General features: G+C 32.9%; 4 protein-coding genes and 2 pseudogenes across 4 annotated transcripts; 4 read left to right on the forward strand and 2 right to left on the reverse strand.

Annotated features, from left to right (window-relative positions):
* The first annotated feature begins 7,822 nt into the window (after positions 1–7,822).
* On the forward strand, positions 7,823–10,418 carry LOC101250233 (3-hydroxyisobutyryl-CoA hydrolase-like protein 5). The gene is made up of 12 exons (XM_004243576.5): positions 7,823–8,124; positions 8,207–8,290; positions 8,367–8,435; positions 8,522–8,576; positions 8,660–8,817; positions 8,899–8,983; positions 9,059–9,269; positions 9,351–9,411; positions 9,484–9,582; positions 9,677–9,778; positions 9,867–9,908; positions 10,056–10,418. Exons 1-12 carry the CDS (start codon positions 8,059–8,061, stop codon positions 10,218–10,220), a joined length of 1,197 nt encoding a protein of 398 aa, XP_004243624.2. The 5' UTR covers positions 7,823–8,058; the 3' UTR covers positions 10,221–10,418.
* Positions 10,419–19,177: 8,759 nt separating this feature from the next.
* LOC101245967 (3-hydroxyisobutyryl-CoA hydrolase-like protein 5) lies at positions 19,178–24,324 on the forward strand (annotated as a pseudogene).
* LOC101245674 (acylsugar acyltransferase 3-like) lies at positions 22,987–24,276 on the reverse strand. Its single transcript, XM_004243842.5, has one exon. The coding sequence runs from the start codon at positions 24,274–24,276 to the stop codon at positions 22,987–22,989; it is 1,290 nt and encodes a 429-aa protein (XP_004243890.2).
* Positions 24,325–29,530: 5,206 nt separating the features above from the next.
* On the forward strand, positions 29,531–31,126 carry LOC101245379 (acylsugar acyltransferase 3-like). The gene is made up of 2 exons (XM_004243841.5): positions 29,531–30,220; positions 30,291–31,126. The coding sequence occupies exons 1-2, from the start codon at positions 29,544–29,546 to the stop codon at positions 30,919–30,921; spliced, it is 1,308 nt and encodes a 435-aa protein (XP_004243889.3). The 5' UTR covers positions 29,531–29,543; the 3' UTR covers positions 30,922–31,126.
* A 10,577-nt stretch (positions 31,127–41,703) lies between these two features.
* Positions 41,704–62,037, forward strand: LOC138337536 (3-hydroxyisobutyryl-CoA hydrolase-like protein 5; annotated as a pseudogene).
* On the reverse strand, positions 54,786–57,738 carry LOC138337234 (protein MAINTENANCE OF MERISTEMS-like). Its single transcript, XM_069286983.1, has 6 exons — positions 57,620–57,738; positions 56,696–57,489; positions 56,419–56,598; positions 55,813–56,238; positions 55,204–55,731; positions 54,786–55,101 (listed from the first exon to the last, which is right to left on the reverse strand). Exons 2-6 carry the CDS (start codon positions 57,485–57,487, stop codon positions 54,904–54,906), a joined length of 2,124 nt encoding a protein of 707 aa, XP_069143084.1. The 5' UTR covers positions 57,488–57,489; positions 57,620–57,738; the 3' UTR covers positions 54,786–54,903.
* Positions 62,038–72,089: the final 10,052 nt, after the last annotated feature.

Here is a 72,089-nt window from a genome sequence, read left to right on the forward strand (position 1 = left end):
AACAAGCTTCATAAAAGCACAATAACAAGAATAACTCCATTTTCATATTTCTTCACATAAATATGCCTTCGTGATCTCATTCACAATACACAAGTAACTACACATTCATACAATTTAAGTAAACACTGCCACCAGGAAGGTGGACCATACCACTCAAGAGCATGTCATAATTAAAGCTAAACAACATAATCAACTTACCCTTTAATCCAAGCTTCCATCACCAATAACATTTTACTAAACATTTCATCATAATATAACCCTTAGGGCAGTAGCTAAACAACAACATTAACTGAAAGAAACCAAATCTTAAAGACTACAAATTCATGCTCATTTAACCTATTCCTTAAGCCAAAATTTGACATAAAGCTTTAAAATGTTTTCATTGAAGTTTTAGCATTAAAATTACCAACTAACATTAGAAACATCATATTTGAATCATTTGAAACGTTTTCATGCAAGACCCATATTTAGAGTGAAAGATAGAAGAAGTTAGGGTTGGAAAACTCTTTTTGAAATCTTTTAGGAAGGGGATCATTGAATGTAAGAGAGTTCAAGGATGACTAACATACCTCAAATAGAAGAAAACCCAATGATTTTTGGTGAATAAATCAACCACCAACAGCCCTCCTAGCTTTTCTTGACTTCTAGCTTCCATGGAGACTTGAGAGACAGTTTTAAGAGAGAGGGGTTTTGGATTTTAGAAATTGAAGTCTAATATTAGGTATTAGGGTTTAAAACATCTTAATATACCTAAAAATGACTTCCTATGTTCATAAAAGACTTGGGATGAATTTACCAAACACCCCAAGTCATTACAGAAAAGGACAATTTTTTTTACAGGCTTTAAACGACGAATCAACCAACGGACCGTCTGTCCATCAACGGTCCGTTGGTGGGGTTTTGTTGGTGGACACTTAGATCCATTTGGAGCCTGGATAGCCTACATTGTAGGTCCATTCGACGGGGAAAGTCGACGGGTCGTTGGCTGGACCACTGGCCATCGTTTGCCCTTGTTGGTGGACACTGCCAAGGCAGTTTTGGGTACTTCTCTAGGGCCCCTTGTGGGTCCTAGGTGGGGTCGTACCCAGAAGTTAAATCCCTAAACATATTCTTCAAGGTCTTAGGACATCTCACATCAATTTCAAGCAAAACAAACACGTAAAACTCACTCAAACACACAATCACTTTCTAAGGCACACCTTGCGAACGTCATAGACGTTCTCAGACGTTTGACCTCCAAACTTCACACACTGCATAATAACACTAATATAACTCATTTTAACATAAAATTAACTCAAGAAATAATCACGAAGCTCTAGTTCACCTTAGTTCATTTTAGGGTGTTACATTCTCCCCCACTTAGAATAACATTTGTCCTCGAATGACACTAAACACTTTAAGATCATCAATGACTCACTTAGCATTACATAACACATTAAAATCAAGTCTCAAACACCATAGTCAAGGCAACAACTAACAAGGATCACTTTAGCAAAACTCTCGCATTTCAAAATCTTCTCTTATCCTTCACTTATGGAGGAACTACCTTCTCCAACATTAAACATGCTTATACACATCATTTCTAAACACAATGAAACCATAATTCATGAAAAATGCAATTTTCTCAAAATTTGGAATTCTTTACGGTGAACTCAAAACTTCACTGTGTCACATGCTTAAAATTTCAATAATGCACCTTTTAAGCAACTTTAACTAGAAGGCATGACAATATGAAAGACAAGACCATACTAACTTACTCCAAAGAGAATTGATAAGTTACACTAAGTGCAATGCGAGAGTAGCATTCCATACTCCCACTCCCACTTAGTGACCGTTGAGGATTTCTTGGAATAAGTACACTACATGTAATTCTACTTAACATTCATCATGCAAAACTTAGTTTTAACTTGCTTCTTTAACATTAAATTTAAGTTATCTAACTTCATATACAACACATGATAACTCATACTATTATGCAAGACTCTTAATCATTACCAAACTACTAAGGATTTGGTCTCAAGATTGAATAAGAACAAAAGGAAAGATGCGGATATCAACTACCTTTCTACTCACTCATTCTCCCCCACTTAAAACAGGTGAAAAATGTGAAATTCCACCAAAACCAGACAAAAGGGTCGGGGCATCGGGTAAAAAATGGAATGGGTTTTTAAAAAAATTGGATCAATTTGGGGCTTTCCATCCAATGAGGGATATATATGGTGAAATTAGTAATGATAGGGGTAAAATTAACTTCACTTTAATGGTAAGGGCAAAATCAACCAATAAAACAAAATTGAGGGTTATTTCTAACCCTTTTCCCATATTTATATTTGAAAAGTTATAAATATACTTATAAATAAAATATTTGCATACATGTAAGTTATTCGGTTCGGTTTGAAAATTTTTTGTTTCTCTTTTATAAATTCAAAAGTTCATCCCAATTGTTCGGTATACTTATACTCTTAAATGAAAGCCCACAATTTTATTAAAAATATATAATAAACCATTTTGTTATGGTTAGATTCAATCGGTCTGATCGTTTTTTCATATATTTTTGACACCCCTAACATGTGACGTGACAAGTAAAAGTGATATGAGAATTGGAATTATTAAATGTAGGGATGTCAAATGGATGAGTTAGGTTTAAATTGAAAATATTAAAATGAGTTAAAATAGAAATTGGGTTGGATCTTGATCCGATTCCATCTAAGTTTACTAAATAGAAATTGGGTTGAGTCTTGATCCGATTCCATCTAAGTTTACTTTGAGCTCTATGAACTTTAGAACGGGTTGGGTCTTGACCCACCCAATTTAACTCGCTTAATCTCAATAATTTTAATAAATTGTTATTTAAGTTTTATAACTACAAATTGAATTTCAACTCAAAATTTTTTTAAATAAAAACTTACAAATGGATAAATAAATCATAAAAGATATAAAATATATATTAATTCATACCTTCAATATAAGAATACACATGATTACACCAGGGCTATTAAGGAGTCTTAAAACGAATTGGATTTGAAAATTAAATCGAACTCAATTGAGAATTCTTTTTAAATAAGTTAAGACTTGAATAGATTGAGATTGAACTCAATACGAGCTATCTTGAGCTCAACCCTTAAAACAATAAACGGATTAGACAGTTACCTATGATTGGACTCATTTTTGATACCTCTAATTAAATGTGGCATTGCCATTTGATAATATTTTTTGAATGAACTTTCAGCTGTATCGGATTCATTATACTTGTATAACTTGTAAAATGTACAAATTCCTATAAATTAGGACTTTAATTATGTCTAGACCTAAATATCAACTTTTTGATCCCTATAAAAGGGCTATTAACAAATTCCTCCAATTAATAGCCCATCACCTTCGATATTAGTTTGTTATTCATGCCAAACTCTTACATCTCACTTAAAAACCAAACAAAAGTATTGATTTCACGTCTTTAATGCTTTAAAAAAATAAAATTACCCTTGCAAATATAAATGCTCACCAGCAACATCAAGTAATAAGTAAACTCATTTTGATAATTTATATATAATTAATCACAAGTACTAATAGCAATAATGTGATGTTAAGTACGTACCTATATATAAAAGGGAAAAACAACCTTACTGAAGCATCACTTTTTTTCTTTGATACTATTAAAGATGATACCAAATAGTAAAAATGAATTTAGTAATTAAAATAGGGATATGAAAGTAAGAATTAGCCGCTTGTAAATAGTTCTTTTTTTTGGGGCACAAATGTTCTTTTCCCTTTATTAACAGATAGTTAAAAGGCGGAGACCTAGAACCTATATTATATTTATATTTGAAAAGTTATAAAATATATTTATATATAAAATTTAACATATAGTTAATATATAAAATATTTGCATACATGTTATTCGGTTCGGTTTGAAATTTTTTTGTTTTTCTTTTATAAATTAAAAAGTTTATCCCCCATTGTTCTGTATAGTTATACTCTTAAATGAAAGTCCAAAATTTTATAAAAAAATATAATAAATTATTTTGTCACAGTTAGATTTAACTGGTTTGATCGGTTTTTCAAATTCTATTGACACCCCTGTCATATGACGTGATCAAATAAAAGTGATATGACTATTGGAATCATTAAATGTAGGGATGTCAAATGGGCGGGTTGGGTTAAAATTGTAAATATTTAAATGAGTTAAAATAGAAATTGGATTGAGTCTTGATCTGATTCCATCCAAGTTTACTTTGAGCTCAAATGAGCTTATGAACAGGTTGGGTCTTGATTTGTCTAATTTAACCCGTTTAATCTCAATAATTATAAAATATTGTTATTTAAGTTTTATAACCACAATTTGAATTTCAACTCAAGAAAATTTTAAATAAAGATTTACAAATGGACAAATAAATTCTAAAAGATATAAATATATTATTTCATACCTTCAATATAAGTACCTCATTAAGATTGGAAAGGTAAGGTCTAACCTCCCTTGCTTGTACTTATTCCTATTGAATTTTTTTATGATTATTATGAATAAAAAGTCACTCTAGAGGTATAAATTCATTTTTTTTTTAAGAAAAAGAGATATTTAAAAAATAAAATAAAATGTAGGAATATACATGATTATATAAAGCTATTAAAGAGACTTAAAACGGATTGAAATTGGAGATTAAATTAAGTTCAATTGAAGATTCTCTTTAAATAAGTTAAGACTTGAACGAATTGAGATTGAACTCAATCCAAACTATCTTGAGCTCAACTCTTAAAACAATAGACGAATTACGCAGATTATCTATAATTAACTCATTTTTGATATCTCTAATTAAATGTGACATTGCCATATGATAAATTTTTTTTTTTTGAAAGAACTTTCAGCTATATCGGTTTCATATATTAGGACTTTAATTATTTCTAGACCTAAAAATCAACTTTTTGGTCCCTATAAATGGGCTATTAATAAATTCCTCCAATTAATCGCCCATCACCTTCAATATTAGTTTGTTATTCATGCCAAACTTCTAACATCTCACTTAAAAACTAAACAAAAATATTGATTTCACGTCTTTAATGCTTTGAAAATTAAAATTACCCTTGCAAATATAGTTGTCTACAGTTTGAAACTCTGTAGCACCTGTTGTGGTTGGTGTGTGCCTCCGTAACACAACAGACCCTCATCCAATAGAATTGTTTTGTGCATTTGTGTCTATTCAATATTCTCTTCGTCCGATATTGTTTTTTATGACTTTTATTTTTAGAGTCAAAATATTAATATGTAAAAACAATGCAATTTATAGTACTTTTCGTATAGTTTTAGAATATTTAATTTTTTTTTTGTTTAAAATGTCGAATTAATGTGATCTAATTTAACTTTAAAAATTAGTCAAATTGACTTTCGAAAAGCACAACATGACAAACAATACCAAACGGAGGGTGTAATATATCTATTCTTCATGGGCACAAACAAGTTTTCGAAAACAATCTCTCTCAAAATACATTGCTCAAGAACAACGTGAGGATCTAATAGAATTATCATTGTTTTTGGTTGTTGCTAGGGTTTGTATTTCAGTGCTTAAGCTATAAAGGAAGTAGATCAGTTTTCAAACGCAAATCGTCAGAATAAGTTTAGCTAGAATTAGGTATGTTGGGTTCTTAAAGTTTAAATTTACTAGAATTAGTTGGTTTAGTGGGTAATAGAGTTATTTGCTTAGTTCTTTTGCTTGTAGTAGAGTTGCTACAGTAAGAGGGAATAATGAAGAGTTCGATTCCTAGATTACTCTGAAGCCTTTGCTCCCTTTTAAGTGAAATGAAGTTGATTTGAAATCTTATGAGAGAGGCCGTGATTTTTTTCTCCCTGAAGTAAGGAAATTTTCACGTAAGACTCTGGTGTCAATTTTACTTTGAGTTATTTAATTTCTACACTTTTATTTTGTCAAGAGACCTGGTCCATTGAATTTTAAGTGGATGCATGCATACATTCTATCATCTATATTTCACTTAAGGGTGTGACCTAGTGGTTATAATCTTCCCTCACTCCACCTAATTTTGCAAAGAACTCATGGTGATCTCTGGAAAAACCACAATCAATGAAGTGATAGAAAATCTTGATGTCTCATATTCAAAATTCAGCGGAAACAAAAAACACTAAGTGATTCTTCCTTACTTGTTGCTGGTTGTAATTGATAGATATTTCATAAAATTAGTTGTATACCCGAATTTCATAAATAAAAAAAAATCCAATTTTAAGATGTCGCGGTTATAAAAAATAAAAAATAAAAGTCTCTTTTATATTTAGAACTGTGTCTAGCTCTAGGTTTCTTTCCCTATGTACTTTGGTCTAAATTAAATTGTGTACCCTTTTTGTTCACAAGGTAGAATGTTACTTATATTACATGTTTTCTCTACTTAAAGAAAAAACTTAAAATAGTGTAAAACTCAGTAAAAAATTCAGTGTTGACAAAACAAAATTTGATCTATCTAATTTATATTATTATAGATCACGATAATTCTTTCAAAGGAAGAGAGAGATAATTCTATAATTAAAGATGGTTGATACGGGAAGGGCATGATAAATAAAGGTATAATATTTTAAAATTTTACACAGTAATTTCGATTTACGATATCTAAAAGCTAAAAGTATAATATCATTACCATACTAAATTAGTTCGGCATGGTTCAACATTTTAACCATAGTTTGTTTTACTTTAGCTTACATACATTTACATAATAAAGAATTATAACGCAGCTTTAATTTTTTTTTAAAATATCTCAATCAAATTAGACTAACAATTATCTTTGTTTAATAATTTCACAAAAAAACATATTCAATCACGATTAAATAGTCAAAAAATTGGAGACGAGCTGAGACCTGAAGGAGCTAAACTTCTATCCCTAAATGATTTGATTATTCAACACTACGCGCAAATTCTCATTAAATCTCAATAATTCTTCTTAACAACGATGACTATTTATTTAAAGTCTTTGCAAATTCAATAATTTCCTACTCAATCTTATTTATATAAATAACACTCAATTAAAGGGGAGCATAATTATGCAAGTTCAATGGTAAATATCTCTGAAACCTCGACCGACTTTAAACCAACTATATATAGATTCCCTAGGAGTAAAAAGTTTATTTACCAATATATATATATATTGATCTTATTAAATTGATGATATATGTTTAATTATATTCAGAAATATACTAGATACCGTATTAATTACCCTGATATTTATGAGTTCGGAGCCTAAAGAGTATAAAATATTAACAAAAATTCTAAAACGGTATATAAAAGTTTATACTAACCAAAACAGTAAAATCGCTGGAACAACAGCGATTTACTCCACCGGAAAAAGCAAAATCGTTGGAACTGCAGCGATTTTGCAATAAATGATTTTTTTTTTTAAAAAAAATTCGAAATCGCTACCATAACAGTGATTTTTTTAAAAAAAATCGCTGCGATTTTCAATTTTAATTTTTTTAAAAATGTAAATCGCTTCCAAAGACAGCAATTTTAAAACAATTTTTTAAAAAAAAAAAATTGAAAATCGCTGCCTAGTCAGCGATTTTTTTTAAAAAAAAGTTTTTTGTTTTAAAAAATTGAAAATCGCTGCCATGGTAGCGATTTAATTTATTTTTTTTAAAAAAAAAAATCACATTTTGCGAAATCGCTGCAGTAGCAGCGAGTTTGCTTTTTTCCATGGAGTAAATCGTTGTTGTTCCAGCGATTTTGCCGTTTTGGTTAATATAAAATTTTATATACCGTTTTGAAATTTTCGTTAATATTTTATAACCTTTGGGCTCCGAACTCTGATATTTATATTGCGATATAAACAATTTTGATTTCAATAGGGTATATGACATATAGCATGCCCACCCCTATACATGCATAACACTAGGTGTATAAATTAAGTCCTTTTCCATGCACAAAGTTATAAAAAGACAAAAAATCAATAATTGATCTTCTTCTCAGTGATTGTAATGCCCAAATTTATATTTTTGTAAGAATTATTGTTTACAAAGTGTTCATTTTCCAAATTCTGCACTCATCACTCTTCTTTGAATCGACTTTTCTAATGGGAATAACATCTCTTCCAAGTACCATCACAATGCCTTCAGAAGTAATGAAACAAAATAGAGAGGTTTTATTTTTATTTACTTAATAATTATATATATGTTCGAGCTACTATTTTTTTTAATTTTTTTTTTTTTTTTTTTGTTCAGGTTGTTATTGCTGAGGAAATTGGGCGTGGTAGAGTGCTGACCTTAAATAGGCCTAACAATTTAAATTATATATCAGAAAATGTGGTATGCGACATAACATCAACAAATTAAACATATAGTTAAAATGGCTTATTGTAATTTGTATGTTGATTTATATTAGGCATTAACGGTGGGGCAGAAATTGGAGAAATATGAGAAAGATGACAATGCTAAATTTGTAATCCTCAAGGTAATTAATTAATTTATATTATTATATTCACTTAATTGACAAGTTCAATATTTAATCCATTTGTACATGTTATATATATAATATAGGGAGCTGGCCGTACATTCTGTGCTGGTGGGGATTTGAAAAGGATATATGATGCAAGTAATTAACTATTGTTTCGATTGAATTAGTTACTATTAATTAATTAAATTAATCACTCAATTAAACATGTATATTTTTTGAAGGGGATTCTTGCCTTGAAGGTATTTATCGAGTGTATTGGCTTTGCTACCACATTCATACTTACAAGAAACCACATATTGCTCTTGTTCATGGAATGTCAATGGGTGGAGGTGTAGGCTTCATGGCTCCAATGAAGTACTCTGTCGTCACTGAGAAAGCGGTGAGTATTGATTTTAATAATGACATCTTTAATAAATTATTAATCTTAATTAATGTTCTCATTCTTATTGAAAAATTGCAGTTTTGTTCCACTCCTGAAGCAAATCTAGGGTATCACCCAGATTGCGGCTTATCATACATACTATCGCGACTCCCAGGTCGACTTGGTAAGTAAGTTAGAATATGTATTTTTAAAAATTGAAATAGTTGTTTGATGTTGTTAAATGCATGTATGTATGTAGGGGAATATTTGGGCTTAACAGGAGCTAAATTGAAGGGTAAAGAAGTGGTTGCTGCTGGTTTAGCAACTCATTTTGTACCTTCACACAAATTATTTCAGTTAGAGAAGAGTTTACTAAGCATAAACAACGCTGATCAAGAGGATACTATTAGATCTCTCATCGATGAATTCTCTACAAATGTTCAAATAGATGAAAGAAGTGTCTTGAGCAAGTAATGTATCATATAAATTATGATTTCAAATTGTTCTTGTGAGATATATTAATGCATTTTTCATGTATAAATCAACTGTAGGTTGTCCATAATCGATGATTGTTTCTCCAGGGAAACAGTGGAGGAGATCCTGGATTCATTTGTAAGAATTGATTATACTATTACATATACATGAAATGAAATTTCATATAATTAATACAACTTTAATTTTCAGGAAGCTGAAGCAGGCAAAAAAGGAAACGACTGGATTATGCCAGTGCTTAAAAGTATAAAGAAAGCATCTCCAATTGGATTGAAAATAACACTGAGATCGGTAACTAGTCTATAAACAATTTAAGCATATTTATTGAAATGTGAAAGAGAAAGAATCTTACATTTTCTCTATATTTTTTTAATATTTTTTTTAGATACGAGAAGGAAGGACCCAAACCCTATCTGAATGTTTGAGAAAAGAATTTAGGATTACAATCAACACATTACGAACCATAATATCTGATGATTTTTATGAGGTAATTTATATTTAAGCAAACATATACACAAAGAGGTACACTTGATTTGTGATTTCTCATTTAGAATTCTTTAATTTTATTTTTAAAGGGAATAAGGGCTGCCGTCATTGACAAGGATAAGTCTCCAAAGGTATGCTCCTTCGTTCCTTTAACCAATCAACAATTTAGAATAACTATAAAGTCCTTGAGTTTATTCGAGTAATATTTTTTCAATACTGAAACAGATTATAAGTAGTTGATGCATTTACAAAAAAATATTTTCTTTCTTCATTTTCAGTGGAGCCCATCAACTCTTGACAAAGTGCGCGATGAGCAACTCGACTTAATCTTCAAGCCATTCGATGAACATGACTTGGAACTTCAAATTCCTATAAATGAAGAAGAATATTACAGATGGGGAGGAAAATATGAGAATTCTGATTATTGTCTCCGAACTAAATGAAAATTCCGAAAAAAAGAAGTCATGTCCATCGATCAACAACACTTACAAGTGTTCTTGTGAGGTCTATCTTTTCTTTATAATTGTCAATACTTGAATACGTATACGAGTTGCTAATAAAGAGTCAAAAAGTATATGTAGCTTTAATTCTTGTGTACTCACCACATGATATATAGATATATATGAAAAAATGTTTCTTTTGACAAACATTTTTTTAGTACATTACTCATATTGGATTAATTTATTATTTGCACTTCTTTCACAATACTTTATTAATCATCAACATTGATCAATCGGAGTTATTTATTTTTGTTAACTTCTTCCATCTGTAATGACGAAATGCTAAAAAAAGTAATTAAGTAAAATAAATCAAAATATGTACCGAAAGCCGACAAAAATAAAACCAATAAAATTATTGGGCGTAAAGGTTTTTTATTTTTTGACAAATTTATATAGGATACCATTGAATAGAGTATTTAGCGGTTTTTTATGGGAAAATTTCATATATGGCAAACTTATTAGATTAAATAACATTATATGAGTATAGTTTACCTAATTACTTTATATGGGTATAGTTTAGTTATTTTAGGTATCTTTAATTTTGTATATAATGTTTTTTTTTTATTTATACAATTATATTTTAAAAAGTGGTTTGTAACTGAAGCGTTAAATATGCTAACAATAAATTTAGATAATGCCACAATTTTAGGGAAACGTCCCTTTTTTTAAGCTAAACGTTCAAATTCAAAAAAAAAAATTCTATATATATATATATATGAACTTACCTTTTTTGTATATTTATATATGTACATGAATATATTAGTTAAACTCCAATAATATATAAAGTTAATACATACTAACTTCAATAATTTGTATATAACTACTACAATATACAAATTATAATCGCATATGATTATTTCCCATCTATATAACTAAATCCAATTACTTTGTGTACATATGTATATAAAAAAAAAAGTCTTTAATATACAATTCCCTACTACCAGCTATTAAAACAGACATGTACATATCAATTTTTGTATATGTATATAAACTTAATATATACTAACTTCAATAATTTGTATATAACTAATAGAATATACAAATTCTAATCATATATAAAAAAAATTCATCTGTATAACTAAGTCCAATTACTTTTTTGTATATATATACAAAATACAAAAATAACATAAATATGCAATATACTATATACAATTACTAAACATGCAATTATACTATATACAATACTTTAGTAATATTTTTTGTATATTGACATCTAATTAACTAAAAAATTGTATCTAACTTTGTGTTTTAATACAGTACCTCATGAATATTATGTTCTTCAGATCCGATAACTTCAGAAGCATTTTCCTATGATTCAATGTTTACAACTTTCCTCTTTCTTCTTCCTTGTACTATTTTAATGCCTCTAGCTTTGGCATTGTTAATAATTTGTTGAACTGCCGTAGGGTCGTTTTTTTTCTTTGATCTAAGCTCTTCCATTGTTTGTTCTTGTATAACTTGATTTGATTTTCCCAATGACCCTACATCAAACCCAAAATCTTGAGTTAACCCCATTAAAAATGATGGTAAAATGTCAACAACATTGACATGCAAAGGAATACCTCTGGTAATCCTCAAAGATGAAGATGATTCATTCATTGTGTGACCAATTTTAGATCTATCAAGAACAAAAAATCGATTATTTCATCAAAATATATGAAACAAATAATAAACAGAACACATATACAAATTTTGAATAAGTAAAAAAAGAATAAGAGGTAAACAACTAAAATTAAGGAGTACTTACGAAATTGACTTCAACTTCGGGAGGGAGTAATCTAATTTTGGACAACAATTTGAATTTCAAACCGGATAGCTGGAGTATTAAATGTAGGAGAAAAATTTGGAATGTGAAAAGGAGAGAGAAAATTGTTTTGTGTATAATTATATACAAAATTAGAAAATAATGTTTTTATACCATTGGTTATATAATAGGTTGTGGACCCCATTAAATATAGCAAACAAAAATAAACTATAACTATATAAGGTAAATAAATTAAACTATACCCCTATATTATAATTAGCTATGAATGTTTGCCATCCCATGTAATTTTTCCCTTTTTTTATTAATAGTAAAACAAAATAACCATTGTGAATAAGTTCATGCGTTTGTTGAGAAATACATATCTTGTAAGTTTTCATATTAGTAGATAAAATCCCATTAATTGGGGATCACGATTTCTTACCTAAAGTTAAGCGAGACAATAGAATAATTAATTATCAATGTGAATTTGATTCATGCACCAATCTAAATGAGTTATTTATTAAATATTTAATTATATTTTCTAATATTTGTTTAATTATTTTAATATAAGGGTAAAATGGTAATTCAACTTTGAGCTTTGAATCTTTTCACTTATAATATAATATGATCTACCATATTGTGAATAAACGAAAATATTTCAGCAAAATATATTATTTTCTCTTCTTTTCCGAAATGGTTTTAGAGCTTGGTGAATCCAACAGTCCAAACACTAGCAATAAGAATAACAATATAAATTCATCAAATCCATGTTTTCATCAACATTCAGATCATCCGAGTCTCATGTTTGTTCCAATCAAGTTGAATGGAATCAATTATCCATCCTGGAGCAAATCAATGATACATGCTCTCACAACCAAAAACAAACTATCGTTTATCGATGAATCAATTGAATTGGCGTTCGAAAACAGATAAGCCAACAAACTACGCGCTGTGGAATCAATGCAATAGTATGATTTTATCATGGCTTGCTCACTTGGTGTATCACGACCTGAATTTACACCCTGGACGTGGCCGGCACTCGAATACCATTGTTGGTCCCCAAACAAACCCTCATCCTAACTGACTACAAGCGGAAGACTAACTTAAGCATACAAAAGCTAAAAAACTGAACAAAATTTATGATACTGAAATTCAAATCTTTAACTCAACTGAAAAACTTTGAATAAATAATGTATTCAACTCGCCATATAATAGGCACCTTAAGTCTTTAAAACATTTAATAAAATAAATGATACATACTTCTCAACTATACTGACTATATATGAAGCCTCTAACTGATAAAGATGAAAGTCGGGATAAGATCCTACGACATCCTGACTAAACTGAAAAGTAAATGAAATCTTTCGGAAGTAAGGAGGCTCACCATAGCTAACTCAAACTCTCAGATGTATCAACGAAGCTCCCATTGATGATCCTGAATACCCGTGTCTGCATAATGAGAAGATGCAGGACAAATGGCTCATTACGTGGAGTGTATGAGCATGTAATGAGAATTCTAAAGCATAAAATAAGCTTGAAATTGATAAAAATGAAAACATACTTACCTATTTTCAAGCTTACTCAACTTAAGAGAATACTCAGGGATACTCAAAATTACATAAGGAAAGATCGATACTCAACTCGGAGATTATACACTCAATTTCAAAGATATGATACTCGATTCAATGAAACACATATCAACTCAAGATACTCAACTTAAGGTACTCAACTCCTTATACTTAATTGAACTTTTTTCAATATAAAGCAGTTTAAAACAAATGCAACACAAAAAAAGCTGTTTAAAACATGATGTCAACTCATAATTATAATATCATAAAAGGCATACCATACTCTATCTCAAAGTCTACTTGTGCAATGCATGAATAAGTCTCATACCCCCCCCCCCCATTCATACTAAGAAGAACCCCTTGAGGAATCATGCAATTACTATTGTGGAGTTTCTCTAACCGACAACCACCACTATGAGCCTAAGTGGTGATACAACGTCTTGCCCACGCTGCCAGAAATGTTCTATACTTTGCCTTCATATAGAGCGCTTAGTGGATCCACTAGCTTAACTTAAGTGATCATCTAAAAAGTATGACCCTTTGATACCCATGATGACTACATGGTTTATGGAGACTTGAGTTAATATGAACTCGCATCCCCATATCGGTGCTCAATACTACTCCCAAAAATATACTTAGCTCATATGTTTTTAAAACAACTTCTTTCTTTGGTTTGAGATAGTTACTCAAAACTTAGCTTAATAGATCTCTTTTGGAAACGATATTCCTTTTTTTACTCAAATGTGAAAATATTTTTAAACCCTTTGAAAATACATAGTCCACATACATTTATTTGAAGAAATGACTTCAATCTTAACTCTTTACTCAACTTGAAATTTAAGTCTTTAAAAAAAATGAAAACGTCTGTGAAAGACTTTTGAAAACTTTATAAACTTTACTTTGACTTGCTCTTAACTTCTAAACTTGGCTCTTAACTTCCCTTAACTTTGATCTTAAATTTTCTTGAATTGTATTATGGATTTGAGGTTTGTGATCTCATGTTTATGGATAATTTCATGATGCTCAACTTGGAGGGTTTATATAGAATTATGAACATGAACTACTCAACTCAAGGACTCAAAGACACTGCTCATCTCAAGATTGTTACACTTATAGGGTTCATGCAGAATTATGGGCATGAAAAATTCAACACAAGGACTCCATAAGTAATATATTATAGTACCATGATTAGAAATATAAACTCAAATGTCTTAGAAACTTATTACTGAAGGCTTAGAACTTGCAGATGCTACTCCTCTCAAAGATACTCAATCTGTGGAGTCCATGGGGAATTTATGGGAATGAATGACTCGACTCGAAGGTCTACATATTACGTGGAACTCATGTATACGTCTCTTCTCATTCCCTTACTCAAAACTTAGTTCAAATTGGTAGTTGATCTCAAGGATTCAAAATTGAACTCAAATACTCTCTTTAACTCTATTCTTAACTCTCTCTTGAATGTAAATTTCAAGAATTACAGTTGATGATATGAATGATCTTAATAACAATATATAAATTTTATAATTAGGAATATAACTTTTAAAATAAACAAGAACTCAAAATCAACTTATCTTAACAATATTCAAATCTAGGGGTAGAATCCTAGATTATTGTTTTACTTATCTGAAAGTAGATGTAGGGCTTGAGGACAAACTAGTCTAACATTATGATAGACTTACGTACCTAGAAGAATAAGATTCTTGAAGAATCTTTAGAAGAACTTGATTAGAAGACTTAAAGCCCTAGCTTGAACGTAAACAGTCAAAAAAACCTTTCTTAAGATTCTTGAATTAGTTTCTTGAAACCTTTATGACCAAGGATTATCATTTTCATTAGTGAACATGAAAATCTGATTGTTTTAGTCTTTTATTAGTCAAGAAATTCATTTATGGTTTTCTTGGAGGTAAAAAGACAAAAATAATTATTTTAAATATTTTTCGATCGGCTAATTCGTAACAACACCGTATAGGTTATTAAACTAGTCATAACTTTTTACTCAGAAATTAGATTGACGAGAAATTAGTGGCGTTGGAAAGTAAATTTCATTAACTTTAAATGGGTAGGTTATTGCTCACATAATACTTAATATTCTGAGAGATATGGTTGTTTAAAGTTGACCCAAGTAGAATCTTACATCAAAACTTAATGAAACTTCAAGAACACTTATCAAGAACTCATCAAGAACTTAAATCCTTAAATTTCAGGAACGAAATTACGTTGAATAAATCATGATTGATGTGTGGGTGAACGAACCCAACACTATGAAACCTTACATACTTCATAGGGATTAAAACCATGAAATTCCGCAATAAGACACAAGAATATCGACGAACACTTGATCCTCTCATCTTTTCTCTTCTTTTCTCTCCTTGAACTCTAAACTGAACCCCTAGGCGTATATTAGGATTTTAAAACTGAAATTAGTAGGATTAGACCTCTAAAATATTACTAAAAATGAAATAAATCTGATTGGATAAGGAAAAGAAAAAATATCTCTCACTATTTTCGGCTAACTTTCCTTAAATGGACAGACTAAACTCAAAAGACCATATCCCACTCATCCGAACTCAAAATTTAACAAACTTGGTGGAGTTGAAAAGATAATTCAAAGATCTTTCCTAAGGTATCTTTTATCACACCTAATTCATCCCGTGCTAAGAGTTATGGTCTTTTAAAGTTGACCCTGAAATCATACTTAATTAGCTTAACTCTCCAAATTTCAGATTTTGTTATTTCCAATTTAGTTCTTTTAGAACTCAAGGTGCTATATCTAGTGACCTGACCTTAACACTAATGAAAAATTTAAATTTCTTGGCAAAAACTTACTCACCACAAAGGATGGTCCAAGTCTTAGCTCAAAAAATTTCTAGGATGTTACACGGTGGAATTAGATTTAGCTAAAGGAGTCATCTATGCCAAGACGACTCACCAAGTATGACAAGATCTTAAAGATCATTTTTCTCATAGGAATGCACAAACGATATATCAAATTCAAAAATCATTCTCTTCACTCTAACAAGGTAATATGAACTTTTCTTTCTATTGCACAAAACTCAAAGGTCTTTGGGATGAGTGAGATACATTTCGAACATTTCTCACTTGCAATCAAATTAAAGCACACACACCGATCAAATTAAAAAAGACCGTGTAATGCAATTTCTAATGGGTCTTAATGGCAATTTCTAATGGGTCTTAATGGTATCTATAATGTTGTTTGATCTAATATTTTCATGATGTCTTCCCTACCTGATGTGCGACAAGCATATTCACTTGTTATTCAGGAGGAAACACAAAGAAAAATGACGTCGTAATCAACAGAAAATTTATCTAATGCGGTTGCAGTTCAAAGGTGTACCAATAGTTTTTTCAACAAATTCAAGGATAAGCATTGTCAGTATTGCAATCGAGAATAACACACAATTAAAAATTGCCGCACTCTGAAATTTCATTGCAAGCATTGCAATAGAAAAGTTCATATGGAGGATAGATGTAAGTTTTAAAATGACACTTGGTCTCTCAACAACTCAGAAGCCAAAATAATCGACAATAACATGGATCTCAGGGTAATCCTTCTCATATTTCTAATGTAATAGACAAACTCATCAATCTAACAATTAGATTAACTCGCAAGATACCACTGGTTCACATAGATTTTCAGTAGAACAACTCCGACAAACTACTCAGGCAAATAAGTTTGTTTACGCAAAATAATAGTTCTGTCGGTAATAGCGCGACACCTATGCAAAATAATACTTCTTATTCCAGTAACTATTCATTCCACTGGAACAATACCTTTTAACTCAGATATTACCTTAAACATTTTTTACATGTTTTCTCTTTTCGATTAAATTTATTGTCTTATAGCAACCTCACTGCCCGTATGTTTCCCAGTTTTTTTATATTACTGGACTTGACTATGGGGAAGATGATTGGCTCGGGTAAACATCACACTGGTCTCTGTTACATTTTATCAATACAAAAACCACCAATTTTTCATCAAGTTTCACAACCAAAAGATTTATAGCACAGGTGTCTTAAGACCCATCACCTTTTCGCCTTAGATCAATCGCTTCATTATTACCTTCTCGTAATGTTTCCTTTGATAATAATTGTGACGTTTATCCTTTGGCTAAACAGACACGTCTTGCATTTCCATTGAGTAACATATCTACTCGTTCTCCATTTGACTTATTACATTGCGATGTTTGGGGTCCACATCGAGTACCTACTCATTTAGGGGCTTGTTTCTTTCTTACTATCGTACATAATTTTACAAGATGTACTTGGTTTATTCTTATGAAATACAGTTTGAAACTTCTCATATTTTGCAATCCTTTATATCATTTACTAAAAACAATTTCATGCTCTAGTTAAGAAATTAGGACAGACAATAGAAAAAAATTTGAACCAATGATTTTTTTTTTCACTCTAATGGAATTGAATACCAACGAACTTGTGTTTTCATTCCACAACAAAACTAGATAGTTGAACGTGTTGGGTTATGGGTCTTTTTCTCTTCCTATGTGGATAAATAAAAGCTCAATTTGGACCAACCCATTTTTGCCCATAGGCCCATTCTTATGAAGCAAATATAAGCCTATTTAGGTCTTATTTTCAAATACACAGAGAGTTTTTTCAGCAGCCAAAAAGAGAGAAAGAGAACAGTTTTCGCAGTCAAAATTCAGCCCTAATAGCCAACTTCAAATTGCGATTCCCGCTTCGTTTCTTTTCCGATTGAGCTGATTTTTGGACAACATATTATCTTCATCTCAATATTTGGTTAGGAACTGACAGAGTTGGATTTGGTGGCCTGCAGCTTCAGTTTTGCTGTCGTGAACAGTAGCTGCGAAATTAGTGATTTTGCTCCTTTAATTCTCTAGATTTGGTGCAATCTTATTTTATTGTTGCTCGTTGTTTGGCACTTGTTTTGTGGCCAATTTTGGAGAACAATATTGTAACTCTTGGTGATTATAGTAGAGCTTTTGGTACCGTGATTTTTTACTCTTCACATCAAAGGGTTTTTCACGTAAATCTTGGTGTCTTGTGATTGGTTTATTATTGCCTTGTTATATTTGTTTAGTTGAATTATTTGCTGCCTTACTATCATATTGGTTGTGGTTGTTTGTCTTCTCTTGGTTCAAATCGAGAAGGGAAAGTATAGACTTGGGTATTCTTCCGCTGTTATCCTGTCAGACATTCTTTGTTAGTGCCTTGTCTTCCCAACAAAGTGGTATCAGAGCATTGGTTATTGTTGATTGTCGTTTTGAATGATGGAGGCAAATATGAGCAAAATGGTGTGTTTAAATGGTAGTAACTATCATATTTGGAAAGGCAAGATGAAAGATCTTCTATTTGTGAAGAAGATGAATTTACCTGTGTTTGCTTCTAATAAGCCTCAGTCTTTTAATGATGAAGAATGAGAATTTGAGCATCTGCAGGTTTGTGGCTATATTAGACAATGGGTTGAAGATAATGTTAGAAATCATATTGTGAATGAGATACATGCCAAAAGTTTGTGGGACAAGCTCGAGACACTTTATGCTTCGAAGACTGGAAATAACAAGTTGTTCCTATTGAAACAATTAATGAATATCAGGTATAAAGAGGGCTCTCCTGTTTCTGATCATATTAATGATTTTCAGGGTGTTCTTGACCAGCTGTCCGGAATGGGTGTAAAGTTTGATGATGAGATACAGGGACTTTGGCTTCTTAATACTCTGCCAGACAAATAAAATAATATACGAAATGATTATATATTCTATTTTGGACACCCTTCACATAACAAGTTGCTATTTTTGGACACCCTTTAAGAAATTTCTGACTCGGTCATTGCACCCGTGTGGATAAGTTTTTTCATTTCATTGTTAACAATTTCAATCGATTTGCAAATAGGGAGCTGGCCTTATATCCGCTGCTGGTGGGGACTTGTCAAGGATATATGATGGACGAAACACAAATAACTATTATATATATATATATATATATATATCCGCTGCTGGTGGGGACTTGTCAAGGATATATGATGGACGAAACACAAATAACTATTATATATATATATATATATATATATATATATATATATATATATATATATATATATATATATATATATATATATATATATATATATATATATAATTAGTCACTCAGTTTATTTTTACTTGTTCAACATTTTATTTTTTACTCATGAGTAAATGTATCGTCTTTGAAGGGAATTTTTGTCTTAAAGATGTTTATAGTATTTATTGGCTTTGCTATCACATTCATACTTACAAGAAACCGCATATCGCTCTTGTCCATGGATTATCAGTGGGTGGAAGTCTATCCTTGATGGTTCCAATGAAGTTCTCCGTTGTCAATGAAAAAGTAGTTAGTATTTGTTACCGAAAAAGAGCTCAAAATTTCAATAATGATGGACTAGAGAGAATAAATCTTGTTGGAATAGGTGCGTCCATTAACAGTCAATGGACCAGGTCCCTTGATACAATAAGAACAGAATATAAACAGAGACAGTGGTCAGGATCTATTATACGTCAACGGACCAGGTCCCTTGACTCAGCAAGAACAATAGTTGAAACAAATGCAGAAAATAAATGGTTGTAATTAAAATTTGCACAAAGATTTACGTGGAAACCTCCTTACTCAAGGGAGTAAAGCCACAACCTGTTGCATAGGATTTTCAACTGTCTTCACTAATCTTCTCAAGCAAAAATGAAACCCGATTACACCAATGTGAGAAAAAGTTATTAATCTCACGGTCAAGTAATTTACCTATTACTTGAAGAGCCTAAGCGGATAAAACATCGCCCACTAATCTACCACCCCTAGATAACTTAGACTTTGCGAAGCGGATACCACACTGCCCACTAAATCACCTAACTCTAGATGACTTAGAATTTGACTAAGCAACAAAACAATGTTGCCCACTAAATCAGTTAACCCTAACTGCTTTCGATTTTTACAAATTCGAATAAAATATCTGAATCCTTTATAAATTAGGAACATATTTACAATGTAAGAACGGAAGATATAATCCTAAGACAACTACATAGCTTCCAGCTCTATCCGGTCCCTGTTGCTCTTACGATGATACTTCTTGAAGATGACCTTTGCTTTTTGAGCTTTTGGATTTTCTGAAATCCAAAACTTAGTTCCCCAAAACTTATGTTTGTGTTGTTGGAGAAGAGACTATATTCAATGGATACAAACCCTTGGGACGAGGCTATTGGCTGAGAGCCTGCTGTCATGAAAAGTTGTGCATCAACCCCTCAGAGTTGGCAGCTTTTTAATATCTATCTTTTCGTCCTTTTCTCGTGCGCAGACTTTTCGGGACCAGGTCCCTCGGTGCGTTCTTTGATGCTTGAGCTCTTGACAAATACTTGCTGCTCTCTCTCTTCTTAAATGATTGAACTTAATATGTTGTTTATCTGGTTGAAAGTATCAACCATAAAGAGTTATTAACCATTGGACAAATAACCTTCTCCATTCTGATTGGTTCAGTGCGTTGGCGCCTCACCTACCACTAACAAGACAGCTTTACAGTTGTACACCATTATTTATCAGATGCAGAGAACTCTGTCAAGGACCAGGTCCCTGCATTTGTGAGAAACTGAAATGTACAATCTCGTCCTCTCTTCTTATTGGTGTAGGACGTTGTGCTTTTCACCTACCACCTAACATGTCAGCTTTTACGGTTGTACCCCATTTGTATCTGGACGAGAGCACTCTGACACGGACCTGGTCCCCTCATTTGTGAGGGTCATCAAAACACCTAGAATATAACAAATCTTAACTTTATTCTAATTGATTGAGTACAATATAATTGCAGTTTTGTTCCACTCCCGAAGCAAACCTAGGATGCCACCCAGACTGTGGCTTATCATACATACTCTCACGCCTTTCAGGTCGACTTGGTAAGTAAGATGGAGCATGTATTTTTAAAAATTTAATAGGTGTATTATATTGTTAAATGTATGTATGTATGTAGGGGAATATTTGGGCTTAATAGGAGCGAAATTGAAGGGTAAAGAAGTGGTTGCTCCTGGATTAGCAACTCATCTTGTACCTTCACACAAATTATTTGAGTTAGAGAAGAGTTTACTGAGCATAAACAACGCTGATCAAGAGGATACTATTAGATCTCTCATCGATGAGTTCTCTACTAATGTTTAAATAGATGAAACAAGTGTCTTGAGCAAGTAATGTATCATATAAATTGAATTATTGTATGGAGGATATTAATATGTAGTCACACTGATGCATTTTTCATGTATAAATCAATTGTAGGTTGTCCATAATCGATGATTGTTTCTCTAGGGAAACAGTAGAGGAGATCTTGGATTCATTTGTATGAATTGATTATACTATTACATATACATGAAATGAAATTTCATATAATTGATACAACTTTAATTTTCAGGAAGCTGAAGCAGGCAAAAAAGGAAACGGCTGGATTATGCCAGTGCTTAAAAGTATAAAGAAAGCATCTCCAATTGGATTGAAAATAACACTGAGATCGGTAACTAGAACAAACAATATATGAATATATATATCTATTGACCTCCAAAAGATAAAGGATCTTTGCTTTTTCTCAATGGAGTATTATTTTTTCCAGATACGAGAAGGGAGGATACAAACTTTATCTGAATGTTTGAGGAGAGAATTTAGGATTATGATAAACACATTAACCATAATATCTCATGATTTCTATGAGGTAATTTATTTTTAAGCAAACATATTCACAAAGAGGTACACTTGATTTGTGATTTCTCATTTAAAATTGTTTAATTTTATTTTTAAAGGGAATAAGGGCTGCCATCATTGACAAGGATGAGTCTCCAAAGGTATGTATGTTCCTTCAAGTGTTGGTTAGACAGATCGTTTTATTAACCAATCAAGAATTTAGAATAACTATAAAGTCCTTCAGACTAAAAGTAATATTTTTTCAATACTGAAACTGATCATAAGTAGTTGATGCATTTACAAAAAAAAAATATTTTCTTTCATTTTCAGTGGAATCCATCAACTCTTGACAAAGTGCACGATGAGCAACTCGACTTAATCTTCAAGCCATTCGATGAACATGACTTGGAACTTCAAATTCCTATAAATGAAGAAGAATATTACAGATGGGGAGGAAAATATGAGAATTCTGGTTATTGTCTCCGAACCAAATGAAAATTCAAAAATGTTCCTTGTAGCAAATTATATTGCAACTATAACATTATTTTTATTTCATAATGAATAAATGTGAATTGCGCGCTTTTATAAATATGAGTTGAAATTGTTGTGAGAAATCACATGAAGTAGTACATGTCAAATAAACAAACAAAGTTGATGAACTTTTATGAAAAAGAAAGACAACAGAATTAAATAGAATTGAACATGTACTCAACTACATTTTCACAACTGGTGAAGCATATTCAAGTATGACTTTGTCACTTTGAAATATTTCCATCTCTTTTTCATCCAAACTTATGAGTACATCCATCCCATTTCCTGTTGGACTATCCATGAAAAATATCTGATTCTTCACTGCACGACTCACCGAGCTCACTCTTATTGTCTTCCCCCATCCAAAATCCATATCGTATAATCCGAAATTACACAAACTGCTACATTTATACACATCCGCCTTGTTTACCTTTTCCACTAACTCTGCACCCTGTTTCGTTATTTCAACAACTTTAAAAAATATGTCACTTTGAGTCGCATTTTTCATTTTTTCACGAAGTTGATCCTTAGATTTTCTTAGTACAGCTACTGAATTAGACAGTTCCATTTCATCTTCTGTTTGTGTTGACGTAAGAAAGAAACTACAAGCATTTCCGATGCTGTTTAAAGGCAACGGTGGGCGAAGACCCATGATGTGGCAGAGTAAAGATGGTTTAAATGAACCTGAAGCAATCATGGCATGTTTATGTATGAGTGCTGTAGCAACTTCAACACGAGACGGATTTTCAACGCCTGATTCTGCAGCAGCTATGGTTTTTAGCTTGTCTAAACCAGACGACGAGAAATGAAACATTCTAGTCACACAATTTCTGTCATTTCCAGCATCAAAATCAGGTAAAGTTGAAGTATCAGTTACTGGTGGGAAAAAAGAAGTTCCATCAAATAGAACAGACGGTTTTGCATGACTCGAATCACGAGTTAAATAAGCCCAATCCGTTATGAATTTGATTACACTATATGCATCCGCGACCTTATGTGAGATGCATACACTGACTGCTATTCCACCACAATCAAAATGTGTTAGCTGAGCGACTACCAAAGTTCCGTCATATATGTTCCAAGGACATCCTTGTGGATACACTAAATTAATATCATCATTGTAATAAGGATGGTCGAGAATTTCAGACATGGGGATATCGAGTTGAACATCAAAAAACTCAGCTCCTACATCGTTACAATCGATAAAGATGTTATCGTTATAAGTTCCAGCAAATGGATAATAGGAGGTTAATAGATTTGCAAGGGAATTTTGAAGAAGTGTGGATATGTGGTTTATGTCATACGATGAGTTTTTGGGTTTAGGATAGAAGAAAGCTAGTGGATTATGTAAAGGACTATTAATTTGATCCAAGAAAGAGAGATTGTGATGCCTAAGTGAAGATGGAGTGGGAGAAGAAGGCTTAATAATCTTCTTGGACATGGACACAATGTGTGACTTTGGAGTAACCATTTTGTTGGATTGAAAATGCACTCTCAAACTTTGGTTTGTATGATGTGTAGAGAAAGGTTGAGAATGAATTTATATATACCAACTCCTATTCAAGACAGAGTGGAAAAAATAATAATCCCTATGTTTATATTTGGCATAATACAGATAATTCTTTTACTTGGTTTCAACTTCAATCTTTGTCCTCCAACTTTGAATATGTACAAGTAGACTAGGACTGTGTAGTATTGGTCGGTTCGATTCGATTTTGAAATTTATAATTTTGGCTTATTTGGTTATCGGTTTGTAGAAATGCTAAACTGTTATAGAACCATTAAGACATTGCCTTATAAGTTATTTGTTTATCGGTTTAACCATTAAGATTTGACAAAAAAAGGCATTAAAAATCACTTAGAGACAAAGTGACATATCAAACGAACCATGCACATGAGTTCACAAGTTACAGTTTGCTCAAAAGCAAACACTTTTACATTGTAGAACAACCAAGTGTTTGAGACAATCAGAAATAAAAGTAGAAAATCGAACTCTAAGTCAATGAGTTTATATATAAAAAATGATATAATATAATTATTTAATTTACTATCGGTTACCCTTTTAAGAAAAAACCTCAAACCATTGAAAACTGATAACCCAATAACAAAGAAAATCAAAAATTTTATCAGAATTAATTAACCAATAACCCAATACTGATAAATCAATAAAAAATTGATTCAAATTATCAATTTCGATTCATTTTTAAATGACCATAAAGTAAACACATATATTATTACCACACCAAATTAATTCGGTGTGGTTTGGATATTTTAAAAAAGAAATGTGGTACTGGTAGTGGGTAACCACATTTGTTCCACTTTGACTTATATATATTCATATAATAAATAATTATGACTTCCATTTTTTCATTTTTTATTAAAAAAAAATCTCAATTGTATCATACTAATAAATTTTCTTTTTTAGTATAGCTATCTTGTTTTTGGGGTGTATAAAATCTAATCAACCATACTTTGGTTGGTTTGATTTTAATTAGAAAAAGTCAACTAAAAACCAAATCAACTTGACATTATATATATAATTTTTAAAATTTATTTTATACATGAAAGTATTTAGATATTTTTTCAAAATATTTCTTTTATTTTTTCATAAGTTATATTTGAAGAAATTTTTAAAGTTTACGTATTAGTAACTCTAATAAAATACTCACAAAAAATTAATTTCACACTTATTAGAATGACAATAATGTTGAATATTTATTCTTTATTTTTACATTGATTTAGACATTTAAAATATATAACCTAGTTTTATTTTTTTTTCTTTAATGTATAATCGTGTAATTGATACTTATTAGAATTAGCATGATTTAGTACTTTTAAATTATGACCATTTTCAATTTTCATTATAATTTATTAATTTGCAATATTTATTTATACTAATTCATTAGTATTTTTGGTTGAATACTCAAGTGTCATTACTCATCTCATATTTTGTGTTATTTTTGTAAGAAGACTTCAAAAAAAACCAAGGTTTAATAGTTTGGTTTGATTTATAAATTAAAAAATTCGACACAAATAGTTTGGTTTGATATTTGAAAAATCTGAATCAACCTGAAAAAACCACAAGTTGAAGAATCCAAAACAAACCTGAATTTTATTAGTTTGGTTTAATTTATAAAATTAAAAATTCAACTACAATGATTTTATTTGATATTTGAAAAATTAGAACCAATTCGATCATGTTCACCCTACCCGATTTATAGAAGAATCTGGAGAATATGACCTTGTTGCATCTTCTTTTTTGGATAAATTGTTATTAATAAATATAGAGATACTTAAAATAAAGTACAAGAAATTCCCTTCATTAATTAACTAGATAAAAAGACATTCAATCTAGATAGACTACTAATCAAATATCGATTACTTATTCTATATCTACCATATCGATCATGTTCATCCCTAATTAGAATTTGTTAAATATTTAATGAAGACAAAAAATATTTATACTAGACAAACTTTACAAAAAAATAAAAAAAATATCAACACTGGTCAGAAATAATATTTAAGAAAGTATTTAACAACTTGCATTCATAACGGCCATTATCGACATTGTTTTGCTCCACAAAATCAGGCAATTTTCTGGCTCCTGCAAGGAAAATGAGAAATGATATATGTGAGTGCATGCCCACTAATTGGCATTACATGGTTGAAGAAATATTTGAGATTTTCTTTTCGTGTTAATAAAATTAAAAAATCATTATTAAAAGTTGAAATGTGTTTGTCACAACTAGTATTGGTTTGCACTTCAGCCCAATGATTATTCATTTCTAATCATTTCTCTCATTAATTTAGTAAAATATAACTTTTTAAAAGGAGTAATTATGTAGGTCTTCTTTTTCTGTTATTCAAATTTATTGTTTATTTTTATGAAATACTACCACGTAGAAACACGTTGTCATTGTATAAGAAAGAATATACAATTAAAAAGAGTTATTAATCAATCAATACATTAATTATTTCTTTTTAAATGGTTTATCCCTTACATTTGTTTAAATGACTAAACATGTTTGCATATAGGATCTGTTTAATCCGAAAAATCTCTAGGATATGCGCTAGAGCCGTCAATATGGGCTAAGTCCGTGGGGTAGATTTGACCTAACCCGGAATTCAATAGGATTGGGCTAAGATTTTTGGAGTTCATTTAAGAAAAGAATTTTTTTAACTCGGCCTGAATAAGTCTGTTAATTCGTGAGGTTTGAGAAATATAAGTGGGTCAGCCCGTGGACCAATAAAAATTAATTAAAAATTTAATATAATTTTAAAATTTAAAATTAAAGAGAGTCCAATCTTAAAAAAATTAGATTAATATTTCTATTTAGATATTTATTCTTTTACTTGAAAAAAAACTTAATAAATATCATAAAAATAATTTTATTTGTCAATTTGATTAACAAGCAGTAACTCTAACATCATGTAATTTTATAATTTATTATTTAATTTAATAATTACATAAAAAAAATTAAAAAAAGTGGGCTGACCCGACAAGTATGTAACCCATGTACTTGTGGGTTGGACCAATCATTTTTTTGCTCACGCCAAAAATGGGTTAGTTCTGTCTGACCGGTAATATGTCAAAGCTTATATGAGTTAACTCGGATAGGGTGAGCTAGCCCATATTGACAGCTCTAATATGCACTGACAATTAATAAAGTAATATGCATTATATTCAACGATAATACATAGTATTAATTAATTATGAATTGCTTGTACATTTCCTGGGATGAATTCCAGTTGGACGATAAATTTCTTTAATAAGTTAGTTGGTTAGTTATCTGAACTTTCATTTTGTTAACGAGTGTTCAAAACCTCACATTATAGATTGAGTTATCTGATTAAGTTATATGGTAATGTAACAATTTAATTGAGTTATCTAATCATATGCTTTAAATGTTTCTTCTGAGTTATTTATTGCAAGTTAATAATACATTATATATAGAAGATTTTTAGCTTCTGATCATAACATCTATACAATGATTAAAACAAAAAGATGAGGATGAAAAACTACGATTTCTCTGCATTCTAGGCTTGATAATCATCTAAAAATTGTGTTTATGATGTAAATATAGGATTCCTAAAAATTCTAAGACGAAAAACATACCCTCATTTAAATAGAGCACAACTTTTGACAACTTGGTGATTTATGGCTTTTACTGAAACTTCAAAGTGCAACAAAGTATGATAGTTGAATGTCAACCTTAAGATTCTTATTGACTTCACATCATCAACGTTTAGCATTTTCATATTAATGTTTTTATAATTTAATATGGAGTATAACAAATGTGCAGCATAGTACTTGTTATTTATGTACAAACTATATAAGTTAATTAGATATACTCGTTTGATGTTAATGATGATTGCCCACTAAGTATCCACTTCTTTCTGCTTAAGCTAAGGCACGAGCCTACTAATTAATATTCATAAGTTTATCTTCATAATTTCCAAGTTAATTCTCTCAGCCTAATCAAATCACGGACCATTAGGCGTGTAATTGATAACTTGATTATAGATTTGTGTGATATGCACAAATCGTGTCTGTTTATTATCAAAGCAATATGCAATATGGTCAACGATAATATATAGTACTCCATTAATTAATTATGTATTCCTTCGCACGTTTTCTGGGATTAGTATATATATATATACATATATTTATATATATCCCTAAAATCTTTAGTAATATTAGATTAAATGATAATTAACTAATGCGGATAAAAGTTTTAGCAATATTTGTTAATATATATATTCGATGTCGCTAAAATGTGTTTTTGTTGTAGTGTAAGTTTATCTTCATATTTTCCGATTTAATTCTCTCAGCCTGATAAAATAACCACTACAATAAAAACAACTTTTGGCAGTGATAAATAATCACATTAATAAAAAAGTGTTAAAACCAACATTAGGTAACTGTCATTAGATCCATTGTAGCTAAAGGTTTTAGGAATATATACAAAGAAGGTTAATTGCCGCTAAAAATACATAATTTAGCGACAATTAAACTATTATCGTTAATTTATTACCTCAGAAAATCATTATTGATGTAGAACATGGACCATTATGTGTATATTTGATAACTTGCATTTAAAAATAAATTAACTTTAAGTTTTTGTTTTTTTTCATAGAAAAAAATGTCATTGCATATCTAAAATCACAAGTTTTATAGTCACACAAATATTACGATATGTTTAACACTATAAATCTTAAAAAATGTTTCTCAAACTTGATGTAGAATAATCAAATTACGCCAAAAAAAAAAGTGAGGGAGTAATTAATTAATCATTAGTTATAAGATGTTGTTTAATGCTACCTCCGTCTCATTTTTATGTCACCTTTCGGATTTCAAGAATCAAACAAGTCTATCTTTGATCGTAAATTTTTTCATAGATCTTATAAATATTTTGAATTATCAATTAATAGTACTTTTTATGTAGTTTACAAATATTAAAATTTAATTTTAAAAAAATTTAAAGATTCTATGAGCAAATTTCTGATCAAACTTAACTGTTTGACTCTCAAAACATAAGAGGTGTCATATAAATTGGAATAGAGAGAATAGTTATATATTATTTTATGAATGATAGAAGGGTGTAATAAACATGTATAACTAATATATAAAATACAGTAATGCATGTTGTATAGTTGTAACCAGCTAGCTAACGTGGCTGATCATTGTGTATATAAGTTGCAACACTTGGTTACTAAAATGAAAATCAAAGTATAGAGATGGGTTCAATATCACGAATTGTATCGATGTCGAAAAAGATAATAAAGCCCTCTTCTGCTACTCCTCCTTCACATAAACGTCACAATCTATCATTGCTTGATTGTTATGCTAATAATGAGTATGCTTCGTCAGTTATGTTCTACCCTAAACCAACAATCCCTTCTAATAACATATCTCAACTTCTTCAGAAATCCCTCTCAAAAGCATTGACATATTACTATCCCTTTGCTGGGATGTTAAAAGGCAATACCTATGTTGATTGCAATGACAGGGGAGCTGAGTTCTTGAATGTTCGTGTCGATGGTCGTATGTCTGACGTTATCAATTCATGTGATAATGATAGGAGTGGTAAAAATTGTGTATTTCCACAAGGATTGTGTTTTGGAAAAAGTAGTGATTCTTTTGATGGTAGATTAGCAATGACTCAACTTACTCATTTCGATTGTGGTGGAATAGCAGTCAGCTTTTGCTTCTCTCACAAGATTGTCGATGGGTATAGTGCTGGCAAATTTATGAGTGACTGGGCTGCTATTGCTAAAGACCCGAATCATGCAATAACATATCCTCAATTCGATGGAGCCTCCTTTTTCCCACCCCGTATTCATGATGCTGGCACATCAGGGGTGAACAGCTTACCAGAGGAAGGACTAGTACAACAACGTTTCGTGACTAGAAGGTATATTATTCATTAAATTTAAATACACGTTATAGCTATGTAGCTGAACACTGCTCACAAAATTGAACAGGTATCTTTTCTCTGCTTCAAAATTGAATACTCTCAAGGAAAAAATTGTTGATTCAGGATCAGGAATAGTAGGAAATCCTAGCAGGATTGAAAGTGTATCTGCACTTCTTTACAAATCAGCAGCTGCAAATAGGAATAATACATCATTTCGACCATCAACGTTCACACTATTTGCAAACATGCGTCCACCATTACCTCTCAACACTATTGGAAATGCTCCCGGTTATATTTCCACATCAATAGAAGAGGAAGTAGATATGCAGCTACCAAGGATCGTTGCTGAACTAAGGAAAGGGAAAGAAAAACTCCGGAACAGATTCAATACCGTTGATCCTAACAAATTGGTGTTTGAATCATTTGAATTGATGAAAGAAGTGGGACAAGTATATAACAGAGAAGGTTTTGATATCTATAGATGCAGCAGTTTATGCAATTTCCCCTTCTATGGCATAGATTTTGGATGGGGTACGCCACAAAGAGTCGCCTTTTTAATTCCTCCCTGCAACTTCTTTGTTCTGTTGGATAATCAAAACCGCGATGGAGGAGTGGAAGCGCTTGTGACGTTAGAAGAAAGTGAAATGACTGTCTTCCAACAAGACCAACAAATCCTTCAGTTTGCTCGCCCAATATAGTATTTTGGAGTCACAAAAGGGCAACAAAAATAAGTTTGAAACCGAAAGGATAACATTTAAACTGTAGGGTAGACAATGTCCAAATTAAGGTAGTAAGGTGCATGACGACTTACAAGTCGTAGGACTGGTGTAATTATTCTGTCCTGCACCTTAATACCTTAATTTAGATACCGTATATATATCCTACCGTTTAAATGTTAATTCTTTTGATTTCAAACTTATTTTTGTTGCCCTTGTAAATTTTTGGTCGTTTTTTTTTTGCATTTAGACTCCAGACTCTCTAGTATTTTGTTATTCTCTTATTTTAATATGAACAAGTTGTGGGAGGAAAAGAGAAAACAGGGCAGGTTTGTTGCAATTTAGAATTGATTGATGAACGAGTTTAGATTCTATATTAAAAATCAGGCAAACACTCAATGCGAAATTGTCAAAATGCCTCTGAACCCAAATCAATTGTACAACCAACTCAAAAATCACTTTTCCGACCAAGAGAAACTGTCAAAATTTTTATTTCGAGATCGTTTCCTATGATTTTCGTCAAAGTTAATAACGTCAAAATCTTCAAAAGTAAAAAACTCACTCAACATCCCGAGAGGGGGTTCGAAAAATAAATGTTTTAACATGTAAATGAACATTTTAAAATGGAACCTTTGAAGTTTTTTGGGTTTAAAGAACGTGAAAAACAGAACTGAAACTAAAAAAAAATTGTCACAAGGATTCGAACTGGTCATGTAAAGACATGAAAGCAGAACGGAAACTAAAAAAACGTTTACTAAAAAAAACATGAAAAACAGAACTGAAACTTAAAAAAATAAAAAACTGTCACAAGGATTCATACTGGTGACGTGAAAATTAATTTCACGGGGACTTGCTATTGCGCTATCAATTTCTGGTTATAATTAAAGGGGTTCAATATATATATATATATATATAAATCTACAAATATACAGAAAAATTACGTTATATATATCGTGTAATTTTTTATCGAGGAGATTCAAGTGAATCCCTTGGAACCCACGTGGATCCACCCTCACCCATCTCTTCGAGTCACAAATACAATACAAAAACTATGGAAAAGGATAAAACATAGAAATTACGTAGAAAATGAAAAATGATCATATGGATCGTTACATTTCAACACTCTTTTAAATCAGAATTATCTTTAACTAATCGATCAAAGGTTGTAGACTAAATATCAATCAAACTGTAGATTAAATATCAATCAAACTTTTTATATTACATGGACCAAGAATAATATTCTCTCTGTTTAAAAAAAATAATTTCATTTTTTTTTTAGTCTGTTTAAAAAAATGATCTTTTTTTTATAACATTTTAATTTCAGCTTTCCACGTGGCATGTTTAAGACCACAATATCAACGGGTAATTTTATACATTTGAACTAACTTTTATTTAGGACCACAAGATTTAAAAGTCTTCTTTATACTCTTAAACTCCATGTCAAGTCAAATCAAGTTATTCTTTATGAAATGGAGGGAGTAGGGTGTAACACAAATCAATAATGGTGTGAATCCATCTATACACAGATCCATACGAACATTTCTTTGTTTACTGACAAAATCAAGATAAGTTCTATAAAAAAATGTTTCACCATTCTATGGATGACACATAATATTAGGTGTCCTTCTATTTCATAGATTTATCTCATGCAGGAGCGAAATTTTTCGATGAACACAACCTCTTTAATCTAAAAATAAGATATAAATATTGTAATGACCCGGTCGATCATTTTGGGAAGTGTCATGAATTTACCGTTTTGTCCCTCCGAATGTCGACCCAAGTCTTCTTAAGATTGGATTTGAAAAGTTAGTTTTGAACTTTAAGTTAAAAATAGTTTTGAACTTTAAGTTAAAAATTGAAAATTTGGTAAGTTTGTGAGTTTTAAAGGATAAGTTATTAAGAAAGTGACTTTTTGAGACTTTTAGAGTTTCGAGTGTCGGAATGAAATTCTGTCGATTTCATCTGTAACATCCCACCAAAGAAAGAGCTAACTTGGAATTTTTCTTTATCCCAACAACTTTAAACGCTTTTAGAAATATTTTAGGGGTATGAACTAATTTGGGTCAGTTTTCACAATCCTAAATAGGCTTAGAGTTTCAGATTGAAGTTTAAGAGGAAAAGAGAAGAGGTTCAAGGCGTTCGTCAAGATTCTTGAGATCTTTTGAGGAAATTTTGCCAAGGGTTTATCACTTAGAGGTATGTAAGTTCTCATAATGTTGGGTTTGTTAACCCACATGCCAATCATGTGTTTTTATCCGTAATATCATTCTGGAGGTTGCATGATTTGAGTTCTTGATGAGTTTTCATGAAGTTTTAATCTTAAATCCTTTATGATGAGTTCTTGAGATAAATGTTATTAGCTTGAGGGTTGTTTTTAAGTAAGTTATCGCCGTACTTGTATTTGGTAATTGAATCTAAAGAAAATTTGAGGGAATCACTCAATTCTAGACGAATTAGGATCAGAAAACAAGAAGAAAAATTTTGTCAGATTGACCTGGGGAAGGGCTGGCGCGGCTCACCCTTGATGCGCCAGAAGGTAAGGCGCGGTGCACCAGCAGTGCGCCACAATTAAGTCCTCGGAAGTTCAGGGGTTGGTGCTTCGTGCCAGGGTTGCCTGTCCCCACCCTTTTCAGTCATTTGCTCCGTCTAAGTCATTTTAAAATGTATCTCTTCTCTCTTAATGATTCTAAATACTCTAAACTACATCTAAACATCAAAAGATCCTTCATAACATGACTCATAACTCTTGAGTTCATAATTCAAATTTAAGTAAGAGTTAAAAGTAAAGTCTTGAGAATTTTTTCTAGTCATTTGAGAAGTCGTTTACAATCTTTTAAAACTTGTTTTAAGACTTGACTAGTTGAGTATGAGGATGGAAGAGTTGAGTTCATTTTCAAAATGTATATATGGGTACTAAGTATTCCCAAGAGTAAATGTTTTTACATTTAAAATGAGGGAAAACATCGATTTCCAAATGAGCTCATGAGAAGTTTTGAGTACTATCTCTTTTAAGAGAAACCTTTTGAGTAATCAAAGTTTGGGGAAGAAGAAATGTTTGTAAACATATAAGCTGAGTTATATTATTGGGAGTAGTGCTAAGCACCGATATGTAGACGATTTCTAACAACTCAAAGTTCTCATAAATTATGTAGTCAACGTGGGTAGAAAGGGTAATACTATTTAGAATATTCCTTATTGCTTTTTAAGCATAGCTTAGTGGATTCACTTAGTTGAGGATATCTTATACTCCGACAAGGTATAGAAAAGTTCTGTCAACGTGGCGAAATGTTATATCATCACATAACTCATAGTGATGATTTTCGGTTAGAGAATCTCCCAAATTGAAGATGTTAACTTGTTGTGAATATGACTCCCTCAATGGGTCTTTCGAAGCTTTGGAGCCATAATATATTTCCAATTTTGAAGCTAAACAAACAAAAATAAAACTTATCTGGAAAGAAAAGATTCTTATTCCGCCTAATAATGGTGGTGTGTTGTACTTCTATCGACAACACTTTTGGTTGAAAAATGTTTAGCCATAAAAATAGATTAAGAAAAATTAAAAATCAATGAACTTTAATTGAAGAAAATCGTGTGAGAGAGAACGAGGAGAGGAAATTGGGTAATAAACATGGAGGGGAAAATTAGGAGAGAGAGTTTGTGTTGATTTAGAGTGAAGTAGTATAAAATCTCATTTCTTAATAAATTAGTTTTATGTGTGAAAGTATGAGTTTGCCCGTCCTCTCAATGTTTAATGTTATTATGTGTTGTGGGAATAGTTAGTATGGTCCCTGATGTGATTGGCCTGATTTTGATGGATTTGAGTCTTTTGGGTTGTATTATATTGAAATGGTTGACTCTGATCAACATTTTGTGCTCTAAGCGTCGAATTTTGATTCTATCAATTTGATTAAGTTCGGAATGTCGAGTTTGGTCTAGTAAGGTCAGTTAGAGTCTCTGAGATCTTAGACTGTGATTTTGATATTTCGGCAAAAAGTTAAATTTTTTATCTAAATGGGTTTGGGGGGTGGGTGGGGTGTAATACGCTCAAAAAATTATTTTTTTGAAATCTAAAAATTACATTGATATGTTTCATGATGAATTTACACTATTGGTTCATTTTTATAGGTTTATGGCGAGCTTCGATGGTCACAAAAATATTTTAAATATTGTTGGTGCACCCTATTCACGATGAAAATATTGACTTGTAGCGATGGAAAATGGGTTTTAGTGACGAAATCACAGAGTTAAATATCTATATATTTGAGGCCATTTCGTATTTTTGACATTTTAGGAGCTAGAATGGTTCATTTGGGGTGATTCTTTATGCATTTTAGTTTTATAAGCATTGGGTACATATCTCTAGCTCTATTTTACTCTATTTGAATAATATCTCTTTCATATTTCATGATTTTTCTCTACAAAGTGGAGATTCTAAACTTCAAAGTAGAGAAAACGAGAATTGATTTGAAGTTCGAATTGGAATGGACTTACTTTGATTTCGGGATTTAATGTCTATGTATCATGGGTAAACTAATTTTAACAGTTTTTTCAAAATTTCTCATTTTTAACCTCATTTCAAATGTGGATTCTGGGGTTCCCCCCCCCCCCCCCCCCCCAAAGTTAGAAAAAGAAAAGAAGGATAATTTCTTGATTTGGAACTCGTTCCTTGCACGATTTTAATGGGTTTTTCAACCGCGAATTTCTTTTTACTTGTAGAAAATGTTTTTCAAATAATATTTTGATTTTATCCTTCCCTATTCCGAAAAGATTATTGGACGACTTTAACACCAATTTATAACCTTACTATATGGGCATCGTTGGAACCCCTTTGATGAATCCTTTACATTCTTGATAGTTGGGGGATCATTTTAGAGATTGTTTGGTAGAAAAAAAAACTTTGATAGAGTGGTTCGGGTGAATTTTAGTCTTTGAAGTAGGTTTGACTTATCCTTCTTCTAGACTGGTTTGAGTAATTGATCATTCTTATGAACTAGACTATGGGATGAGATAGTAGAATGTTATTGAGATGTTGTAAATTGTATACTTTATTGTTTCACCCTTAAGAGGGGGGGGGGGGGGGTTGTATTGTGTTTGATGTTTAGCCCCTGTGGGGGCCTTGTGTGATATCACTATTTGCTTTGAAAGCATGTGTCACGATCGGGGAGCACCCAGTAACACAACGTACTTGAGCTCTCGAATGTCTTATACAAGTCCATAACATCATTCATCGCATCTTTATAGGAAATTTAGCGAAAAATTTAAAACTTTTAATAGCACATAATATGCTAAAATAATATCTAATCTAATATATAAAACTTAAATTACATCTTTGACATAGGAAATCCTTGAATCTTAAGGACCCATTTTTTGGTGCTTGAGAAACATCTATGAAGCTCTTCACTTTATGAGACATCCTCTAGCCATCACCACCTACACTTTGTGTATAAAGATGAAGAAGAATGGTATTAGTACAAGAATTCACTAAGTATGGCAACCATGCAAAAATATGCATTTAAAGAGGACATTTTATTAGAAACCATGCATCATGTCTTTTAGTAAAACTTCATAAACATTACTACAATAAGCATCATATACCTCACATACTTCATATAGACATGTACAATAGTCATAACATCACAGTAAGTCACACATCACATTTAAGGCACATCAATCATGTTCATAACATTTCCTTTCTTTTTCCTTAACTCTCTTACCCCAAAGTAACCCTCAAGTAACACTTGGTGCAATCCATGAATAGTGTCACATTCCACTATCCACACTCAAGCATCACCTTAAGGTCACAAAGGTGAACATTCATACAATCTTCTTTAACTCAAATATATATTCATAGAGACATAACATATCATACAATACCTACTTCACATATGCACCAACATACTTCAAACATCATCTATAAGACTCCTTCATTTACAACAACTTTAGTCATAACTCATTTAATTCATGTCAAAGGCAAACCACCCTCACAACCCTTCACAAGCCTACTTGTACACATGGAGTCCCATACCCCCACATATACTAAGTAACTTATTTAGAAGTCATAAGTGTAATTCACATGCATAATCATAATTCATGTCTTGACATAATCTAAAACAACATTAACATGCATTCATTCTAATCATACATACACATAAATCTTGATTTTATAAGAGGCTCCAATCCTATCCTTTCTTGAAGTCCACTAGTGCAATGTATGGGTAGGGTCCATAGTCCTACCTATACTAAGTAAACTTCTCAAGAAGTTATGATTAGAATACATATTCTTATATTAATTCTTTCTTAACTTTCATGAGACGTAACCATAACTGACATAGACCATGTGAGCTACATGGAATCCGGTATTTTACTCCCATACCGAAAAGAGAGGGTACGACTTGCCAAGGTATGACCTTACCTTCATAAATAATAGATATTCTAGTGGATCCACTAAATTTAAACCTACGGGGGCACGTAGTTATGGAACACTGAGATTGCTACTATAAACCTTGACTTATTATACGTGGAGTTTTGCATCTCATGAGACATCATCTATGTTGGGAACCCCGACTTACTTAATGTGAAGGTTCTCTTGTGGAAGCCAGACTTACCAACGTGAATCCCCCCACTCACATTTGTCATGTTCACTCGGTGCTAAGCTAAAACTCCCCTTTTATAAATCATAAGCCTTTAATTAACATTAATTCATAAAGATTAGGCTTTAGGGGCTTTCTCCCTCATACATCATATAACTCAAAGGTAAATGATAAGAATGTTCTTTCATCAAAATCTAACTCATGTGAGAATGTCATTTCACATGGTCATAATATATTCATAATATAATCTAGTTTAGAGTACAATTGAGTAATACCTTTCAAAAGACCCTACTCTACTAGATTATCATAACATGCTTAATTAATGCATTCACGTGTGTGTATGTGCACATATATGAGGAAACATATCACATAAACATATTTAGACACAACACATATTCATACTTGATCATATCATAACATAGCATTAAGATACATAAGAAGTCATTTCTAATCCCTCACAATCATGCATTTATCATAATTTCTTATTTATCATGTTCATATCTTACTCATACTTTCACAGCTTAAGTTCATAAAGAGATCATTCTAGGAACTTATTCTATCAAGGTACACATGTGTAATGTATATGTAAAGTCTCATACTTTTACCTACACTAGTCCACATATCAAGTCATCCAAATGAAGATACCTTTTTCATACTTTCATGAACATATTACACTTGTAGTCATGCATGTAAGGTATATGTGTATACATATTGGTCATCATGAACATATAAGAGCAACAACTAGTCTTCAAGGATTACAACACATATTCATATCCCTCAAGCCATAGGCAACTCACATATAGAGTATTAGGTCTATGGACCACACACCAACATTAAAGCATAGGAGACAAGAACATCTTCATCAATTGAATCTAAAACTCCTAATCATGCTTAAGACTACACATTCATATAGGGGTACATAGGTAGGGGGCCATTCATCAATAGCACTCCATCAATGTTAACTCTATAGATCACTCCCAACCTTAACAACCTCATTCAATTATAAGAAACATCATCAATATGCTTAGAGCATGATACTAGCATTGGAGACTACACAACTTCTCCAAGGTAGTGCACTGCCTGTTTTTGGGTCCTCCTCAAGGATCCTTTGGGTGATCCTTGGGGATTCATGCGTGGACGTTCGAACCTAAATACACTCATATAAATCTTAAGGTCCTATCATATCATTTTAGGCACCAAAAAATACATAAACATGCAAAGGCACACTAGAACACACTAGTACACTTAAAGACTAACTTTCGAATGTCTTGATCGTTCTTGGACGTTTGACCTCCAAACCACTTCAATCAACTATAAAAGCTTTATAACACTTTATTAACAAGTTATTAACCTTTTTAGGCACATGTGAGACTCTAGACACCTTAATTCATTTTTGAAAGTTTTACAGCATGTGATACAAATGGTTAAATCTTATTTCAAATGAATTCTTCCATTATTTTGCCATATGAAGGTGTATATCATGATTTATTGAGTTTGGAGATTTTGGACTCTTTTAGACTTATGTTGAATTGATTATGCCTCTGTGTTATATATTTTGTGATGCTTTCATTCTCATTCATCATACCATTGATCATGGGAATATGAAAAACTGAAAAAGTACTTTTTGAGAAAGAAAATGAGACATGTTACGAGCTAGTTAGTGAATTGATGAAATTGGTATATGGACTACGATTCCCACAAGAGTCCTTGCCTGGTAGCTAAAGCTAAACAAGGTGTATACCACAGGTTGTACGATAACCTTGGTTTCATTACATCATTGCATTGCATTGTAATGGCAGGCTTTGTTTGTTGTGTAATTTTTCTGTTGATATGAGCAATTGTTCGTAACCTTATGTGTTTATTTTACTTGCCTTTCTCTTATATAAATTGTCGACATCGATGCCAGAATGAGACTTTTCTATATGTAGATAGAAGCATTTCACAATTTATTCTGTAAGTTCGATTAATTACTTTATACACAATCAACCAAGCCTACTGAGTTCATGTGGATTGTACTCTCTCCTACTTCTGTAAATATTTTTGTAGTATTTATTATGAGTGGTAATTGATATGGATGAATTGATCGCGCAATGTTTGTGCTTCGAAGTTGTGGTGAGATTCCCATTTGGATAATCATTCAAGCTTCATCTTTCATTTCAATCTTTATTTATGTTTCAAAGACAAGTATTGAATCTTAGATTCATATATTATGTTGGAATTCTCTTTAATGCTTATGATACCAGGTTTTGGAAATTCTTTGTTGTATCTAAGTTTTTCTTTTTTCTAGGGCCTGGCTTCATTCTCGAAGTCTCGTATGTGTACTTACCTTCTTTTCCATATTATATGAGACAATTTAAGTTATATTCTTTGGCTTATACACCCGGGTTGGGTTTGGAGGTGTGTGTCATCATGTGCTCGATTATTGGATCGTGACTAGTTTTAAATTAGGGAGATAATTAGGTGCATAGGGCTCTATTTCAGATTAATTTTAAGGAGTGACATACCTCAATTTATATGGTTCTATATCTGGTACATAAATATGTCATTTAATTTGATCTCAACTCTCTTTAATGCCCTTCAACTTTGAGTTTCACAAGTAGACACTTAAATTTATAAAAAGTTGAACAAATAGAAACACACATATTCTACATGAAAAGTTTCAGGCATAATACATAAAATATGTTATTTAACTTGGCTTCAAATCACATTTGTACCCTTTAACTTTGGGTGTTCACAAGTAAACACTTAAACTTGTATAAAATTGAACAAATTGACACACACGTCCTACATGTAATTTTTTGTCTACGTGTATTGTGTCACGTAGGGCTCATGTTAGCTATTGTAATGACCTGGACCCAAAAGGTCATTTTTGATAATTTTGCATAGTCATTTAAATATAATTAATTATTTTGTGGGTAATTTATTTATTATTATTAATAATGGACCAAGTCTCAAATATTAAAATATTTTAGTAGGAATTATTACTTTTGAAATCATAAATAGTTTAGAAAAGAAAGAAGGAAAAAATAGGCGAAAGTTTAACCCTCGAGATCAACCCAGAATGACGATACATCAAGGTAAATCTTCAACTCCTCATATGTTTGATAGATAGTCAATAGATTCAATTAGTATCTTAAATGTTCACCAAAGGATTTAGATTGTTATTTTATCAATTATGAATTAATTTGATTTCTTGGAAAAAATATATAATTTCATTATTGTATCACTTGGTGGGTTTTGAAAATTTGTGGAGCCAAGTAATGGTTGTAATTATTATATATTACAAAGTTAAAAACCTGCATGTGATGAATTAATGTCTTGAATTTATGTGATTTCCACCATTGATTTTGTAACCAGTGGTTCCCAAAATCGGTAATTCTAATTTTTCTATCACATTGTAATCTAAGTTTTAGATATATTAAAATATGTAATTTAATAGTAGATGTAGTATATTATATGATAATTATTACATTTATGATATTAGAGAAACTGAAATTTAAGACTAGGAAATTTGTAGAAGTTTGAAAGAGGTGGCATGTCAATTGACATCAAAATTTAAGAACTTGATTATAGATTTGGGTGAGGTTTTGGATCTAAAACAAATCTATATTAATGTGAGTATTGTTAGTTTCGAAATTTTATTGTAATTATGTACTTGAATAAATTACATTGATTTGGAAGTTCAACAAAAGCGAAAGACTCAAGTTTCAAAGTGAACTTTTGATTGAGTGAGGCAAGTGGATTTCAAAACCCTTATTAAATGCATAGAGTCGTGCATTTCTGGAGATGGATTGACTTGTCCATGTTGAATAATTTTAACGATGAAAAATGCAATAAAAGACAATGTGATTAGTTGTTGTTGTGTGACGTGTTGAAAATGATTTTGAAAGGCTTATTGATTTATTCAGTGTTGTATCACGATTTATTTTGAAAGGCTTATCGATTCATTCGGTGTTGCTTCACGATTGTATTGTTGTGAATTGTGCAATGTCATGAAATGGTCATCTCCTCATTATTGTGAACATGTCATTTGCATTGTTTTGATACACGATTGTGACAAGTGTTATGTGAATTGAGTAAGAAAAATAAATTAAAGAGAATGTACCATTTCGAGGGACATATCGCGCGTCCCGATGAATACTATAAATCGAGGGACATATCACGCACCGCGATGGATACTATTATTGAGGGAAGTGTCGAGCGCCGCGATCATTGCATGGATAGATATGTCCTCCATGAGTCCCAGACGGAGAGACAACGGGTGTGTATCGTTAGGTTAGACATGCATCACTATACTTGACATTGCATTTTATTTTATTGCACATCTTTATCATTGATGAACTTGATATTGTATGTTGTTTTCTTGTGAAGGTTTTTGAGGTAGCTGATTGTCATTGCAGCGTACCTTCTTACTGCAATTTATGATCTTGTTCTATTCTAGAAACAATGTTATGTGAGACTTGTACTTTTTTTATTCAATTGTAATACTTTAAAGGCTTGTGTGATTACCCGATTTTGAGAGTCTTATTATGTTAGTTTAGTAATCTGCACTTATGATATTTCGAGATTTCAATCTATCTTACTTGCGCATTTTTGTGATACTTGGGTTTAGGTTGACTTATCTTAGTGGGATAAGATGAGTGTCATCACATCCATTTTTGGATCGTGACAGCTACTTGTTCAAGTTTATACAAGTTTAAGTGTCTACTTGTGCATCCAAAGTTGAAGGGCATAAATGTGAAATGAGGTCAAGTTAAAAGGGCACATTTATGTATTATGCCAAAGTTTCATCCTATATATTGGTGTTCTATATGTATCATGTCACGTAGAAATCATTTGTCTACTTGTTCAACTTCAATCATTTTAAAGTACCTACTTGTGCACATCTAAAGTTAGAGGACATAAATATAAAATGAGGTAAAGTTAAGTCACTTCCCAATTAAGGGATAATGCACAAGTACCCCATCAATCTATGCCCGAAATTTCAGAGACACACTTATACTATACTAAGGTCTTATTACCCCTCTGAACTTATCTTATTAATAATTTTCTACCCCTTTTCGACTTATGTGGCACTATCTTGTGCGCCCAACGCTGATTGACTTTTTTTTTCAAGCTAATGCCAAAACTTATTACTACTACAAAACTTATAATATTTTCTGTCTCTAGTTTTTTTTCTCCCATTGTTGCAAGCATCATCAAAGACTTATTACTACTACACTATATTAGTTCAATTTGATATGAACAAGTTATGTTTGTTGGACGAAAACACAAATTTGAATTGTCAATTCGTGTCACTTATACTACTTTTTATTTCAAAAAGTTTGAAGATTTGACTTCAGTCAACCTTAAACTATTTAACTTTTGAAATAGGTACGAAAACTGTCACATGAATTGAGTACAAGCTGACAAGAATGGGGTGTATCACAAATCAATAATAGTGTCAATCCATCTACACACAAATCCAAACGAATATTTCATTGTTAATTTGTTGTTTATGTTTTATTCCTAAGATACTTATAACAAAACTTTGAAGAACTAGGTAAGACACAACAAAGATTAAGAACATCCAGAACTAGAAAATTAAAACTAGTAAAGAAACTAGAAACAGATACAGAAACAGATTAGAAAAAATATACGAAATATTTTTCATAAAGAAGAATTGTTGTTAATCTGTGTTTAAAGAATCTTTCTAATTACAACAAATTTTGCAGAAACACGAAGTTACCAAAGTTTAATGAACCAGTGAGATCTAATATCTTTAATACATACGAGAATCTAGAAAAATAGAAAGAAGATCAAGCCCACTGAATGCACAGTGTCTCATTAAGAAAATTATTCCCTTCTATTATCCGAGGTTTGATTTGGGATATGTCCTCCCAGGATAGAATGATCTTAATTATTAGTGTATTGATACCCAAAACGTTGGTGTCAGCGACCCGCTTAACGACAGTAAATTACACTTAGAATAATAGATTTAGTAGTAGTAGAAGAAGTCCAGAAAAATTTTATTTTTTAAAATGAGAGGAAATCTCTCGACTTATAAAATCAAAGAGTAGTGCGAAAAGGTTCTTATTGTGTCACAAACCTTTAAAAAGGTCGTCATTTTTTATAAAAGTCATAGCTTTCTATAAAAGTCATAATTTTTCATAAAAGTCGCAATTTTTCATAAAAGTCGCAACTTTTCATAAAAGTTGCAACATTTGATAAAAATCGCAATCTTTGATAAAAATCCAACTCTTTATTTTCCATTCATACCTTTGAAACCCAACATAATTTACTAGCAAAATCAAGATAATTTCTTTTCACAATTCGATAAATATGATGCAATATCTTAATTAAAACCATCTTTTCACAAGCCCACTTGAAATGAGACTGATCATAAATTTACAGCTTTCTAAAACTATCATCCTTTTCACAAAATAATAAATTTTACCATACCACACTATTACTTGAACATCATTTTTTTGTCTTATATAAACCTTAGGTATGTCGAAATCTGGGTTAACTAGTTTCCTCATACAGCAATAAGAAAGTGCAAAGCATCTTGAGATTATTTTTATTTTGGTTTCTGTTTGATATTCGCATTGAAATTCAATTATTTCAATTTGCATCGTGTAAGACTCCAGGGAAAGCGCTCTCTACCATGTACTTTTGCATATTAAAACCTGAAACTTCTAATTTAGGAAGAAGCAATTTACTGCACCACATCTTTTGATGGTACGTTTTAATCTGATTTGATATTAAGTATAGTGAACGACTAGTCTTTTTTTATTTATTCATAGAAATGTATTGCTTATCATTAGGATCTTGCCTTAAATTTTGTTCAAGATTAAACCCAAAAACGCCTTTGACAATATTCTACGCTATATCATATTGTACACTATTTTTCTTTGACCTACTAAGCTTTTACCAGCAACTATGTATTCACATGTACCAAATATATCATCGATCTTAATATTTATATTAACTAACTCATTCATATCGACATTGAACATAAAATATAGCCAATTTCAACCCCCACCCACGCACCCATAAAAAAAAAAGCCATACTACAAGTTTTTGATAAATAAATTATAATATTGATGATGATAACTAGTATAGTCATTTCGTGATTTTTTGGGGTAATAGTGGCTGATGGTGATTATAAATGATAGCTCTAAATAATTAAGATTAAGGTTTATAACAAATGAGGTGTTGTATACCATATGCACCTTAATTGTTCGATCAAAATTTCCTAAACTCGCATCAACATGATCTAATTAGTCTCGTCCCATTGTCATCCCTAATAGTGATTTAATCAAAATTTCCTAAACTCGCATCGAACTAATCTAAGTCTCGTCTCATTCTCATTCTTAATAGTCGATTCTAATTAATTTGAGTTTGAATTAAGTAGAATAGCAAGAGGTTGTTGCAACGTGCATCATTCTTAGAGACGTGAAGTTGTAGGGATCCTTCAACTCTTTTTTCTTTTTAGTTATAATATAATTATAAAATCCAATGAGCTGTACTTAGTTATTTTAAGTTAGCACAAGATTTGTACTCAATTGGCAAATCTGTTTAAATACACAATTTGTTTTTTAAAACAAAAACAAAAAAAATGTGCCAAAACATATATATACATTCTTGAATGAAGAAAGTGCTGAATTGGTATTTAGTGATATTTAAATTCCTTTGATTAGTATTTAGTACTATCGTGGATGGTCACTTCATTGGAGATCAGCTGAGATTTTGTCAAGCCAATTGAAATTGTTAATTCCCTTAACATACCTTAATTTATCCAAAAATAAGTTTTATATATGGAGACATAATTAAGTAGGAAAGCAATAATTATCTGTTTTAAGGACAAGTTAAAAGACATTTGTTTAAGATCGACGTGCATGGGTGTCTATATGTTTAATTGTTGAAAGGCAATAATTGTCTGTTTTAAGGACAAGTTAAAAGACATTTTTATGTATTATATCTTTTGGTTTTGCCAATTTGATTCTCATTAATTTGCACATATATAGGGGGCTGGTCGTACTTTTTCTGCTGGTGGAGACTTATATATGTTCTATGATGGACGAAACACAAGTAACTATTTTTTTTCATTTGTTACTATATATATGTTAGAACTATACTATTGAAATTATTAATTAATTACTACATGTTCAATTCATTTAAACTAATGAGTATGTTAATTGTTTGAATTAGGGGATTCTTGAATTGAATGTACTTATAGAATGTATTGGCTTTGCTACCACATTCATACTTACAAGAAATCGCATATTGCTCTTGTTCATGGAATGTCAGTGGGTGGGGGTGCATCCTTGATCACTCCAATGAAATTCTCTGTCGTCATTGAGAAAGCGGTCAGTACATATATCGTATACTTATTGAAGAAATATTGATTGTATTGAAGTGTTAAGGGAATACATGAGAGATATATATAAGAGATATAGGAAGGAGTACTAATCCTAATAGGACTAGGATTAGTAAACAGTAAATACTAATATTATTTTATACTATTTATTTAATACTATCTGTTATTATCCCCCCTCAAGCTGAGCTGAGCGGAAGCGAACGGAAGCTTGGAACTGAGGTAATCGTGCTGTCGGCTGGGGAGAGGCTTGGTGAGAATATCAGCCGGTTGTTCTTCAGTGGGTACATACTGCACAGTCATGGTGCCGGCCTGAACTTCATCGCGAACAAAGAGACAATCGGTATCAACATGCTTCATTCTGGTGTGTATGACGGAATTCTTGGCCACACAGATGGTTGATTTGTTGTCACAGTAGAGAGCAGGAAATGTGTGAGTGGCGCGGAGTTCCCGAAGAATATATGTGACCCACATGGTCTCAGCAGCAAGAAGAGCAAGGGCGCGGTATTCAGCTTCAGTCGAGGACCGAGAGACCTTGGGTTGTTTTTTTGTACACCAGGAGATCAGGTTCAGCCCCAAAAAAACAAGAAATCCCGATGTAGATTTTCTGTCATTTTTATCATTCGCCCAATCTGAATCTGAGAAACCCCGAAGCTCCAAGTCCCCGGGTCGAATGAGTAAACCACGACCAAGAGTGCCAAAAATGTACCTGAGAATGCGTTTTAGACAATGGTAATCATGTTCACTTGGTTGATGCATGCGCTGAGCAACTCGGTTGACAGCAAACTGGATGTCAGGACGGGTAATGGCCAGATACTGTAGAGCCCCAATGAGGCTGCGGAAGTGGGTGATATCGGCAAAGGGGGTGTCGGCTCCATTCGTAGACGAAAAGACTGCCATCGGTGTTTGGTTGACTGGTGCATTTTTCCAGTCCAGCTTTCTACAACAGATCTCGAGCATATTTTGACTGATGAAGAAACAAGCCGCTGCCTGTCCGAGAAACCTCCATTCCCAGAAAATAATGTAACGGGCCAAGGTCCTTCATTTTGAAGGTAGTATGCATAGCTCGAGTGACATCCTGAATGAGCTGCAGTAGAGCCTGTAATAATGATATCATCTACATAGACAAGAAGAATGACTGTACCGTGTGCTGAATATCGAGTAAACAGACTCGTGTCGTGTACGCAACACGTGAAGCTGAGTCCCTGGAGGAACGTTTTCAAACGTGTGTACCAAGCACGGGGGGCTTGCTTGAACCCATACAGAGACTTCTGGAGTTTGCAAACATGTTGAGGGAAGCGTGGATCAACATAGCCCGGTGGTTGCGTCATGTAGATAGTTTCATCAAGCATGCCATGAAGAAAAGCATTGGAAACATCCAACTGATTGATGAGCCAATTGTTGCGCACGGCGAGTGACAGTACCAGGCGAATGGTTTCTTGCCGAATAACAGGACTGAATGTCACGGAGTAATCAAGCCCATACTCCTGATTGTAGCCTTTAGCAACCAAACGAGCCTTGTACCTGGAAATACTGCCATCTGCATTGTGTTTAATTTTGTACACCCATTTACAGCCCACTGGGTGCCGCCCATGAGGCTTAGGTACAAGAACCCAAGTTTTCTGATCAGTCAAAGCCTTAAACTCGTCATCCATAGCATGACGCCAATAAGCATTTTTTGAGGCAACAGAGTAGGTTGTTGATTCACTATCGGGAAGAGGTGTATTTGGTAGTATGGTAGCCTGAAAGGTTTTGGGTTTAAAGATACCGGCTTTGCCACGGGTTAACATGGGATGAGTATTGGGGGGTGGCACGGGCGGTGGTGATTTGGGGGTGGCCGGGAAGGACCCAAAACGGATCGGGCTGGAGATGTTGTGGATATGGGGTGGTTCGGGTAGGTTGTGAGTGTGGGTGGTGGTTGCGGGTGTATTGTGGGTGACGGTCGAAGGGGTGATGAGGGGTGGTTGGGTAGTGGGTGGAGGTGTGGGGGAAGATGGTAAGGGACCCTGTGAGTATGTTGGAAAAAGGGGAAGGACGCCAATGAATGATGTATTTGTTGAGGAGGAAATAGACTCGTAGGGAAACTCATTTTCGACAAATTTGACATGACGAGATATGTAGACTTTATGAGTTTGTGGGTCAAGACAGCGATAACCCTTGGAGGTAGGATGATAGCCCAAAAAAATACAAGGACGGGATCGGGGTTGTAATTTGTGAGTAATATGAGGGCGTAGCCAAGGGTAGGAAAGACACTCAAAGACGCGGAGGTTGGTATAATTGGGAAGTTCTTGGTAAAGGAGTTTATAGGGTGATTTGTTGGTGAGGGTGTGACTGGGGATTCTGTTAATGAGGTAGTTTGCGGTGGCTAGAGCTTCTACCCAAAAGGAGATAGGGAGATGAGATTGATGTAGAAGAGTAACCACCGTTTCAATGAGATGGCGATGCTTACGCTCAGCCACCCCATTCTGTTCGGGAGTGTATGGACAGGAGGTTTGATGTATAATTCCCAGGGATTGCAGAAACTGGCCAAAGATGTTATTTACATATTCCTTTCCATTGTCACTTCGAAAAAGTTTAACATGAGAATTGAATTGTGTTTTGACCATTTGTTCAAAAGTGACAAAGGTGGTGTATGCCTGTGATTTGTGTTTTAGTGGGTACAACCAAGTGTATTTTGTAAAATCATCCACAAAACAAATATAATAGCGAAAACCAGCAAATGAAGGAACAGCAGTAGGACCCCATAGGTCAGAATGAATAAGTTGAACAGGTGCAGTTTTACGCTTCTCAGATAAAGTAAAAGGTAATTTATGAGATTTAGCAATTGAACAGGAGTCACAATTGTTTACATGAATGGAAGGAAAACCTAATTGAGACATTAAAGAATTTATTATTTGAGTAGACGGGTGACCCAGACGACTGTGCCACAATAGTCTGTGGCCATCAGCCGAAAGAGCCACCGGAGCCACAGGAATGCTTTCTGAAACTGGGTGGGCAGACGAACTTGTGCCAGGAAGAACGTACAGACCATGCTCATAGGGGCCCTAAAAAATCACCCTCTTGGTAGTATTGTCTAGGATCTGAAAATCATTAGAGGTGAACAAGAGTGAGCAATTATTGTCTTTAGTGAATTGGTGAACTGAAAGGAGATTGGTTTTAATAGAAGGGACGTGGGTAAGGTTACCTAGGTGAAAGATAGCGGTGGGGGTTTTAATGGTACCCGTGCCAGTGTGAGAAATATTAAGGGACTCACCGTTGCCAACAGTAATACCATTGGAGCCATGATATGGATTTGGAGCGTTAAGCTTGGATAGATCAGAAGTAACGTGCATGTTGGCCCCAGTATCCAACAGCCATTCAGGGGAAGGGCCGGCTTGAGATGCATAATTGGCACGTTATCACTATTTCGGCTCTCCTCATACCGAAACCAGCAACGAACAGCGGTGTGTCCTGTTTTCTGAATGATTTGACAAGTTGGACGATCCCGCTCGTAAGTGCCCTGCCCGCCGCTGGAAGATGACTGCCCGCCGCTGCCGAAGGAGTGCAGGCTGTTGTTGCTGCCGTGCTGCTGACCGTCGTACGGCGGACGACTGCCCTGCTGACCGCCGCGCCCGCGGCCTCCGCTGTTTCTGCCGTAGCCGCCGCGGCTCCCCTGCCGGTCGCCACCACGCCCCCCGCGATAGTTTTGGCTTGCGGTGAGGGCGGTGGCCGGCTCCATAACAGCGGCTTCTCAGAGAATAAGTTTGCTCTCCAGATCCACGTTGATTTCTTCACTTTTTAGCCACGAGGAGAGAGTAGCCAGGTCAACGGGCGTTGTACTGATGCGAACCGCCTGTTTAATGGAGGAGTAAGCTGATGGGAGCCCCCGAACGACGCACATGACGAGATCTTTTTCGGGAATGATTTCGTTCACGGTGTCGAGGGCTGTGATGATGGTGGAGACCTCGTCTAAATACTCCGCCATTGTTTTCGTGCCTTTGGTAATTGTGTGGAGACGATCATGCAATTGAAAAATATGAGAGTGGGAAATTGATGCATAGCGTGTTGCGAGGGCCGTCCATAGGGCTGAAGCAGTTGTGTAGGATTGGACGTGTTTCTGAACCGTGGGAGAGATGACCGCAATCAAACATGATCGGATCTGGCCATCCACGGCTTTCCAGGCGGCATGGGCCGAATTGGTTTTTTCTGATTTGTCCGTGGCGGTGATGACTGCCGGCGGCGGTTCTGTGCTTCCATCGACGTATTTGAGAATGTAATTGTCCTCAAGGGCTGTAAGAACGGTGATTTTCCATGTAGGGCAATTTATGTCTGATAATTTTTCGGGAATCAGGGCATGAAGATGCCGAGAAGGAGTTTAACGCCAGAAGGAAGTGAATCGAGAGGATCCACCTCGGTTGTCATGGCTGCCGCCACCCAAGAGAAGAGAGGGAACGATCGGTGCCCTAAAGAGAGAGAAAAAAAAACCTAGAGAAAAGAAGATCTAGGTTTTCTGGCTCTTAATACCATGAAGGAATATTGATTGTATTGAAGTGTTAAGGGAATACATGGGAGATATATATAGGAGATATAGGAAGGAGTACTAATCCTAATAGGACTAGGATTAAGGAGTACTAATCCTAATAGGACTAGGATTAGTACACAGTAAATACTAATATTATTTTATAGTATTTATTTAGTACTATCTGTTATTACTTATCTTATAAATGATGATCTGATTGTACGAATTCAATCGATATTTAATTTCAAGTCGTCTAACCTTTTTGTTGATGTAACTTTACAGTTTAGTTATACTCCTGAAATAAATATAGGGTTCCATCCAGACTGTGGCTTCTCATATATGCTTCCGCGTCTTCCAGGCCGACTAGGTAATTAAGCGCTAGACTTGACTCCTACCTTGTATATTAATACCGAATAATGATATATATATATATATGTAAAAGAGAAAGTACCTCTCCAAAAATATGTAAATTAATTAATTACATATATGTATGTAGGGGAATACGTGGGCTTAACAGGAGAAAAAACTAAGGGGTAAAGAAATTGTTGCTGCTAGACTAGCCACTCATTTTGTTCCTTCACAGGTTAGTCCAAGCTTTTCCTTTTCTTTGAAATTCACCATACACTACAACAAATACAGAAATATTTATATTTAGCGGTAATAATATAATATGAATATATTCATAACCAACACTTTATATGGCTCATGAATTACCGTAAATATTATATGATTCCAAAACTCAAAGGGTACAAAATATTAACAAAAATTCCAAAACGGTATATAAAATTTTATATTAACCAAAACGGTAAAATCGCTGCAGGTGCGGCGACTTACTTTTCCTGAAAAAGTAAAATCGTTGCTGAGGCAACGATTTTGCAAAAAAAATTTCTTTTTAATAAAAAAATGAAATCGCTGCCCAAGCAGCGATTTCATATTATTTTTTTTAAATAAGGTATATCGCTGCCAATGCAGCGATTTATAAAAAAAAAATTCTAATATAAATCGCTGCCATTGCAGCGATTTATATATATATATATATATAAAATCTAATATAAATCGCTGCATTTATAAAAAAAAAATTTTTTTAATTAAATCGCTGCAGGAAGCAATTTTTTTAAAAAAAAAAATTTTAAAAAAATGTTAAAACAGCGATTTTATATATAAAAAAATTATAATATTTTTTAAAATTTAAATATATAACTTATAAGAAAATATACATTATTTAAAAAAAATAAAAATAAGTAAAGTAATAAATATATTTTCTTTCTAAAAAAAGATATTATATTGAATTTAAATTTAAATAATATTTGAATTCAAATAATTAATTTTTTTAAATAAAAAATTAAAGGTAGAAAAATTATTGAATATTTTTTTCAAACAAAATGATATATATATATATATATATAAAGTTAAAGAGGATCACATGACAATAGTAGAAAATTTGTTTTTATTGTAAATAGTTGAAGAAAATGTTCACATGTAAATAGTACATAATACTTTCAATTCTATAAATTGGACTTATCCTTCATATTCATATTACTTTCAATCTTCCAATCTACCAACAATTTTAGGTAAATAAAGTCATTTGAATATTATGGTAGAGTGTAGCCAAAATTTCAGTCATTTGAATTGTTTCTCATCGGATTCAACTAATAGGTAAATAAAGTAATGTTTTCTTATTTCTTAAAAACTATTTTTCTTATATGTAATATATTTATATTATTATTTTATAGGTATGATAAAATTCAAAATGCAGTGAATTATTGTACACAAATTGTAAATAATAATGTTATGGGTGATGAACGAGTTGGTGAGTTGCACAATGATGAACCTTCCAAGCATGAATAAACAAACAATGATGATATGTATGACGGCGATGATGATAATGTGGATAATGCACCTAATGCATCCGTTGAAGATCAAAGTATTAATTATCATTCTACAACGATTCCATACTTAGATCACACTGACGAAAATGTAGAAGATTTTATCTACACGAGAGATGACGGTTCCATTCGAACGACACTTTGGAATTCAAACAATCCTAAACATATCCAGTCAGGTTCGATTGTTGAAAACTAAATATTTTATAGTTGTTTATTTATTTATTTATTTCATGTTGATTAATTTAATTTGTATATGCAGCTAGTTATGTTATTTATGAATAAGATGCAAATGAAATCTTGCAGTAAGAGCATATAGTCTTGCTATTAAAAAAGAATTTCTTTGTGATCAATCCAAAAGTAAAAGTTGGAAAGTTATTTGCAAGCGTCATGAGTTAGGGTGTGATTGGATGATTCGGTTTAGAGGGATTTCAAGCAGTATGTGGAAGACAGGAAAAATGATTGAACCGCATACTTGTCTTACAGATAACTATAAGGAGGATCATTTCAATTTGAATGATAACATGATTGCCACTTCATTAATACCATATGTTATGCAAAATCCGGACATAAATATTAAGATGATCCGTGAAATTATCAAAGAAAAACATCACTATACTCCTACTTATAGAAAAGCACAAAAAGGTCGAAGAAAAGCATTTCGAATGGTTTATGGTGATTTTGAAAGTTCATTTAAGACATTACCTCGATACATGGCTGCACTACAATTATTCAATCCAGGCACTATTATTGAGTGGGAGCATCATTCTACAACAATGCAAGGTGAGCAAATTTTTAAATTTCTTTTTTGGGCTTTTAAACAGAGCATTGATGGTTTCAAAAGTTGTAGGCCAGTCATTTCTATCGACGGCACACATCTTTATGGTTTGTATGATATCAAATTGTTAATTGTGGTTGGAATTGATGTGAATGGAAATATTTTTCCATTTGCATATGCTTTAGTTGCACGTGAGAGTTTTGAGTCTTGGTCATGGTTTCTCAAGTTATTATGGACACATATAGTTTGTGAACGACAAGGAATTGGTCTTATTTCTGACCGTCATCAAGGAATCTTGCAGTGCGTTCAATCTTATGATTGGTTTGAGTCCACCCAACACATATCATAGATTTTTTGTTCGACACTTAAAATTAAATTTTAATAAAAAATTTGTAAATAGTGAACTCGAAAATCTAATGTGGTTGGCTGCTACTGAGCATCAGGAGAAAAAATTTATGCAACGGATGCAACAAATCAAAACATTGTCTCCTGCAGCATATGAATGGTTAAATGAATTTCCTTTGGAAAAATGGACAATGTATAAGGTTGGTGGTCGTAGATGGGGTGCCATGATGACAAATGTGTCTGAGTCATATAATGGTTTATTGAAAAAGCTCGGGGGCTTCCTGTGACTGCCATGGTTCGAATGACGTTCAAAGCTCTCGTTGATCGTTTTGTCGAAAGAAACAATCTTACAATTGCATTACTTCAAAGTAATATGCCATGGCCTCTTGCGATAGATAAAAAATTTAATGATTATTATCAAAGAGCTCTAGGGCACACAGATATGATGACTTACAACACAGGTGATGGAGTTTTTGAAATTCTTACTTTTGCTCATGATGGTAAAGGTGGAAATGTCCACAAGGTTACTACAAAAGGTAAGAAATGTTCTTGTGGAAAATGGAGAAACTATCATATGCCTTGTTCGCATGCCATCAAATTTTGTGGACTTCCGGAATCGAGCCAAAATCTTATGTAAGTAAATTCTACAGTGCAAAATATTACAAACGAACATACAGTGAGACATTTGATCCAGTGGGTGATGAAATGTATTGGCCACCAGCTCCTTTTAATTTAATTGCAAATACTGAATATTTGCAGACAAGTGGTATGCAAGGAAGAAGCTGACTTAAGAATGATATGGATATAGCTCCGGCTCGCATGACTAGAAAATGTAGTGTTTGTAAGGAGACAGGTCACACAAAGGCACGATGTCCTACTCGATTTTAAATATTTTGTATATGTTTTCAGGGTTAATGTGTTTTTATTATCTTGTTATTAATATTATGATATATCTTTTATATTTATTTGTTGACATGAATTTAATTTGTCTTGTGCATTTTAAATATTGTACGTAAAAAATAATGATTTGACCTAATATAAAAAGTATTGATTTGACCTAACATAAAAAATATTGATTTGACCTATGACAAAAAGAAAATTAAATCCTGCAAACTTGTTCAAACATACAAAATGTTGACATAAAAAGTATTGATTTGACCTATGATATATCTTTTATATTTATTTGTTGACATGAATTTAATTTGTCTTGTGCATTTTAAATATTGTACGTATAATATCTTTACATTATTATTATATTACTGATTTGAACTCTATTAAAAAATAATGATTTGACCTAATTTAAAAAGTATTGATTTGACCTAACATAAAAAGTATTGATTTGACCTATTACAAAAAGAAAAGTAAATCCTGCAAACTTGTTCAAACATAATAAATAAAAAAAAAGGAAAGAATCTCATTACTTTGTTCAAACTTGCACGAAACAACAAAATTTACATATTTCAAAATTCGAATCTTCAGCCTTTTAGAATAAAGGTGCATAAAAAAAATTATTCTTCTGAATCCGAATCTTCTACATCTTCATTTTCATCTTCATTTTCAAAATCTTCCTCATTTTGATAGTGAGTGCCTGATCCACATCTAGTTGATTTGTGTAGCCTAGATGTTCTCCGAGGTGGATTTTGTCTATTAAGAACTAAATTTTGTGAAGCCCCAACATTAAATCTTGAATCATCAAACGCAGTTACCTATAATACAATATAACATAATATAATCAAATAAACATGCAATAAAAATAAAAAAAAAATTATAAAAAGTTAAGAAAATTGTATGAAAATTATTATACTTACATTTGAAAAATTTAATCTTCCACCAAATGGAGAATTATGTATAGGAAATTCACGCATACCATGTTGAAAACCATATTGAGAACCACTAAATTGTGCAAACCCAGATATTGAAACTTGCGGAGTTACAAAACCAAATGTTTGCTGACTAGAAAAATTCGAATTAGTGTTAGAGGGCCCTGCAGAAAAATCAAATGTGGGATAATAAGGCTCGGGAGTCGCCACATTAGTGTTAGAGAGCCCTGCAGAAAAATCAGTTGTTTCACCAGTGGTCCTTCTACCTCGACGAGCACCCTCTCTCGGTGTTGTTTGTCGTGATCGGCGAGATACTTGTACTGGTGGTGGTTCATCGTATTGAGTGGGAGGATTGTAATCAGAATCAAAGCTCAATCGCGTTCCCTGAAAGGCCGCATTCATTGACTCCATTGAAATACGAGCGACTTCCGCTGCATATTGTCTCATTTCATTAGATTGATTTTCATCATTTTCAATCATCCGAGCTCGACGATACTGCATTTCATGACCCCTAGCCTATAATAATAAACAAATATTAATAACAAAAAAATTATTAAAGATTGACATAATAATTTAAAATTTATGTAATATACATACTAATGCCTCATGTCTTCCTGCCATGTGTTGATACCCTTTTTGTACAACATGATGTGGATTTCCAATGACCATGCGGGTATGCCTCATGTACCAACGAAAGTAATCTGTTTGATCACTTACAAATGGAGGTCGAAATATACAATTTTGACGTTGTTCCCATAAATATTGTGTGTAGTTAAATGCATCTATATCTTCTTGTTTTATTTTGGATCGTTTATCACGCTTAAAATGATATTCGGAAAATTGGGTACACGGTCCAGGAATATGTTGTAAATAACCGAACTGTCTCACAACACGATCAACCATGTGCCACTCACGATAAATTCCATAAATCAGTGGCACCTGTGCCATCCAGACACGTTGTCCTGACCGACACCACTCAGGCAATCCATTAATAACATCTTCCGAATAAGGCTGCCAAATAAACTATAAAAAATAATTAAGTAAGATAATTATAAAAACAACACTGGCAGAAAAAAAAATATTTACGTGAAAATGAACAATCTTACAAAATAATTTTTTTGTACCATTGTGTCATTTAAAGATCTACCAAATATATTCTTATATAAAATATAAATAGTTTAAGATACTAATAATATTAAATACCTGTTCATCAGTTAGATTATCTAGTACATCCCTAATCACACCGATTACAGTTCGTGCCTCATTTTGATGATTTCTACGTCGCGTCCATTTACGTGCAAGCGCAGTTGAAGCCTCAAGTTGATTGGTTCTTAGAGGCTTTGGCAATGGTTGCAGGGGAATAATTCTTTCCCATGCCCAAATCTACAATAAATAAATTCACCATTACTTATAATGCACTTAAATTTAAAAGTGCATATTACTAGTATATAAAAAATATTTAATTAAAAAATATGTATACCTGCACTAAAGAGAGAAATCCACAAACTTCATTTGATTTTTTCATTGACGCACGGCATAAACAATTATACAAATATGATAATGCGGCCGATCCCCATGCTTGAGTTGACATTAAATCTAAATTTCTCATGTCAATCAAAATGTCCAAATTAATCTTATTATTAGATTTATCCGGAAATATTGATCCACCACATAACCATAATAAATATAATCTAAATCTTTGTTGAACTTCATGCTCAGTTGAGTTATCATTAATAACTTCCAAACCTTCGATATACTCAATCAATTTATATGTTAACAATCTACTAACACCAGAAAAACAACTAGTACCGGGTAACCATCCTATTAATTGAAAAATCATTTCTTGTCTACCTATAATCCCTAAAGAATCAGCTCCATTTAAAATTATAGGACTACCATCTACTACCATTCCGAATAAAATTTCAATATCTTGTAAAGTTATGGTAGCCTCGCCAGTTCGCATGTAAAAAGTATGAGTTTCCGGACGCCACCTTTCAATTAAAGCAGAAATTAATCCGGAGTCATACGGCACACATCCAACATCAAGAATTCCTTTAAATCTACAATTTTCAAAATATTGAAGGATGCGAGAATGTAATGAATGATATTTTAAATGTTGCCAAAATTCAATATCACCACGACGCGTATATAAGCAAGATCTCTCTTCTTTTATGCTACCATTCCAAATTCCTTCGGAACGATGATGAACTTGAGTTTTTAATATATCATGCTCTACTGAACCAGGATGTACGTATAAATTTGACGGATACATATCTATACACAAAAAAAAAAAAGAAAAATTAACATTAATATAAGTATCAAACAATTGAATATATCAACAATATCATATAAAAGTATAAAATTAATTAAAAATAAATTAAAAATAAAATAAATTTAAACTCACCTTATAAAGAAAATGCTTTTAAAAACTTTAGAAAATTTGAAGAATAACAAGAATTTTAAGATTGTGGAAGATTGAAAGTAGATTGGAAGATTGAAAGATTGTTGGTAGATTGGAAGATTGAAAGTAATATGAATATGAAGGAGAAGTCCAATTTATAGAATTGAAAGTATTATGTACTATTTACATGTGAACATTTTCTTCAACTATTTACAATAAAAACAAATTTTCTACTATTGTCATGTGATCTTCTTTAACTTTATATATATATATATATATATATATATATATATATATATATATATATATATATATATATATATATATATATATATATATATATATATATATAGCATTTTGTTTTTAAAAAAAAATTCAATAATTTTTCTGCCTTTAATTTTTTATTTAAAAAAATTAATTATTTGAATTCAAATATTATTTAAATTTAAATTCAATAGAATATCTTTTTTTAGAAAGAAAATATATTTATTACTTTACTTATTTTTAATTTTTTTAAAATAATGTATATTTTCTTATAAGTTATATATTTAAATTTTAAAAACTATTATATTTTTTTTTATATAAAGTCGCTGTTTTAACATTTTAATTTTTTTTTATAAAAAAATAGCTTCCTGCAGCGATTTAATAATTTTTTTTCTTTTTTAAAATAAATCGCTGCCAGTGCAGCGATTTATAAAAAAATAAAATTTTTTTGATATAAATCGCTGCCAGTGCAGCGATTTATAATAATTTTTTTTTATAAATCGCTGCATTGGCAGCGATTTATATCAAATTTTTTTTATATAAATCGCTGCACTGGTAGCGATTTATATTAGAATTTTTTTTTTATATAAATCGCTGCACTGGCAGCGATATACCTTATTTAAAAAAAAATTTAAAAATAATATGAAATCGCTGCCAAGCCAGCGATTTGTAAGAAGAAAAATTTTGAAATCGCTGCTTGGGCAGCAATTTCATTTTTTTATTAAATTTTTTTTTTTGCAAAATCGATGCCTCAGCAGCGATTTTACTTTTTAAGGTGAAGTAAGTCGCTGCGTCTGCAGCGATTTTACCATTTTGGTTAATATAAAATTTTGTATACCGTTTTGAAATTTTTATTAATATTTTGTACCCTTTGAGTTTCGAACTCAATATTATATTGCCACTAAAAAGATTTACTGCCTTTAAATATCTCTTTTGCTTATATTTTTTTCTTCAAATGCCAGAAATTATTTCAGTTAGAGAAGCGTTTGGTGAGCCTAAAAAATGGTGATGAGGATACAATTAGATCAGGCATCAATGAATTTTCCTCAAATATTCACATTGATGAAAGAAGTATCTTGAACAATTAATGTATCATATAATTAAATTATTATTTTGAAATGAAATATTGAGAGTAACATTTTTATTCATGTGTAGGTTGTCCATAATCAATGAGTGTTTCTCCAAGAATTCTGTGGAGGAAATTATCGAGTCATTTGTAAGAATTCATTTTTCTAATTACATGATATTTTTAAAATTTTGTACCACATTGCATACTAAGTTAAAAAATATTCAATTTTTTAAAAATGTATTTTCTGCACTAACTTTTTCAGGAAGCTGAGGCAAGCAGAAAAGGAAATGATTGGATTATGCCAGTACTTAATAGACTAAAGAGAGCATCTCCAACATCATTAAAAATAACATTGAGATCGGTAATAAATCTTTTATTATGCTTATTATTGAACTTGAAAAATAACTTTATCAAGCGCTCAAAACTTTATAGGCATACAAAAATAACCTTACCTTTATTCCTATGTTTTTTTAGATACGAGAAGGAAGGACACAAACTATATCTAAATGTTTGAGGAGAGAATTTAGAATTTCAATGAACATACAACGAGCCATTATATCTGGTGACTTTTATGAGGTAATTAGTTTACAAATTCGTTTAAGTAAACTCAATCTTATCATGTACATCATATGTAGAATAACACTTAATTTGCGATTACTAATTTAAAGTTCATGAAATATTTTTCACATATGAATATTTAAAAAATCTTGCTCAACATAAAAAAAAACATAACAGTCAAAATCTATAATCATGAATAAGTTCAAGAAATCATGCGATTGAATCGTAAAAAGAGTGAATCTGAAAGTGGACTTATAAATCCTAACCATAAAATTGAATTCTTGAAAATTTAGGAAATTTATACATGAAGATGAAAGGAATTCTTCATTAGAGTCGTAAATACTTTAATCGATCTGATTACAAAAGTGTGATCTTGGAAGAAGGACAGTGACAAAACTTTTCTTGAATCTTGGAGATGAGTTCTTGCGGAGCTTTCATGAAAATCTATGAATTTCATGAGTAGGAGATATTGATTTGTGTTAAGATGAAGAAATTACAAGGTTCTATGGCCAAATCTTCCCTTGGATGATGGATGGTCCTTGAAGGAAGTTAGTTTCTTGAAAACTTCTCTTTTTAGGGTAGATTATGAACTAGGGGAGTGAATACATCTTTGAGTGTTACTAAAAGACCCAGAGGCGCGCAACTACGAAAAATGTAGAAGTTTTTGCCTCGGTACGTGTGCTAGTGCTTAGAAAATGCCTTGTTCATGCGGCAAGACAGTGTCTAGTAAAGTGGGCACAACTTTTTACCCCTAATCCTGGATAATTAATGCAAACTTGGTGGCATTGAAAACAAAATCATATAGACCTTTAGTTTAATAGTCCACGAGTCACCTAATTCATGATATGCTAAGAGATGTGCTTGTTTGAAGTTGACCCTTGCATGAACTAATGTGAAAACTTAGGTGGTAGGAAGGTTTTAAAGCTTGCTTGGTGTTATAGGTTCCTTATGACCCTAAATCACTTTCGATTGCTACACTCGATAAAGGATCTAAAACACGTGAGAAAGTAGGACATATATTAGGCAGTTCAAACTTATATATTCACAATGTAATATTCACATTCTAAGAGTAGAGTTGTGAGGTCTTAATTACATCAATCCAATCACAACAATTACTTAATAGACTCATCATACATTATTCTATTCAAAAAATAGTTTCATATATGGACTTTTAAGTAGGAAAGCTATTTTTCCTAACTAGTCTAGCAACGCGACTTGAGAGATTTAATAGTTTGATGGAGGACTAGTGTATAATCAATAGTTTTTTGATGTTATTTATTTACACTTAAAAACATTCTCAGTGCTTAACTAAAAAAGAAATAGAATTTATATATTTTGCAGACCAAATATGATGTGAGTTATTATCACAATTATATGTCACTTGCAGTTTGAGTTATTAATTTAATGAATGATGTGCAAAACAAAATATAAACTTATGATAATTAAAATTTAATCTTTTACCTCATATAATTTTTCAGGGAAGAGTGTGCACCAGACCATTAAAGGTGGCTTGGTGTTAGACCCCTGATCTAAGTCACTCAATTAAATGGCAGCATGGACAATGTATAAAGCATGTTAACAATGTCACTTGTATAATCCAAGGAAACAAACATGCAAGGCTAAGTTGACGATGGACTATTGACGAAGCTAAGGTGTGCACAGTGCCACCATAGCGTGATTTCGAAGCAACCAGTGAGGACCAAGGACTTGAAGGCAAGGCAGGTTGGTAAGGACTTAACCATATGAAATCTTAACAATGTTGTAAGGACATATCATTGATATTCAAAGAAAAAACAAGGGCAAACGACCAACAAGGCTAAGGCAACAATGAAAGGATATTGATGCCAACGTGGGATGAAGCAATGACATAGATTTATGACTGTGGCATGGAACCATTGAGTGGTAGCAGTGCAAGGCTGGAAAGTCTAAGTGTGGAAGTGTTAAACATGGGAGTAGCTTGTCCAAAAGGCAAGCAAAGTCAAAGCTTACCGACGATTACAAAAAGTGCAACATTATCTCATTTCGTGTGGAACTTGTTTTTTGCGCCTTGTTTGAATTATTTTGAATATATCAAGTAGTTTTGGGGGTGTCAAATACATAGTATAAGATTAGGCTAAATCCAACATGTGTTTTATTTTTATTACGTCACTTGTCGGTAGTTTGCTGCACATAGGATTATAAATGTACAGGTTGTCTTATGGTGTAACTATGGTTTGATTGTTCTATGTATTAGGGAATACTAATTAGAGTGTCAAAACTAAGTTAAGGTCTAGTGTTAGACCCGCAATCTACTTGATCTAACTACGTGCAGACATGCCAAAGACTTGGGCATTGGTCTTGGCATGGATGATGGCAAAACAGTGCAACACAAGTTCAAGGTGCTTGGGTGTTGGCAAGACAGCTTGAACGTGCATGGCTTACGTTCGGGCTAAGGGCATTGGAAAGGCAGCATGTTGAGTTGATGAGGCAAGACTGTGAAGACTTGGCAATGTCAGGAACAAAGGCAGTTCACCCGAAATTGCTGAAATAAAACTAAGTGTTGGAAGACAGCTAAAATATTCTAAGTGTTGGAAGCTGGCTGAAATATTCTAAGTGTTGGAATGAAGCCTGAAATATTCTAAGTGTTAGAATATTAGTATTTCATGTAGATAAGAATGTAATTTGAATTAAATTCTATCTGTTGGAAATATAGCTGTTGGAAAGTTAGTTTTGAACCCTGTGATGACAAGTGTCAGACATGTGTCACTTGTAACCGCCGCATGTAACTGCCATTGTGCATAATTTTGATTTAAAGGTGGAAATTCGTCTAAGGAAAAAACAGAGTGTTTTCTAGCATTAGACTAATTTGTGAAGCCTTCCTTTGTATTACTTAAAGGTTAATAAAGGTTGGGACTGGTTCCTGTAAATTCTGTTGGTAGTTTGACGCTACTGTTTTAAGTATTTCTATACTTAGTCAATATTCGTGGGTGCAAGTAGGCTGAGTGTTACAGACGTTTGTAAGACTACCTAGAGTGGTGTGTGATAAAAATAATCAACCCTCTTTCAATTGGTATCAGAGCGCGGTTAAACAATGGTGAAAAACGCAGAACTATGGGAGTTGGCACGAAAAATTGAATCCTTCGTCGGGTTTACTGAAGACATTTTGGGAGACCCTACGTTTATGGATTTATTCACACAAATCATGGAGTTGAGAGTGGACGTTGAGAAAGTTCAGGGAGAAATTGGTGGATATCGACAGAATGTTGATAACCACATTACTGAAATCTTAGACTTTCGTACCACAACTACGCAAAAACTGGAGGGACTGCAGAAGGAAAATGAGAACCTTCGTGCAGAACTCGTCGTTTTGTGTCGGGCTATGGCCACGTTAAGTTCAGCTCGTGTTGAATCGTCTAAGGTAAAGATTCCAGAACCTAAGGCCTTTAGTGGCGCAAGGAGTGCTAAGGAACTGGAAAATTTCATCTGGGACATGGAGCAGTATTTTACCGCTGCAAGGGTGCCGGATGCTGATAAGTTGAACATTACCACAATGTATTTGTCGGGTGATGCGAAACTTTGGTGGAGGACTCGTAATGCAGACGACGTAAGTGCTGGTTGTCCTAGAATTGATACATGGGATAAGCTAATCAAAGAAATGCGTGATCAATTTCTTCCTAGCAATGCATCTTGGCTTGCAAGGGATAAATTAAAAAGGCTAAGGCAGACAGGATCAGTGAGGGAATACATAAAAGAATTTACCTCTGTGATGTTAGACATACAAAATATGTCTGATGAGGATAAACTTCACAACTTCATTTCGGGCATGCAAGGCTGGGCTCAGAACGAACTACGAAGGCAGAATGTTAAAGATCTGCCCGGGGCTATTGCTGCTGCCGATTCGTTAGTGGATTTCCGGATGACTCGTCCTTCTACAGACGTCCCCTCCACTTCAAAAACTAAGAAAAAGAATGAGAAGAAAGGGGAGTGGAGAAAGAATAATCGTAAAGAAAATACAAATGATAAAGGAAAGGCACAAATGAAGGATGGGAAAGACAGGCCTAAGAACAAAGATGGAAATTCGAAGGGCTGTTGGACTTGTGGTGGTCCTCATTTGGCCAAATCTTGTCCAAAACGGGAGAAAGTGAATGCTTTGCTTGCTGGTAACGTGAATCAAAGGGAGGAGGATGAAGAAATCGTAGTTGCAATAGCAAACCCATTGGGATTGTCCTTCAATCACATTATGGGGATCAATAATGTTGGAGAAATCTCTAGTACTTCGAATCCTCATGCTTCCTTAATTCATATAGAAATGAAAGTGAAAGAACAATGTGTGATGGCAATGGTTGATACAGGGGCCACACACACGTTTGTAGATGTGAAGATTGCTACAAAATTGGGGCTGAAGTTGTCTAAAAGCCCTTCCTACGTCAAAACAGTCAATGCTAAGGCACAAGCCATTGTGGGCATGGCTTATGATGTGTCTAAGTCAACTGGAAGTTGGGTGGGAAAACATAACTTGATGGTGATGCCGCTTGGTGACTTTGAAATCATACTTGGGATTGATTTCCTAAGGAAATTCCAGTTTGTTCCGTTTCCTCACTTAGATGGAGCGATGGTTATGAAAGGAAGCAATGCTGGTTTTCTCAAAGGTGTTCATCCGTTTGGGGACATTAATAAAGTTGCAAAGAAGAAAGACAAGGGAATGTTGTTGTCTGCTATGTCAATCGACAAAGGGCTGAAGAAAGGTGAAGACACTATACTTGCTGTCTTGGTCGAAGTGAAACCTGATGTGAAGATGGAAGTGCCTGATTGTGTTGCTGAATTACTTAAACAGTATGCTGATGTTATGCCGCCTGAATTACCAAAGAAATTACCACCAAGGAGGGATATTGATCATAAGATTGAGTTGCTGCCTGGTACGGTTGCTCCTGCACCGGCTCCTTATCGTATGGCTCATAAGGAATTGGTTGAACTACGCAAACAATTGAATGAATTGCTTGATGCTGGATTGATTCAGCCATCTAAGGCTCCATATGGTGCTCCTGTTCTATTTCAAAAGAAACAGGATGGAACAATGAGAATGTGTGTAGACTACCGGGCGCTGAACAAGGCAACTATAAAGAACAAGTATCCGGTTCCGTTGGTGCAAGATTTGATGGACAGGTTAAGCAAGGCATGCTGGTTCACAAAACTTGATCTGAGGGCAGGTTATTGGCAGGTTAGGATAGCAGAGGGTGACGAACCAAAGACAACATGTGTAACTAGATATGGTTCCTATGAATTCCTTGTAATGCCGTTTGGGCTGACTAATGCCCCGGCAACCTTTTGCAACTTAATGAACAATGTACTGTTTGACTATCTTGATGACTTTGTTGTTGTTTATTTAGATGATATAGTCATTTATAGTCGAACATTGGAAGAACATGTTAATCACCTAAGTCTGGTTTTGTCTCAATTGAGGAAATACACACTTTATGTAAAGATGGAAAAGTGTGAATTTGCTCAACAAGAGATAAAGTTTTTGGGGCATCTTGTTAGTAAAAACCGAGTTCGAATGGATCCTAAGAAAGTGCAAGCCATTGTTGATTGGCAGGCACCTCGTCATGTAAAGGATTTGAGGTCGTTTCTTGGCTTGGTTAACTATTACAGAAAGTTTATTGCTGGTTACTCAAAGAAGGCAGCGCCTATGACAGATTTGTTGAAGAAGGATACAAAGTGGGTTTGGTCTGAACGGTGTGATAGAGCTTTTCAAAATTTAAAGAATGATATCGCATCTGAACCTATACTCAAATTGCCTGATTTTGAGTTACCATTTGAAGTGCACACTGATACGTCAGACAAAGCAATTGGTGACGTATTAGTGCAAGAAGGTCATCCAGTGGCCTTTGAAAGTAGAAAATTGAATGATGCTGAACAGAGATACTTAACACATGAAAAAAAATGGTTGCGGTGGTAAACTGTTTGCAGGTTTGGAGAGTCTATCTCTTAGGCACTCGATTTGTAGTGAGAACTGATAATGTAGCAAATACATTTTTCAAGACACAGAAAAAGTTGAGTCCTAAACAAGCACGGTGGCAAGAATTCCTGGCAGAATATGATTTTATGTGGGAACATAAACTAGGAAAACACAACCAGGTTGCTGATGCGCTGAGTAGAAAAGAAGTGTTTGTTGCAGTATATTCAATTTCAAAACTGGAAACTGATTTCTATGATAGAATCAGGCTGTGTTCTGCAAATGATTCATTATATGTTAAATGGATGGGTCAAGTACAAGATGGCACTATGAGACGGTATTGGATCGAGGATGATCTGCTCTATTTTAAAGGGAGGAGGATCGTTGTACCAAATCAGGGTGGGTTGCGCAAAGACTTAATGAAAGAGGCGCATGACTCTGCTTGGGCTGGACATCCTGGTGTTGAAAGGATGTTAGCCTTACTGTCTCGTGTTTATTTTTGGCTGAAAATGAAAGATGATATAGAGGCGTACGTCAAGACTTGTCATGTTTGTCAAGTGGACAATACTGAACGTAAGAAGGAAGCAGGTTTGCTGCAACCTTTGCCTGTTCCTGAAAGGCCATGGCTATCAGTAAGCATGGATTTCATTTCTGGATTCCCTAAAGTAGATGGCAAAGCATCTATCATGGTGGTAGTTGATAGGTTTTCAAAATATTCTGTTTTTATTGCTGCTCCTGAATTATGCTCATCTGAAGTTGCTGCTGAGTTGTTCTAAAAACATGTGGTTAAGTATTTTGGTGTTCCGGCTGACATTGTGAGTGATAGAGACACAAGGTTCACTGGTAGATTTTGGACAACATTGTTCAATATGATGGGAACTGAATTAAAGTTTTCTACTGCAAATCACCAACAAACAGATGGACAGACGGAAAGAATTAATCATTTGTTGGAAGAATACTTGAGGCCCTATGTGACAGCAAGTCAACGGAATTGGGTAGCATTGTTAGACACTGCGCAGTTTTGCTATAATCTGCACAAGTCGTCTGCAACAGAAATGAGCCCTTTTGAAATCGTCTTAGGCAGACAGCCTATGACGCCACTGGATGTTGCCAAATCTAAATTTCAGGGAAAGTGTCCAGCAGCATACAGGGTTGCAAGGGACAAACTTGAAATGTTATCTGAGGCACAAGACAGCTTGCGCAAGGCTCAGCGGCGCATGAAGAAATATGCTGACCAACATCGTTGCTCTGTTGAGTTCAATGTGGGTGACAAGGTGTTGCTAAAACTTACCCCACAAATCTGGAAACAGATTGTTAGTAAGACCATACATCGGGGTTTGATTCCTAAGTATGATGGTCCATTCGAAGTGGTAAAACGAGTGGGCGAAGTTGCTTATAGGTTGAAGCTGCCAAAAAGGTTGAAAATTCACCCCACCTTCCATGTGAGTTTCTTGAAACCTTACTTTGCAGATGAAGATGATCCGGACAGGAACAGATCAAAGAGGGCTCCTCCATCAGTACCTACACAGTGTGATGCTGAAATTGAGAAGATCCTTGATCACCGGGTTTTGGGCACAAGTAAGAAGAATACTAAGACTGAATTCTTAGTTTACTGGAAAGGCAAGAGTGCAGCAGATGCTGTTTGGGAGAAAGCAAAAGACCTATGGTAGTTTGATGCTCAAATCGAGGACTATCTCAAAACAGTCTCGATGAGGACATCGAGTTCAAGTGGTGCGGGTGGTCTGTTAGACCCGCAATCTACTTGATCTAACTACGTGCAGACATGCCAAGGACTTGGGCATTGATCTTGGCATGGATGATGGCAAAACAGTGCAACACAAGTTCAAGGTTCTTGGGTGTTGGCAAGGCAGCTTGAACGTGCATGGCTTACGTGCGGGCTAAGGGCATTGGCAAGGCAGCGTGTTGACTTGATGAGGCAAGGCTGTGAAGACTTGGCAATGTCAGGAACAAAGGCAGTTCACCCAAAATTGCTGAAATAAAACTAAGTGTTGGAAGATAGCTAAAATATCCTAAGTGTTGGAAGCTGGCTGAAATATTCTAAGTGTTAGAATGAAGCCTGAAATATTCTAAGTGTTAGAATATAGTATTTCGTGTAGATAAGAATGTAATTTGAATTAAATTCAATCTGTTGGAAAGTTAGTTTTGAACCCTGTGATGACAAGTATCGGACATGTGTCACTTGTAACCGCCGCATGTAACTGCCATTATGCAGAATTTTGATTTAAAGGTGGAAATTCATCTAAGGCAAAAACAGAGTGTTTTCTAGCCTTAGACTAATTTGTGAAGCCTTCCTTTGTATTACTTAAAGGTTAATAAAGGTTGGGACTGGTTCCTGTACATTCTGTTGGTTGTTTGACGCTACTGTTTTAAGTATTTCTATACTTAGTCAATTTTCGTGGGTGCAAGTAGGCTGAGTGTTACAGACGTTTGTAAGACGTCCTAGAGTGGTGTGCGATAAAAATAATTGACCCTCTTTCATCTAGGGTGATCTTATAGTGCCAATATTGGTAGATATGGGAGTGTTCTTGTATTCACTTTATTAATACAAGTTGAAAATTAAGTTTTATGTAAAGTTGGTTGCCTTTGTCTCGGTTTATATTTTGGTGGCTTAATCATATTGTTGTCTACTGTTTTATGTTGTTTAAAATGTCCAAGATTTAGTCTAAAAAACGTTGCTACCTATTTTTCGAGTAAATACCAAAATAGTCCTAAATTTGGTTAAGTGTTCAAAGGCTGAAGTCGACAAAGTTATTGACTGCCAAAGTGGGTTAAATCAGTGAACTATTTATGTTCTTAAATCAGCCCCTTACACTTGGCCATGAAGACCTTGAACACTGGTACCCCACATTAATTATACTTGGCTTGAATTTCTTGAAATGAGGAAAATGAATTTTCTAATGAAAATAAAAAAAAAATTTATAAGTGATATTCCATCTCTTGACCATCCCACTCCCCACCCGATCCCTTTCCTATAGTGTTTTACTAGATAATAAATAAATGTTCTTGGACAAATTATTTAAATAGACAGGTTTATTTCTAAAATAAAAAAAGTGTGTCACGCTATTCTTGAAAGAATAAAAACTGTTGATTTGGTAAATAGTATATTAAATCCCTTTCATTGGAAATTAGCTGAGATTTCTGCAAACTTAAGGAGATTTGAATGGAAACTGTTAATTGCCACAACATACCTTATGTTATCTAAAATTAGTGCAGCAACACAAGTTACTAGTGGATATTTAATAGTTTGATGAAGGACTATTTAAATTATCAGCAATATTTTGACGATTATTTTTTACGTTATTCGTCTTCGAATTTTATATTTATACAGTGGCTTGTACTCAGGTTTTGGGGAATTTTTTAGAGTGAATAAGTTTTTTTGTCTGTCTTTTTCTTGCTTTATATTTTTGATTTTTTTCGTTTTCGTTGGTTGAGGCTGACTTATCTTGGTGTGAAACAAAAGTTACATTAATGTCCATTTTTGGATCGTAACGGGTCCATAACAAGGCAATTCACAAAGCATTATAATCAATGTCTTGCCTTTTTTTGTAATCCTATTTTCATTCATTAAGATTAATTAAGTGGGCTAATTGAACTCATCACCTCATTTTCATTACTCCCCAACACTAGTAATGAATGGGATTACAAAATTCTATAAGTTTTATAAGGTTTAGAAGAACACTTGCCTCAAGTCCAATCAAAAGTCAATTCAAGACTTGAGCCTTTTCTTTCAGAATAATTTTCAGAGCCACACAATCTAATCCAATCACGTAATTATATAAGATTCCAGAATTAACAACACATAATTATATGAGGTTTGAACTCAAAATCTTAACTAGAAAGTATTACTTAGGTCATTTGAAACTCGTTGTCGCAGACAATTTCGAAAATGTAGGAAAAATTTACATTTACCATTTTTGTTTTGAAACTCAAGTTCGTGAAACGCCTTGTCATTTGTTAATCAAAATCCTAAGTTTTGTAGTTAAAATTCATAAGTATTCAAAGGGAATTGAAATTTTAGGGTCACAAAAGCTTACCAAAACGATTTAGCACAAAAGATCTTTTCAAACTCGCCTCCGAGGGTTTTACAAAGCTCAAAATGGAGAAAAATGGATAAAATCCCAAGGGTGTCAGGCAAAGGGGGTCTCAGATGTAGCAAAAGTGACCTATGGTTTGCAAAAGCAAACCCCGAAAAATTTCGGCCTGTACTTTATGAATTAACCTTCATTGCCGCGAAGGTCACGATCGCGAAAAGGCCAGACACTATCGCAAAGGTCTGGGATCTCACCTCCCTCACTTTTGTGATTAGTATCTCGCAATCACGAGGTTCACGAAACTAAACACCCTATCGCGATCGCGATGTGTAACAAACTCATACCTCAACCCAATTCAGTCAACAAAAAAATCATCGAATGAACCATTGGGATTCGTTCGAATATGCACTTTGACTAATCTCGAAGTTTCAAACTCAATGGATCCATCAAAATACAAATTTGAGGAAGGTCTCCTTGACCCAACATCCGTGAAAGTCATAAGAAACTAATATAACGTCTAAAAAACCTAAAACAAGCTCAAGACTTCTGAAAATTCAACCAAGACCTCTTTTGAGCCTAAAATAATCCCCAAATTCAATGGAGCACTTGAAAATTTGATTCGAGCAATCAAATCCCAAATATTGACCAAAGTCAACTCAAGGCTAAAACTCCACAATTTTCTAACATGGGACCAGAAATCCAAAAAAAAAATCCAAATTTGAAACTTACAACTCTCTTAAACCAATTCTCACATCTAAAAATTGATGGAATTAACGAAATTTCATTCCGACACTCGAAATTTTATTAGATACCAAAAAACACTTTTTAACAACATTAGCCTTTCAAATTTCAAAATTCCCAAAATTCATAACTTTTCAACTTAAAACTTGAAACTAATTTCAAAACTCACTCAAAACGACTTGGGATCAATATTTTGTAATTTTGTAAAAATTTTGAACGGTAATTTTGTAAAAATTTTCAAAAATGACTGACAACACGACAATAGATACCAAAACAATCTATTTCTAATTTCATACAAAAATATTCAAGCAATTATCATAACCCAAACAAGGGTATTAGAGCCTGTTTGGCTCAGCTTAAAAGCTGGTCAAACTAACTTCAAAGCTGGTTTTTGACTTATTTAGCTGTTTGGCAATACTCAAAATAACTTATTTTAAGTTAAAAAAAAACTTATTTTAAGCCAAAAGTTAAAAGATGGGGTAGGGGTGCTTTTTTTTTTTCCTAGCTGATAAGTTGTTTTAAGTTGACCACATTTTTACTTTTTTGCCCTTAATATTTTTATACAATCTCCGAATTACCCACATAACCCTAAAATCTCTTTCTTCTATTTTTCCCTCTTCACGTGTGGATGATAGACAATTACTATTACTAATGAATGAAAATAAAATAAATCTTAAATCTTTCAAGTGATCTATTCAAATTATATATTATTAAAATGTAAAATAAGTTGCACATATAACTTAAATAAAAATTTATATTCCTCTTATAAATAATTTGTGATAATAAAGAAATATGTGAATGATAGACAATTATTATTACCTATGGATGAAACTAAAATAAAATCTTAAATCGTTCTTTAATCTATTCAAATTATATATCTTTAAAATCTATAATAAGTTTATATTCCTCTTATAAATAATTTGTGATGAGAAAGAAATATGTGAATGATAGCAAAATATAATTATTTACGGCTGTAAAATATAAATTAATTAACTTTTATTATGTTAACAGCTTTTAAGGGTATTTCAGATATTTTGATTTAAAAAGCTGTTTATCAGCACTTATTTGCCAAACACACCAACAACTTTTTTTTAACTTCTGCACTTTTATCGAAACGCATAACTGGTTATTTTAAAAATAAGTTTCAGCACTTTCAAAAGTACTTTTTTAAAGCTGCTCTAATTAAGCACATCCAAACGGGCCCTTAGTCTCTGATGTTCATAGCAACCTTCAAAAGATTTATTATGAGAAAAAAATAGAAAAAAAATAATACAAGTCTTTTATTTGAGTGGGTATTTTAGTTAATTCGGGTGAGTCTATTAATTATGGATATAAACTAAATAAATATAGGATAGGTCACAGGTGTTTAATATTGTCATATGTATTCCATCGTTAGTAGAAAGGATACATATACCCCAAAACTTGGATGGTAAGGACATTAAAGTCCTAAAAATATAACGAAGAGTATTTAAATATCATTTACGACAATACTAGAATATAATTATCCTTTTTTCATTCACTTCATTGCACTAAAGTCACTTTATTACTTTTTAAAATGAAGATATCATTCAATTTATTATGAAAGTCACTAAGCAATTTTTTGTAACCAAAAGTCATGCAACTTTACCTTAGTATCACATAAAGTCATTAGGACGAAATAAAAGAGATACACTCAACTTATTATGAAAATCACTAAACAATTTTTTTAAACCAAAAGTCACACAACTTTACCTTCATATTGTTGGAAAAGAAGTACAGAGAAATATGGAAATAATAAAAAAGGAGAAACAAAATTGCGACTGCGTTTTAGTTTTAGATTAATTGGAAGTACTCAAATAACAAAATATGCCCACGTGA

Source organism: Solanum lycopersicum, chromosome 7, assembly GCF_036512215.1.
Source record: "Solanum lycopersicum chromosome 7, SLM_r2.1".
NCBI classification, from domain to species: domain Eukaryota; kingdom Viridiplantae; phylum Streptophyta; class Magnoliopsida; order Solanales; family Solanaceae; genus Solanum; species Solanum lycopersicum.

What these genes read in the sequence shown, in the direction of transcription:
- LOC101245674 (XM_004243842.5), bottom strand. Translation starts at nt 24,276, where the DNA reads ATGGTTACTCCAAAGTCACACATTGTGTCCATGTCCAAGAAGATTATT.
- LOC138337234 (XM_069286983.1), bottom strand. Translation starts at nt 57,487, where the DNA reads ATGTATCCGTCAAATTTATACGTACATCCTGGTTCAGTAGAGCATGAT. An exon ending in GATTTCTCTCTTTAGTGCAG is followed by an intron (nt 56,599 to 56,695) that starts GTATACATATTT and finishes TATTTATTGTAG; the next exon opens with ATTTGGGCATGGGAAAGAAT. An exon ending in GAAGATTAAATTTTTCAAAT is followed by an intron (nt 55,102 to 55,203) that starts GTAAGTATAATA and finishes ATTGTATTATAG; the next exon opens with GTAACTGCGTTTGATGATTC.
- LOC101245379 (XM_004243841.5), top strand. Translation starts at nt 29,544, where the DNA reads ATGGGTTCAATATCACGAATTGTATCGATGTCGAAAAAGATAATAAAG. An exon ending in CAACGTTTCGTGACTAGAAG is followed by an intron (nt 30,221 to 30,290) that starts GTATATTATTCA and finishes AAAATTGAACAG; the next exon opens with GTATCTTTTCTCTGCTTCAA.
- LOC101250233 (XM_004243576.5), top strand. Translation starts at nt 8,059, where the DNA reads ATGGGAATAACATCTCTTCCAAGTACCATCACAATGCCTTCAGAAGTA. An exon ending in CTGTCGTCACTGAGAAAGCG is followed by an intron (nt 8,818 to 8,898) that starts GTGAGTATTGAT and finishes GAAAAATTGCAG; the next exon opens with TTTTGTTCCACTCCTGAAGC. An exon ending in GAAAGAAGTGTCTTGAGCAA is followed by an intron (nt 9,270 to 9,350) that starts GTAATGTATCAT and finishes AATCAACTGTAG; the next exon opens with GTTGTCCATAATCGATGATT.